The 72,089-nt window shown below is 44.2% G+C and overlaps 1 protein-coding gene across 4 annotated transcripts; it reads left to right on the top strand.

Annotated features, from left to right (window-relative positions):
• The first annotated feature begins 27,169 nt into the window (after positions 1–27,169).
• RAB3IL1 (RAB3A interacting protein like 1) lies at positions 27,170–69,347 on the top strand. 4 transcript variants are annotated; one of them, XM_088454545.1, is made up of 12 exons: positions 27,170–27,361; positions 28,154–28,367; positions 32,852–32,947; positions 34,172–34,249; positions 34,336–34,545; positions 39,374–39,499; positions 43,786–43,914; positions 51,207–51,319; positions 51,498–51,521; positions 55,274–55,373; positions 58,112–58,178; positions 62,894–69,347. In XM_088454545.1, exons 1-12 carry the CDS (start codon positions 27,348–27,350, stop codon positions 62,974–62,976), a joined length of 1,254 nt encoding a protein of 417 aa, XP_088310671.1. In that variant the 5' UTR covers positions 27,170–27,347; the 3' UTR covers positions 62,977–69,347. The 4 variants fall into 4 exon arrangements, with proteins under 4 accessions (XP_088310671.1, XP_088310673.1, XP_088310672.1 ...); XM_088454547.1 differs by lacking the exon at positions 39,374–39,499; XM_088454546.1 differs by lacking the exon at positions 51,498–51,521.
• The last annotated feature ends 2,742 nt before the right edge of the window (positions 69,348–72,089 follow it).

The raw sequence follows: 72,089 nt of genomic DNA, 5'->3' as shown, positions 1-72,089 counted from the left end.
CGACACTTTGCTGCGAGGGGGCAGGGCTTAATTACATAAAAACGTCAGGTCCTGTCCCCCTGTCGCCACCCTCCTGCTACTCTTACTCGGCCTTCTCCCGGGAAGAGAAAAAAAAGGTAGGCAAGTATGAAATAAGTATACCTTACATTGTGAGATGTCATATCAGCAGATATACAGTATAGTCAAAATAATCCTGATAAACTCTTCAAATGTACTAAGAACCTCTCTTATACTCAATGTTATTTGTAGAGTTTATCAGGATTATTTTGACTATCATTGTTCTTAGCACTTAGAGGTAAATTTACTAAGAATCGAGTCTGGGAGAGTTTGCTTTTTTTCAGCTCTATTAGCTTCACCTAAACTTGGGCGATTTGAAGCTCCTAAGACTCGCAAATTTACAAAGAAGTAAGTTTAGCTGAGAGTGAGATGGCCGATGGTGAAGCAGAATGAGATTTCTCTCCCGAGATGACTCACTCGAGATTGCAGTGTCTTCTCTCTGCAAAACTCTCCCGAGCAAGCAGCCTGCACATATCAGTGAGATATGTGTAAGCTGCTTGTGTTGTACCTGTAAAAAAAAGGGTTAAAAGTTTTTTTAAAAAAGACATAGGGCCCCCCCAAAGCATAATCAGCCCTGGACTTGCCAACCTGTGCTGGTTTCTAAAATTACAGGGAATAAAATGTGTAGGGTTCCACCGTAATTTAGAAACCAACACCAGGCTGCAGGGCCAGTCCTGGTTTTTAATATATGGGTGAAAAAATTGCGTAGGGTCCCCCCTATATTTAAAACCAGCACCAGACCCAAAACGGCCGGGCTGTAATGCCACAGCCCGGAGAACCTTTCACCGGGGACTCCGGGGCCAAAGCATTATCAGCCCAAGTCGGTCAGACCAAGCCAGGGATCTCAGGGGAGGTGGGCCCCCCACAAGAAGGGGTCCCCCCCGAAACCCCAGGCTTGGACTGAAGCCCGGGGCTCTTCCCCGCACCCCTGGAGAATTGGGTATGGGGGTAATTATGTAAAGAATAGAAGTAAACTATTGTATTTTACAGTGGGACTACAGGTGCCAGCATGCCTGCCCTTTGGCACTTGTGGAACTACAAGTGCCAGCAGATGGGTGGCACCTGTACCCCCACTGTAAAATAAATAGCTAAAGAAAGAAAAAACACACACACCATGATTAGTAAAGCTTTATTACATACACCTACCCATTCACACATACAGTCAGGTGCATAAATATTTGGACATTGACAGAATTTTCATATTTTGGCCTTTATTCACCACCACAATGGCTTTGAAATTAAACAAACAAGATGTGCTTTAACTGCAGACTTTCAGATTTAATTTGAGGGTAATTACATCCAAATCAGGTGAACAGTGTAAGAATTACAACGGTTTCTATATGTGCCTCCCACTTTTAAGGGGCCAAAAGTAATGGGATTATCAACTCAAAAGCTATTTCATGGACAGGTGTTGGCTATTCCCTGGTTATTTCATTATCAATTTAGCAGGTAAAAGGCCTGGAGTGAATTCTAGGTGTGACATTTGCATTTGGAATCAGTTGCTGTCGACTCTCAATATGAGATCCAAAGAGCTGTCACTATCAGTGAAGCAAGCCATCAGTAGGCTGAAAACATTTTCTTTTCTGTTGCCCCTTCATCCAGTCACTGCCACTTATTACCACTTACCAAAAATCCATAAATCCATCACTAATCCCCCGGGACGCCCCATCATATCGGGCATAGGATCATTAACATCCAATTTATCATTTTATATTGACTCCCATCTCCAACCTTTAGCTCAGACTCTCAGATCACATATCAAAGATACCACTCAATTTCTAGAAATGATCCAATCTGTACACTGGTTACCTACGTACAAATTTCTCACATGCGATGTACAGGCGCTGTACACAAGCATCCCACACGAATTAGGTATAGAAGCTACAAACCATTTTTTACAGTCAAGCGATACTATGGACCACAATACCAAATTATTCATATTGGACAGCATTTCATTCATACTCACTCATAATCATTTTATTTTCAATGGCCAACATTTCCTTCAAACTTGCGGAACCGCAATGGGGACCAGGTTTGCTCCGAGCTTCGCCAACCTATACATGGGTCTCCTCGAGGAGAGGCTCATTTGGGGAGACGGGTTTGGAGCAAACCTGGTCCTATATGGGAGGTACATAGATTACCTTTTTTTTATATGGGACGGAGATGAGGAGTCAATAGAACAGTTTGTAACACATCTCAATTTCAATCCTTTCCATCTCACATTTACCAGTGTATACAGTTCACTCTCTATTAATTTTCTGGATATCACCCTCTCCATAGTAAGTGGAGAGATCTCCACTTGTACCTTTCAAAAAGAAACTGACTCATATAATTTTATTCCGTTTAATAGCAATCATTATCACAAATGGCTGCAAAATATATCTGCAGGACAGCTACGTCGTATACATAGAAACTGTTCCAATAAAGAAGAATTTAAACAACATTCTAAGAAACTAATCAACGCATTTAAAGACAAAGGATATCCTGAATCCCTTTTAGAAAACTCTTATAAGAAAATTATCACCAATGACAGAAATTCATATTTTAACTTTCAAAAAAATAAAGATATCGATAGAGATCAGAATTATAATCATGCTATTAAGTTTATTGTTAGGTATAATTCAGCAGCCAAAAAAATCAAAACTATTATACACAACAACCAAAAGATCCTTATGGGTGATCCTCTATTAAAATCTGACATAAAAACAGGTACAAGAGTCATTTTCAAAAAAGCAAAAAACTTGGGAAATTTCTTAGCTCCGTCGTTTCTTAAACCCAATCGAGACAAAATAGGACAACATACGTGGTTAAATACAGACATCACGGGCACTTACAAATGTGGTTCCAATAGATGTATCACATGTGATTACATCTCACATAGAATCAAAGATTACGTATCTACAGTAACCAAAGAAATCTTTCACATCAAGACTTTCATAAATTGTAATTCCACATATGTAATATATCTCCTTCAATGTGAGTGCGGTGCACAGTACATCGGTCGTACCACACGCAAATTGAAAGACAGACTATTAGAACACAGAAGGTATGTTATTAACAAGAAAACAGAACATTCCGTTTCAAGGCACTGCATTGAAAAACACCAAGGGGATTTTAAATGTATACAAATTATAGGTATAGAACACATAACAAGTACAGCTAGAGGAGGAGACAGATATTCTCGTCTTTGTCTTCGAGAAACCTACTGGATTCACAAAATGCGCACTATATACCCCGAGGGTCTTAATGAGATGGCGGAGGTGGATTTTGATATATAGCCCGTTTCTACCGCAGTTCCCTGTGGGTTTTTGCGACCATTACATTACCACACCAGATCATCATCATAGGAAAACTATTCCCTCTAATCAGTGACCTTATAATATAAACCTTATTTATGATTTTTCTATTATATTTATATTTTTACACCTTATAATTTGGATATACTCTGTGTAACTGACATAACAGATATTATGGAATATTATATTTTATTTTATTATTGTTGTCTCATCTAACTCTCATAATAATAAATATGTGAGAGATGATAAGAAACTGTATATATAAATGTTTGGATTATAAAAGTGTTTATTTATATAGCTATTTACAGTTGGGTTCAAGTAATCATACCTTAGAAATAAGACCAACTACAAGTCTATCTTACACATATATTCCCATTTTTATTATTTCTACTTTGTCTTTATAATTTGGTTTTATATCTTGTTTTTTATGCATTTATTTCATTTATTTATTTACTTATTCAATGGTTTCCATGATCTATAAACACATAAGGGTTATGAGATCATAACACAAGCAAAAGAGCAAAATCGTTTATTTATTTGATAAAACAACAGTTTTGGATGATATAATCAGATGAAATAACTTAAGATCATCTTTACACATATAAAAATATGATCTCAGATAAGCTCTGATTTTCCAACAACCACTATGGACATAAAAGATTGTAAATAACTCTTGCAATTGTGCAGGATATATGAAAGATCAAATTAAATGCACCTGATTGACATTGCTTGAACTTTCCAGCTGATAAAGATTCTCATTATACTAATTAAGAGAAACAGAATAAAAGGGTTAAATCCCTCTTTCCCAGCATGCTCCTGACGAAGGTGTGTAGACACACGAAACGCGTTGAGCAAATACAGCTGGACTTGAGGCATCTGAATTTCCAAGCCATAATCTTTTCACCCTGAGCAGACCAAACATCCAGACCTTATACGGTTCACCACCCTCTCCAATAGAGGGATTCTGGTCACCACACAAACCGGCACGAAGCCCTTATCGGGAACCACGTCTATCCACTGTGACTGCAAAGCACCTGCTCCCAAGTGAGTGTATAGCCAAGCCGGCCGGCGGCTCCGTCAGCAGCTACACAATACCTGACACTGAACAGAGCAACACCACTGAGAGATCCCGTGTTGAAAGGGAGAAAGTCCTCTATTTACTAACGGGCACATGAAGGTATATGCTGCAGCCACTGGGATATATACACAGCAATATACGTGGAATTTTGACTTTTTTGATCTGCAGATCACAGACTGACCTACCAGCCAGGAATCGGGTGAGCTTACTGCATGTTGCAGAAACTTAGCAACAATATACCAAACTGTTGCACATTTTTAAACAAATTGCCACAGATACAGCATATCCAAATATAAGAGGAACACTTGTTTTTCACCTGATACTAACCCAATCAGGAAAATTGACTACACCCATTAAATCTTTTTCCTTTTTTTTCCGATATTAACTATATGTTTTATATATATATATGTCTGTATTTTTACAGTAGGAACAAATATATGTTCTATACAGGTATTATATATTTGTATGAGATTGTTTGATTAAAATATTTTTACATTATATACTCAAGTATGATTTATAATATACATATCAAGTGTGATTAATTGAGCGCAGCCAATTTTGTTTCTATCAGGTTTTGAAGTAATTGCACAATTTCTTCTTTTTGGCAGCAGCCTTTCTTTACACTTCAGATCATTTAGGAAGCGCTATTTTCTACAGTTTTTTCCTTTGTAACTTACCTATACCAGATGCTTCTGTCCTCTTCTCCAGTAGAATCCTCAATTACTGGCCCTGCAAAAAAGATTGCATACTCACCTATAGCCTGGCGCTGGTCTCCGCAGTAATCCATGGACTTTGCAAAAAAAACAATGAGTTTCCCGATCCACGCACCCGGTATCAGTATGTGTGTTGCCACACATACTGTTACCTCCCGAATGCCAGCTGACGGGACTGCATGGGCTTTGCAGTCCCGCCAGCCAATCAGCAGCCGTGCTAACTGTAGAGCGGCTGCTGATTGGCTCCGGCTACTGACAGTTCCCAAACTCTCAGCTTAGTAAATTGTTGTCTGCTGCATTGTACTACAAGTCTCAGCATGGTAGCACCTCTTATTATGTTTAAAATTAGGGTGTGCAGTCCAAGCCCCCTCCCACCTTTCCTCTATATATGTGTATATATTGTATATTTGAAGGCTGAGACTCCTTCTGCTTCGTATTAGCACCCCTCCCCAGTGACATCACAAGAGGGTGCTGGGCGCACTCTGTTGTCATCTGCTCAGGGGTGACACCAAAGTGCCGACTCCTCCTCAGTGACAGGAGCCAGGTGCTGCACTGTAGCATTACATGCAGCACTCAGCTCCTGACACAGTGAGGGAGCCGGAAATTTACACAGGCTGGTCCCCGGGAGCAGTCCACATCTTCCTCCAGTGTGACTAAAACTGGGGTTTGGGTCACAAGGCCACACTCCTACCAATGATGCCACGTCCCCTACCCACGAGGTTACCCCCATTTTTTGAGCATTACTTCTGCAGTCATGGGTCTGCATTGGGTGTCACCTGAGTGAGTGACGCCACTATCTGCCCTTAGGTGTTTTTAATCAGCACAGGTTCCTACATTGCTGTCTACATATTAGAATTGGCACTATTATAGGAAAGTCCTGGATAAATTGACATAATGTATTAGTATTAGGGATGTTATGGACCTATCTGATAGGGTTCACCTTGATGAGGTGGATGGCCAAACATGTACAAAGAACCTCACTTATACTCCTTTCAGACATAGCGAGATTCCCGGGTTTTTGCCGGGGCTTGGCCAACTACCCGGGTCTCACTTATGTCAGAAAGGAACCAACCTGGGAACACGTACCCGACTCGGAACCCCTGCTATTGACCAGGGTTTTTCCCAGGACGTAAGTCCCAGGAAAACAAACCGGGTTAAGTCTGAATAGTGCGACCCAGGATTTTACTCCCTGGTCGCACCTAGAGGTTTCTGATTGGCCGTTCGGGGCTGCCTGGAGGGTGTGGGGCTGTGTGGAGGAGGCAGGAAAAAAGGTCCGGCGCTTGATCTGGGGGAGAGAATCAGTGGTTTCACAGCCCTTATAACAAGGGGTGAAGGAGAGAGGGGTCAGGTCCAGTGGTGTAACTAAGGTATTTTGCAAGATGAGAAACAGAACCTATGTGCGCGTGCTGAAAAGTGGGCGTGGCCACTGAAAAAATGGGGGCGTGTCAACATGACACACCACCGTTTCTCGTCACTCTGGGAACATTCCTTTCCATTCCATATGCACCTTAATGCCACCAGTAGTAGTGCCCCTCTTGCAATGTCCCCAGTAGCAGTGCCCTTTATACAGTGCCCCCAGTAGTGGTCCCCCCTAATCAGTGCCCCCAGTGGTAGTCCCCCTTATGCAGTGCCCCTTATATAGTGACGTCCTATGCAGTGCCCCTAGTAGTGCCCCTTATACAGTCCTCCTTATACAGTGCCCCCAGTAGTGGTCCCCAGAAGTGGTCCCCCTTATGCAGTGCCCCTTATACAGTGACCCGAGTAGTCGACCCTCTTATGCAGGCCCCCAGTTGTGCCCCTTATAGAGTGTCCCCAGTAGTGGTCCCACCTATCCAGTGCCCCTTATAAGGTTTACCCAGTAGTGGTCCTACCTGCAGTGCCTCCAGTGGTGGTTCCCCTAATGCAATGCCCCCAGTAGTGCCCTTGATACAGTGCCCCCAGTAGTGGTCCCCCTATGCAGTGCCCCAGTAGTGCCCCAAATAGTGGTCCCCCTTATGCAGTGCCCCTTATACAGTGACCCCAGTAGTGGTCCCCCCTATGCATTGCCCCCCAGTAGTGGTCCCCTTACGCAGTGCCTCAAGTAGTGGACCCCCCTATGTAGTGCCCCCCTGTAGTGACAGTGCCTCTATACAGTGCCCCCGCCCAGTAGTGCCCCTTACATATATAATACAACAAACATACTCATACAAAACATGTAGTGCCCCTTATACAGTGCCCCCAGTAGTGGTCCCCCTTATGCAGTGCCCCCAGTAGTGCCCCTGATTCAGTGCCCCCAGTAGTTCCCTTTATTCAGTGTCCCCAGTAGTGGTTCCTGCTATGCAGTGCCCCCAGTAGTGATCCTGCCTATGCAGTGCCCCCAGTAGTGGTCCCCCTATCTAGTGCCCCCTGTAGTGATTCAGTGCCCCTATACAGTGCCCCCGTTCAGTAGTGCTCCTTACATATATAACACAACATACACACACAAAACACTTACCTGAATCCCCGCTCTTGCTGCGCCCACCGCTGTCCACTCCTCCGTGTTCCCGCTCAGTATTATGGGAGAGACGTCATGAGGTCTCTCCCATCACTGTGGGAGCCGGAAGGCGGAGCTCATGAGTGAGCTCCAGCCCGGCTCCGGACGTGGGTGCAGCAGCCAATGAGAGTCTGTCCGACTCATTGGCTGCTAACACAAACACACTGCCGTCAGGTAGTACGTCGACGGCGCCCAGGGCATGAACCTCGGCTGATCCCCCCTAGTTACGCCACTGGTCAGGTCCGTGCTGCAGTGTGTAGAAGCCCCCACACAGCACTGGTTACAGCTCCTTCCCTTCTCATTATAGGCCCTTGAACATTTTTAAGCCCATGTGGCCGTTAATCCGGCCTTGCTCCCCTCCACCCCCCCTTCCCCCCCTGCATCACTGACCTGGCTGCGACTTCCCGAAGGGAGTAGCCGAAAAGTCGTCAGTGGTGACTAAAAGAAAACTTACAGTTACAGTTCTGACTAAGCAGGTTGCTGGCATCTGTGGAAGTCCTGGCTAGTCATGTAATGAGAATGGAACACATTGGTTTCAATTACCCCATGCACACTAGCTTTTATGGTGAGAAGCATTTGTATTCGGGTAATGTTTTCCCAACACTGACAGCTCCATTTACTTGCATTCAACATCAAGTGGGTGCATTTATATTGAATGGGACAAAAATTTTCCATGGAGAAATATTTAAATGCTGGAACATTCCCTGCAGATTAGGAGCAATAGGAAACAATAGTATGATTGTGCAGGACATTGCACTGATCAAGGAACTGAAAGAAAATTCTGCATTTCTTTTGTCTGTTTTTAATGCTTAGGTAAAGTCCACACATTATTGATTAACTGTAATTGTTGGTGTATAAGTTACCAGAATGACAGAGACAGGACCCTCTTTTATTCAGATGAATGAGAAATGCAGTATTGCTTTGTTGTAAACCTCATGTGAACACAATGCTGTTCTGCTGCTACTAGAGGGACTGGTCATTAGCCTGCAGTGGCGTAACTAGGGCAGGGCGAGCGGGGCACATGCCCTTGGCGCCGTGGGACCGGTGGCGCGGGTGGGGGGCGCCGCCGGCTATGGTACCGGCCCGTCCTAGTTAGCCAGTGCAGCACCAACCGCGGGGGGGGGGGGGGAGGGGGCAAAGGAGGGGACTATAACTGGGGGCACTGCTGCAGGGTGGGGGCAGGTTCCACTACTGGGGGGGATACTACTGTGGGCACTGCTCCGGGAGGGACCACTACTGGGGTCTACTACAGGGGGGGGACTATTACTAAGGAGGGGACTACTACTGGGGGCACTGCTTCGAGGGGAGAGGACGGGACCACTACTGGGGGCTACAACTGGGGGGGAATACTACTGGGGGCACTGCATTGGGAGGGGACCACTACTGGGGTCTACTACAGGGGGCACTGCATTAAGGGGGGATCCTACTGGGGCCACTATAAAGGGCACTGTGTAGTGGGGACCACTACTGGGGGGGGAGACTACTATTGGGGGCACTGCATCAAGGGGGACTCCTACTGGGGCACTGTATAAGGGGCTTACTAGTGGGGGCACTGCACAGGGGGGACCACTACAGGGGGCACTGAAAAGGGAGAACCACTACAGGGGGCACTGCATAGGGGGGATAACTACTGGGCCCCTGTATAAAGGGCACTACTGGGGGGGCTGCATATGGGGATCACTACTGGGGGCACTGTATAAGGGGAACTAATGGCGGGCTGCATAAAAGGGACCACTACTGGGGGCACTGTATACTGGGGGTACTATATAAGGGCGACCACTACTAGGGGCACTGCATAGGGGGGACTGTATAAGGTGCACTGCATTAAGGTGAAAATGGAAAGAAATGTTCCCAGTGACAAGAAAGGGGTGTGTGTCATGTTGACACGCCCCATTTTTCAGTGACCACGCACCTTGTGACCACGCCCTTTTTTTGACGCGCGCGCACATAGTGTGGGGGGGGGGGTGGGGGCTCCATTTTCAAATTTGCCCAGGGCTCCAAATACCCTAGTTACGCCACTGTTAGTCTGCCATGCAGAATGACAGCTCCACAGCACAAATGCAACCTTGGACCTGAGGTGTTGTAAATGTAGCTAGACTTTTGCTGGGGTCCTCAGACCCATCTCCATGTGTGCCTCCTCAGCTACTGCCTCTTCCTCTCCCATTCCATGCTGGCTGCCATTCTGCGCCAGGTACCGGGCCCGTCACATCAGGACTCACACATGCACAGTCCGGATTCTCAACGAATGCAGTGGGAAATATGTGGGATTTGTTTAGCTTTCCGGGGCAGCGGAAGACTCCACAATGGAGCGTGAGTCTCCTGCAGGATGTGGAAGGGTAGGCCATACACACCTACTCTCCTGGGATGTCCGGGAATCTCCCGAAAGTCGTAGGCAACTCTACCGGCCACCATCACCACCTGCAACTCCCCGCATCCCAATACATACAACCCTGCAGTGGAGGGGGCCGGTGACTCGATTCACTGTGAATCGCGTCATTGTGGCCCCGCCCCCTGCTTCACAATGCCATTAATCTCAGCATTGTGAAGAGGGAGCGGGGCCAGAATGACGCGGTCGTCACTCCCCCGGCCCCTAATATTACATCATTGCTGCACCACGCTCCCTTCTGCCACATAACGCCCCACATATTAGAAGCCTCATTCAGGTCCCTCCGGGAAGGAGGCAGCTGAATGTCGATAAGTATGGGGTGGGCAGTTATGGCTATTACAAACCTCCCAACTCCCGCGGTGGGGGGGAAGTTGGTGGGAGCACACACCATTGCTCTGCATAATATAACATAGGGTAAGCAGTGGGAGAATATATGCCATGTGCATGCACACAGCATCTATTCCCAGTGTATGTGGAGCCTGGGGGCAGCCCAGCATCCACAGTGACATAAACGGGGACTGCTGCGAGGCTCCAGTTCATGTTCCGGAAGCTCCACCCCCTTCCAGTGAGGGTCTACCCCCATTTTGGGCAGGCCACCTACAGCGTATGTGTCACGACCAGGGTTTCGCGGTGTAGAGATTTGCGGTCCTTACCGGTGAGGGCACTGTGGCGCGGTCCTTCTGGCAAGGGAGCTGGCGCGTGGAGATGGGCAGTGGGTATGCGCAGGGGTCTGCCAGCGTTGGGCCATCCTGGCAACGGTAAGTCTAGCAGTGTCTCAGCACCACAGGTACATGGGCGTGTCCATCTTGCCTCAGGTCATATGATATAGTGGGCTATCCTGATGCGTCAGGTGATCTCTCCAGCCACTCACGCTCTGCTGCTGGGTACTTAAGGGAGGTTAGAGCTCCCTGTAGTTGCCAGTGTAACATCTTTCAGCATCAGCTATGAGAGAGTTGTCTGTGCTCCCGAACCAGACCATAGCTCCGCTGTTGCCTCAGCTCCTTGCCGGTCCCAGGCTTCCTTCAAACCTGCACCACTCTACCCTGCCTTGCTCCCTGCTATGGATCAAGTCCTGCTCCATCTACCTACCCACTCCTCCCTGAACCTGAAGTTCCCAAACCTACCCATTCCTTCCTGAACCTGAAGTTCCCAATTACCTACCCCAGCCTGCACCTGAGTTTTCAGCTAAAACCCTGATCAGCCATCATCGCAGCATTACCTGCTTTCCCTTTCAGCAACTATTACAGCATTCCCGGATTACCCTGCTTAGCCATCATCTCAGCATTACCTGCTTTCCCTTTCAGCAACTATTACAGCATTTCTATATAACCCTGTTCAGCCATCGTCTCAGCATTACCTGCTTTCCCTTTCAGCTATTATCACAGTATTCCCGGATTCCCTACCCTGCTATTACCACTGACTTTTCCTTCAGCTCCACAGTTACCTCAGTTAATCAAGACTTTATTTTAGTTCTGTCACTGATCTGGACATTCATTCATTGCATCACTATTGTTCCTTCAGTCACAGATGTTAATCCATATTATTCTTGTACATGTCTACTAGTACTTACATTAAACAACCTACTTTTCACTTTAAATCTGTTCCTGTGTGTGCTCCCGTTACCACCCCGGGTCCACAACAAACACAGATCCTAACAGTATGGATATAAGTTTGCAGACAGAGCCAGAGCAGGGCATTTTTGCAACCTGTGTCACCCTCGCCTCTGAACATGTGATGTCATGACATCATACTGAGGGGGTGGGGCCACCGACAACAGGTTGTACAGCACTGCCTGGAGTGTCCTTAGGAGGCTTTTGGCGACTATACAGGCTACAAGCTAAATGCATTCAGGTGCCATTGGATGCTGCTCCCATGGCCCAAGGAGCACAAGATGGATGGATAATTAACACATAATTTAACTAACAGTTATGTGGCCTGATTCAGAATTGTACGCTATCCCAATGTTCATGCAATTAAGAGACTATCGGTGGTTTGCGCGTGCGTTACAGCCGCAATGCTCACGTGCTGCGACTGAATTGCGATTACAGTTACAGTGAGGATTTGTTTGCTAGTGATTAACAGAAAGCGACCGTTTTATTGGATGTGATGGGGAGTGATAACTAAATTGGAGGCGCGATCCGGCCGTTTTCAAGGCTTGTTTCTGGCTGTGTCTGCGTTCCAGTATGCAGATAGCATGGCTCTGGAAATTTATAGAAAAGAGTAGTGACATTTATATAAGTATATAAAATATATTATATTCTCATTTAAAATAAAGCTACTATTCAACATAAAAAACTATAGATTTCTAAGCTAAACACAATAAATTAAATAATAGAAGTGCTAATAATTCCATATGGCCATCATGGTATCTATATTTACCTTTGTGACAGTTCGCCATATACTAAACAAATTGGATTAACGCGCTCTATAGACCCCTTTATGTGAGGGCTTTAGCCTGCACTGATGTAGAGATATCGTAGGTAAAAATGCATATATCAGAGAACTGATTATGTAAAACTGATAAAGAGGAAATGTTCTGAAATGTTCAATAATTCTTTACTAGAAGAAAATCAAAATGGTTGGACAAAACACAGAACATGAAAATAGTTAAAAATATTAATAATGAATACACGTGTAACAATGGGAGCAGGCTCTCCACATCAGAATATATATGAGTTACCAAAAGAAAACAAATTGCAGCAATAAGGTAAATGATCAGCCGTCGGAGTGGATATGAAAGTCAAAAGGCAAATGAAAATGATAACAGGTAACACTATATCAAGTATTCTTCTGTATATGTAACCTTGATGTCTCTTAAATTGTGCTAAGGCACTAGGGCAGTGATTTTCAACCTTTTTTAACTCGCGGCACACTACACAAGATTTTAAAATTGCCAAGGCACACTATCCGGCGATGCGGTGTGCGCGGACTATGAAAAAACACACTACATTAGTTCCCACAGGAACAAAACACACTACATTGGCCCCCACAAGAATAAAAAACACTACATTGGCCCCCACAAGAATAAAACAATTCCATTGGCTGGCCTAACAGAAAAAAAACCCCACATTGCTCCCCACAAAAAAAACAACCATACCACATTGCGCCCCACAGAATTGCTCCCCACAGAAAAAGAAACCTATGGCTGGCCCCACAGAAACAAAAAACAAAACAAAACACATTGTTCCCCACTAAATAGGCAAATATATGGCTGGATAACATATGGCTGGTTCTCACTAAAAAAAATGACATGATTGGTTCCCACGAAAAAATAAACTATGGCTGGTACCCACGAAGAAGAAAAAAATGTCTGGTCCCCACAAAACCCACATTTCTTCCCCCCTTGTCACTCACACTGCAGCAGGATCGCGTGCGGGCGGGCTTCCAGGCAGGCTGCAGAGCCTGCCTGGACAGAGCGCGGGCTGGCTGATTGGCGCAGGGCGTTGGCTGGCAGAGCGGGCTGGAGGGCAGTGGACAACGCGGCGTGCGTGACCTGTGATGTCACGCCGCCGCATCTTTGCAGGTCACTACCCGGTCGCGCCTGAGTCTCCCAGAGGAGCTCAGCGGCCCGGGATGCTGAAGTACAGTAAAATGTGCCCGGTGGCTCTGACAGCCCCGCGGCACACTTCACAACCAGCCACGGCACACTAGTGTGTCACAGCACACCGGTTGAAAACCGCTGCACTAGGGGTTAGTGCAGTCTATAGGCAAATCACAAATGTCAGTCAAAGTTCTCTAAAGGTGATGGGAGGTGGTTATGGTGTCGTTGTCAGCGGCGTCCCGCTGAAGAAAGTGTGCGGTTCCCGGGGATGGATTCTTCCCGGGGTAGGAGTACGGGACTCCGGAGGGTGTAAGGCTGGTCTGTCCCCTGGCTCGCATCTGCCGTACCCAATCCGTGCGGCAGCGTGGGTCCGACTGAACGGGCCGCGCGCTGCTGGCACTGAAGGGGTGGACTGCGCCTGCCTGGGAAGGAGGTATGACGGCAGTGGCTTGTGTGAGTTATATGCTTCAACCTCCTCCAATGGTGGGGCTTACCTCCTTGGGGCTCAACGGATCCCGCTCTACCCCTCGCCGGCTGTGTTGATAGAGATCCTCTGTGGCTTGCGGTGTGTAGTTTCCGGATGGAGCTTGTGCCTGAGTTTGAATAGGCTGGGTAACGTGGCTGTTTGCTGCAATCACTCAATATGGGTCCTTAAGTTCTGGTAAGTGTGGGTAGGGTGGGTGCAATTGGGTAACGCATTTCGACCCTCTGGGGGTCTTTTTCAAACCAGTGTAACATTTGTTGTATCTTGCAGTGATATAAGGCCAGGCAGGTCCCGCCTCTTGTTAGTTTAATGAAATGATTGGTCCAAACGAGGTTGGTGTCAGGTGATAGGATGAGTCTCCTGTCACTCCTAGTTAACCACCTGCTGTGTGCATGTAATTGTGGTAATTGATTAATTGCCAAACAAGTCCAATCTCACTGTGACAGCAATATAGTGGATTATAATCCAAATTTAGACTATACCATCGTACCATCCTAAATATCCTTTCTATAATGTATTTATAGGGTGTTTTTTAAATTAGTTAAACATACAGGTTTACGAGACTTCCGGTGGGCGGGGCATCCAGCATGGCCTCACTTTTACCAGTCTCCCTACAGAGTCATCTGTAATCCTCCTCCATCCACCTCCTAAAGTGCCTATACCAACTTTTCTGCACTCCATTACTTGGAGGAAGCGTGTAGGAACAATCTGGCGCCTTCCTTTTGTGGGGGAGACCTTTACAGCACCGGAGTCCGACCATCAATAGTAGTGGCCTACATGAACGCCTCTATCTGGGCACGGGGGTTGGCGTGGCCTCTCCATCCATGCTTTCCTTACCCCACACCGGTCAATTATCATCTGGCTGGTGAGTTTGCTCTCCAGGGTGAATTCTGCAAACCAGCAGCCCATCTGTACATATACCCGGAGACTTTAATCTGGGAAACGACACTCCTACCTACATTAGCAGCCTGATGTCGCCCTGAGGGGTCCCTGCCGGTGGGGCTGCCTCACTTACCTTCAACATTGCTGGCGGTGCCTTTCCGACTGCTTCCCTTCTGAGAGACTGTGGATGCTGTGAGCCTCTTCCAAGCTGCCGTCCAGATTGGTGCCTGAGCATATCCCCCGCGCAGTTACTATTACTGTGAAACCTGATATGGTGATCTTTATAAATGTCATATGTCTGGATGTTTATGAAGTATTAGATTTTTGTGCATTTTAGACCTTACCACGATTATACCACAACGTATTGGCAGTGTCAAGGCTGCCACCTGCTGACCGTTTCCTATAATTATTGTATTTGTAAATGTACAGAAAGTAATTTGTTGTTCAGGATCACGTAAGGACTGAACCACAGCATATCGAGATTGCCACCTACAGGTTGTTTTCTATAATTGCTGCATTTCTGAATATACAGAAAGTCAGTTGTTGTTCAAGATCACGTAGTGACTGAACCACAGCATATTTATAGCACTGAGACCGCCACCTACTGGTCATTTTCTATAATTGTTTGTGATTGTGATGGAATAGTTATTCTGCACAGCCTGATTTTTCTTGCAAAATAGTAAGAGGTATCAGGATTACCATTTAGTGTTTGATATTGGTATTTATTGATTTGTGGTCACACTAGCAGCAACCACTGTAAATTTATTTTAATATTTGGATACTTCTTAGCTGTTCTAATGTAGACTTTTGTATTAATTGTGGGGTGCTACTCTTGGGACATATTGAAATGTTGCATTAATCAATGATAATGCAGACCCTTTCCAGGTGATCATTTACCAATAATTCGCTTGGGTGACCAATATTAGTTGTTAATCTTTTGCAGTCCGAAGGGTAAGGACAGATTTGTTGATAAAATCATGCCTCCCAAACAACCTAACGCACCAAATAAGATTGGTAAGGCAAAAGGCTCTTCCCAGAAATCAGGGCCACCTTCGCCATCTCTCTCTGAATCTGGGTCCTCAGAAATCCCGCCTGATAAGACCACCCCTTTGACGGCACGGGAAATATTGGATTTTATGATGCCTCTTATGGACAAGCGGTTTGAGGATCTCCAAATGCGCTTAGAATCTGGTCTAGCTAGAATCGATTTTCATGCATCGTGCATTGTAGCGTTGGAGACGAGAGTGAGTGATGCAGAGGACCACATGCAAGTCTGTCAGTCTGGAGTAGATTCTCATGATAGATTAATTAAACAAATGCAAGATAAAATTGATGACCTTGAAAACCGGTCCAGACGCAACAACCTGCGTTTTATAGGCATTCCAGAGTCAGTATCTGGAGCAGATTTAATGTCTTTTCTAACAACTGATCTCCCAAACGCTCTGGAATTAGATGTTGATATACAGTAGAAGTTCCGTATATTGAAAGAGCCCATAGATTAGGAATCGAACAGGAGGGAGCAAGAAGGAGATCCCGACCAGTTTGGGCGAGATATTTAGATTTTAGAACAAAAGAAAAAATTCTGGCCGCCTATCGTAAAAATAAGGAACTGCTAATAAATTCTAACAAAATTTTAATATTTCAGGATTTTTCGACTACTGTCACCCAAAAGCGAAAGGAATTTTCAGAGATTTGCGCTTTTCTATTTAATAAAAAGGTGAGATTTGCTCTGCTTTATCCGGCCAAGTTGAGAGTGGTGGAGGGTGTCACCACATTCTTCTTTACCGATCCAGAAAAGGCAAAGGTACATTTTATGAATCCAAGGTCACCTTCTAGATCCCCTCGCTGAGAATATTATTACTGATCAATGTTAGCTCTATAAGTAGGGGTTACTTTACCTGGATGGGGAGTGTTATGTCTTATACTCCTAGGGGTCAGCGGCCCCAGTTAAATTAAATTATATTTAGTTTTGTTTTTTGTTATATTTGTGTGCCCACCTCTATTGATGGTGTCCACTATCAGTATGTGTTTAGTGGAAAAAGTTTAAAATGGTGAATTGAGATGTTATGTATCAAACAAGTTTTGTCTTCAACAATGGATATGAAGAATAAGAGATAAACCTAACCAAGTTTTCAAAAACTTTTTTGTTTTATTGATGTATTTTGAGTGTGATGATCTGGGGTCTGGAGAGAGAGAGACGGCCAGTCTAAATGAGAGGGGAATTTTGTTGGATTCTTCCTATATTTGCTGGGTGAGTAGCCATGCCGTCAGTTTCAAGTAAACAAGTAACCACGCTTCCCCCTAAACCCATGCAGTTTATTTCTTGGAATGTAGGTGGTTTAAATACCCCCATTGAGCGGAAAAGGGTCCTCACCCACCTTAAACTATTTAATCCAGATGTCATTTTTTTACAAGAAACTCACTGGCCTACATCTACAGAACATACCTTAAAAGCTATTTGGTTGGGTTCCTGTTATTCAGCTTCTTACAAAAATAAGACAAGAGGGGTGGCCATACTTTTTTGAGGGGTTTACCAATCTCTATATTGTCCCAAACGGCTGACCCGGAAGGAAGTTACCTAATCCTAGATGTTGAAGTATATCAGACCGCATATACTTTAGTGAATGTTTATGCCCCAAATGTTAACACCTATATGTACATTCAGGACTTAGGCCATGTACTCAAAAGTAGGCTTACTCACCTGCTCATATTGGGGGGGGACTTTAATATGGTGGAAGACCCCTCACTTGACAAATCACCAATGACACAGAGATCTCAGATGTCGAGTAATCGACTACTCACTACATTTAGACATAATTTAAATATGTCCGACCCGTGGCGACCAGGGCCGGATTGAGGGCCACATGGGCCTGGAGCTGAAAATGATCAAGGGCCTATTATGAGAAGCAGAGGGGTGTGACCAGTGCTGTGAGGGTGTGGCCAGTGCCATGTGGGTGTGTACACCAACTATACTCTCAGCCCCAATGTCTCCGTAAATATGTGAATGAAAAAAAATGCTTCATTTTGTGAGGTAAATAGAAATACAATTTTCTGACTTATGATTTAGGGATGACCGTGTGGAGAGCTGTTGGCCAGTCAACATCATGTTGTCATGACAATGGGCCTATTTTTATGTGGAGGCCTGGAGCTCCATCCGCCCCATTGTTAATCTGGCCCTGGTGGCGACTATTGAACCCCACTGATAAAACACATACCTATTTATCCATGGTACATGGATCACTGTCAAGAATCGATAAAAAATTGATCTCTGATGGTTTGATGTCTGAGAAACAGGGAGTAGATATACATGATATACTTGTTTCAGATCATGCCCCTGTTACACTGGCTCTTTCTCATCCGCACATGAAACAGGTGGATTATGTTTGGCGCTTTCCACATTATCTGGCTCAATCTGATGAGTTTAAAACATACCTTATTCACCACTGGACAAACTATGTGGATGATAATTTGTCCTCTTGGGACGATCCTTTTTTGGCGGGCCTCAAAGGCCGTAAAGAGGGGTCATATTATAAGCTACGTGGCATGCAGGCGTCAAGAGGCTAAGGTAGAGTACGAGGCCTTAAAGGATGTGGTAAAGGACACCTTTCAACAATATACTAATGATCCTTCACCTGAAAAAATGAATCAGTACAAACAAGCTAGGCAGATATTAGAAACATATCTGCTAACACAGGCAAAACATTCAATAGAATACACTAAAAACAAATATTACCGTTGGGGGAACAAGGCAGGCAAACTTTTAGCAACTCTATCTAAACCCTACAGACAACGCCATATAATTACTACACTGACAAATCCTACTACAGGAGACATGATTACTGATTCCAAAGAAATTGTTATCCAATTTCAAACTCACTTTGAAGAAATGTTTCGTTCCACATCTATTGATGGGGCACTTCAGTCTACCCTGCTTACTGATGACGTCTTACCAAAGCTAACAGTGGAGCAGAGGGAGGCGTTAGCAGGTAGCATAACTGTGGAAGAAATTAATAAAGCCATAACTTTGCTCCCTGCGGGCAAATCCCCTGGGCCGGATGGCTTTTCCGGCGAATATTATCGAATATTACAAACACACATAACCCCAACATTGTTGGAATTGTACAAAACAATACATGATAATAACACAACATATGATACATTTAATGAGGCACATACAATTCTGCTGCCAAAACCAGACAAGGACCCAAATTTGATGTCATCTTATAGACCTATCAGTCTCCTGAATGTCGACTTTAAGCTTTTGGCTAAGATCATGGCGTTACGACTCCAAACAATCTTACTGCACATAGTGACAGAACATCAAACAGGGTTCGTACAAGGGCGACATGCAGTAAAGGCTATAAGGACGGCAATTGCAGCAGTGGTGGCGTCGGTGGGAACGTCGGGAGTTGAGAATATATTATTGAGTTTGGATATTCAGAGAGCCTTTGATATGGTCTTGTGGCCATACTTGTTTGAGGTGCTGGAGAGAAGAGCCTTTGGGACAAATTTTGTTGAACTCATACGGTAGTTTTATTTTAACCCGTCAACATCATTGCTGGTCAATGGCATAGTAGGTCCCCGTTTTTACCTGGAAAGGGGCACCCGCCAGAGTTGTCCCCTTTCACCGTTGTTATTTAATTTGCCATTAAATCCTCTTCTTAGAACTCTTCAGATGTGGCGAGAACTTAAGGGTATCTCTGTAGGTAGACAGGAATTAAAAATTTCCGCATTTGCGAATGATATTCTTCTCTATATAGGTAATCCTGAACAATCTTTGCCCCTTCTACTACATAAATTGGAACATTTTGGTCTAGTATCTGGTCTATATATAAATATGACTAAGTCAGTAGCTATGTCATTTAAAAGTTCTGCTAGATCTCCTAGGTGGGCCTCTCAATATCCCTTACAATGGTCTAAACAATACATACCATATTTAGGAATATTATTACCAAGCAATATCTACAATCTTTATAGACTGAATATTACAAGAGCGATAAATAGATTGAGTGCGGATATTAGGGGGTGGGAACGTCTTCCTTTATCATTTTTGGGACAAGCTAATTTATTAAAGATGGTGGCTATCCCCCGTTTAATGTATCCTTTGCAGTCTCTCCCTGTTCTCTTAACAAAAGCTGACACACTTAAAATTAATATGTTGATACGTCAATTTATTTGGAAGGGTGGCAGAGCTAGAATAGCCCTACGAAAACTTTGCCAGCCTAGGAGCAACGTGGGTATAAATTTTCCAGATATAACTGTATATAATCAGGCAGCACTTTTGCGACATTTACGCGATTGGTTGCATCAGTCCTCCATATATACTAATGTTCAAGTGGAACAAAGTTTCCTATTAGAAAGTGATCTAATAAGTTTTCTTCATCAACATGAACAAGAGATATCTGAGATATATAAATCAAATCCGCTACTATGGACAACTCGAAAGATATGGCACATCTTACGACATAAGACTGGATTAAATGCCTATTACACTCTTCATCTCCCGTTGATCCGTAATCCTAATTTCCTTGATGGCATGGCTGCTCACCCTTTTACACTATGGCGTCTGGCGGGTATAACCAATATGAAACCTCTGGTTTCAATTGTGGAAAAACGTATCCTCACATATACGGAGGTCTCAAATAATTTCCCAATGATAAACCCTTATCCATTGGCATTTTTGCAAGTGCGTTCCTATCTTACACATGTTCTACAATATTTTTCCAATAAGGATTGGGACAATACGTTGGACACTTTTCTGTCGTATCAGGTACCACACCGTAGAGCTATCTCAATCCATTATCATTTTCTAAGAGATATAATTGATCACGGCACAATTTCTGGAGGTATGGCTAAATGGCTAACTTATTTCCCAAATTTGACAATTCCGAGGCTAGAAAAGGCATTGGAGTTCTCTAGAAGAATTTAGCCAGCCAGTATGTATACTGAACTCTTTATAAATGTTTATCATAATGTCTATCTGTCCCCCATTAGACGGTTCAAAATGGGTTCATCTAATAATCATTTATGCCCACGATGCCAACAGGAGGAAGCACACAATTTTCATTGTCTATGGGCATGCCCAATAGTAAAGAATTTTTGGCATCAGATAAGAAGATATGTAGAGAAAAAAATTATAAATTATGTTCCTTTTACTCCTGAGTGGGTGATATTGGGGGTTTTCGACCCAGAACAGCGTATGACCTTAGATAGTAAGAAATTACTGTTGATTATGAGTGCAGCAGGCAGGAAAACTATACTGCAGTGTTGGTTGGATAGCTCACCTCCCCAATGGTCCCTGGTCATGACAAAATTATATTTTATTTTTAAAATGGATTGGATAGAGACTATGATACAAAAAGAAAAAAAGGTGGAACGTTTCTTTTCATTATGGGAAACATACATAGACACACTTCCAGTTACCACAAGGAAACAAATACACCACAGTTTGAAAAATACCACATGGTATCTCACAAGACTAGCGGTAGATGATCCTCCTATTAATATTATTTAGAAATAAGATTTGGTTTGCTCTCTCTTCGGATCAATAATTTTGTAACGATTTATTATAATAGAAATACAAATGTAAAGGATTAAACTGAAGACTTGTTTATAGATTTGAAAGATATATTTCAAAATATGTAACTGTAAATTATACAAATTGAATTATTTTGGTATTATATTTGATAAGTACGATTTTATGTTGGATGTTGTATGATACAAAATATGTCTTATGTTATGAATACATATTGTCTCATTAAAAATGTATTGAAAAAAAACAAAAACATACAGGTTTACCAAGATTAGAGTTTGATCTACATTCTGTCAAATTTCCGTTCTTTCCCTTTCTTTCTTACATGGCATCAATCCACTATATTGCTGTCACAGTGAGATTGGACTTGTTTGGCAATTAATCAATTACCACAATTACATGCACACAGCAGGTGGTTAACTAGGAGTGACAGGAGACTCATCCTATCACCTGACACCAACCTCGTTTGGACCAATCATTTCATTAAACTAACAAGAGGCGGGACCTGCCTGGCCTTATATCACTGCAAGATACAACAAATGTCCATGTTACACTGGTTTGAAAAAGACCCCCAGAGGGTCAAAACGCGTTACCCAATTGCACCCACCCTACCCACAATTACCAGAACTTAAGGACCCATATTGAGTGATTGCAGCAAACAGCCACGTTACCCAGCCTATTCAAACTCAGGCACGAGCTCCATCCGGAAACTACACACCACAAGCCACAGAGGATCTCTATCAACACAGTCGGCGGGGGGTAGAGCGGGATCCGTTGAGCCCCAAGGAGGTAAGCCCCACCGTTGGAGGAGGTTGCAACATATAACTCACACGAGCCACTGCCGTCATACCTCCTCCCCAGGCAGGCGCAGTCCACCCCTTCAGTGCCGGCAGCGCGCGGCCCGTTCATTCGGACCCACGCAGCCGCGCGGATTGGGTACGGCAGATGCGAGCCAGGGGACAGACCAGCCTTACACCCTCCGGAGTCCTGTACTCCTACCCCGGGAAGAATCCATCCCCGGGAACCGCACACTTTCTTCAGCGGGACGCCGTTAACAACGACACCATAACCATCTCCCGTCACCTTTAGAGAGCTTTGACTGACATTTGTGATTTGCCTATAGACTGCACTAACCCCTAGTGCCTTAGCACAATTTAAGAGACATCAAGGTTACATATACAGAAGAACACTTGATATAGTGTTACCTGTTATCATTTTCATTTGCCTTTTGACTTTCATATCCACTCCGACGGCTGATCATTTACCTTATTGCTGCAATTTGTTTTCTTTTGGTAACTCATATATATTCTGATGTGGAGAGCCTGCTCCCATCGTTACACGTGTATTCATTATTAATATTTTTAACTATTTTCATGTTCTGTGTTTTGTCCAACCATTTTGATTTTCTTCTAGTAAAGAATTATTGAACATTTCAGAACATTTCCTCTTTATCAGATTTACATAATCAATTCTTTGATATATGCATTTTTACCTACGATATCTCTACATCAGTGCAGGCTAGAGCCCTCACATAAAGGGGTCTATAGAGCGCGTTAATCCAATTTGTATAATGTATATATGAAATAGGAGGCCTGATACCCCTCCACTTCTAATACTGCCCCCCCACACAACCAGCCCATAACCTCCCCCCCAGTGCATAACCCTAATCCCCCCTCTAAGTGCCTAAACCCATCCCCCCCTCCCCGCTGCCTAACCCTAACCTCCCCCCGGGGGTGCCTAACCCTAACCCCCCCTTCCTCTAGCCTAACCCTAACCCTCCTGGGGGGGTGCCTAACCCTAAGTCCCTAAGTCAGTTCGACACCTGTCAATAGTACCACGCCGGGATTAGAGAGTCTGGATGCATGGAGTCTAGTCGGCATTTAGACCATCAGCTTCCAGACTACATCCCGCTCCATCATACTGGAAAAGGCATTGTTTGTCACCAAACTGTTCTTGAATGGTTGGGAGAAGTTGCTCTTGGAGGATGTTTTGGTACCATTCTTTATTCATGGCTGTGAATGAGGCCACTCCCTTGGCAGAGAAGCAACCCCACATATGAATGGTCTCAGGATGCTTTACTGTTAATGCCCCACCTGCAGTGCAGCATGGATTTACAAAGATGCAGAGTTAAGGGGCCCATGCGCCTAACGATGGATTGTGCAATCGGATCGGAAACGCCAATTCGTTGGACGGAAATGCTGACCGGCGGCCATCGATGGCCTGCGATCTGTCGGAGGATCTGTGAAATTCTCATGTCAAAGTTTCGTATTTTGATTTCGATCAGCAAATCAGTGATCTCTAGCATGTTGGATTTCACCGAACCTCAGCATCAGATGCAATTCCACCCAACATTTAAACTAGAGATGTGCGGTTCGGTTTTCCAGAAATCCGAATCCACCTGAATTTCATGAATCCGGACAGATCTGAATTGCGGTTCTAATCTCCTGAGGAGATCTGGATAAATCCGAGTCGCAGTTCTGATCTTCCAGCGGTGCAGAATTCAGATTTTAAATCCAAATTTAGTTTTTTTGTTTTTTATTTGGATTGCAAAAATTACATGATTTTTGCTGTTTTTAAAAACTTTTTATAATTTTTTTTTTTTTAAATCCAGATTCTCTATGTTTTGCTGTAGTGGCATTGATGTTATGTAACAACGAATACCACACGAACCCAATGTGCCTCGATAAAAAAATTGAATTAAAAAATAAATAAATCCAGATTCAAAACCAAAACACAGGGGTCAGTGCACATCTCTAATTTAAGCAGTTGTTTTGATAACAAATTACACATTCGGTATTATGTTTGAGTAAAAAAAAAAAAAAAACCTTTTTTTCAAAAATATACTCACATATTCAAGAAGAAATCACCTATCATGAGTCCTCTGGCACCCACATTAGATACGGCTTTGACAGGTATATATGCTGGTCAGCATCTGCTTGCAATTACACCACTCGACCCTCCCAACCTACCTCTCCAGATGCATGTGAGAGCATGAGTCAGATTTAAGTATATCTGCTTAGGCCTGTATGTGTGCAGCTTGTTTTCTGGGCATGTGCAGAACCAATTTGCGTATTTACACATACTAAGCAACTCAGCATCAGCACCACTGTGTGTAAATGTTACACACATGCAGGGGCAAACGCAAGATTTTTATGGAGGGGTTTCCATATACAGTATATGTGTGTATACACATACATGCATATATATATACTGTATATACTGTATACACACACATATATACATACACACATACATATGTCACACATACCTTACACGCACACACATATACACACACATATGTCACATATACATTACAAACAAACTTACCTTGCAGCAGATCTGATTGGTACAGGACCTAGCAGGCTGGCACCATGTAATTAGGCCCCTCCCCCTTGTGGCAAAATGCCACGATTCGTGGGTCAATTGGGAGGGGGGAGGGGCCAAATGATTAGATTCTACTAAAATTGTGTCATATTGGCTCCGCCTCCTCCATATCAACCCACGAATCGCGGCAAATGCCACAAGGGGACAGGGCTTAAGAACACAGTCTGTCAGATGGGATCTTGTTCCGCAAAGAAGTGCACTTTCACAGGAATGTTAAATCTGTCTATCTGTCTATCTGTTTTTTTCAGTTCCTTATTACTATAAAAAAAGACACAAGTGCTCCGCAAATAGGTGCTGGTGCTCACCGAAAATGTTACAAGTTGATACAAGGTGTAAAGGAGCTTCAACACGGGATTAGTCTACAGATGTTTAGTTTATTTTTTATGAAATGTTTTCAATTATTTTTTACTGTTTATGGAACTAGATATAAAAAAAAAGAAAAAGAAAAAAGGTGACGTTACCAGCAATAAAAAAACAAACAAAAAACACTGGGCTCAGGGTGCAGGTGATTAGACAGGTAGGCTTCTACGCTTTCCAGTTTACTGATGGTGACAGATGTTGGCACAGGTCAGGAGGGTTTTCACAGAGGTCTTCTGGGAGTGTTCACTGCCTGGATAGCAGCATCTAAGCAGGCAAGGTTAATGCAATAGGAAAACAAGTGGCCAGAGCATTTGGTACAAAGTGGAATTTTGGACAGCATCATAATAACATATAAAGGAAGATAAGCCACTGTAGCTTGGGTGGCCAGATCAGCCATTTTATACTAGATACATATGAAATACACATACTGTATTGCATATAGTCCAAATGCTATGAATGCAATAGGAGTTTTAATGGACCCATATGGATTGTGTCCTCCTTATCAGTTTGGTTTCAATTGTCTGAGCAGGTAGCTCCAACTGCATTTGACTCTTGAACAAATGCTTTAACAATTTACTGGGGTTTATTTACTAAGGTCTGCATTTTTGCCCCATAAATTAACATGTGTCATCGTTTCTATTCGCAACCCTAACAGATTAAGTAACCGGGCATTTTATCATTAAAACCAAGCTGGGCCATCACATCATTATAGCTCCTTCCCCAATTGATTACTGAAGGAGGTGTTTGTACTGGTTCGGCCCTGCACACACTCCATCCGAAAATCCGTCTCCGACAACACTGTAGCTTATAGGCTAAAGCAACTTAAGGCCCCCATACATCAGCAATCTGAAAACCACAATTGAACAATTTGAAGAATTATTGCCCGATCTTAGGATTTCCCAATCGAGCAATCTGCGCCCATACACTACAGATCTTTTTCAGTGATTTGCAGATCGATTGCAGCAAACACAGATCTGGCAATCTTGAAAGGCCCATCATTTTGCTAGAAACGGTCTGCAAATCTGCTGATCATGTCCATACACTAGCAATCTACAGCCCCAATCGATCTGTGAAATCCAACATGTTGGACAATCTGATTTACCAATTCCAATCACTCTCTGATGTATGGGGGCCTTTAGAACTGTATGAAGATGGCGAGCATAACAGATTGGTGATGATTTCAGACCCCATTGAGAATTACGGTGACTATTGAACTTAACTAATCTCAGAAGATATCTCTGATGTTTCCTGTAAATTACCCTGATTATCACAACATGCCTTAATAAATAGGCACATTTTTTCCTCTAGCATGGGGCCCTAGTGCTGTAGGGCCACATAGCAGTAGCATGGACTACTATAACTATAATTATGCCTTTGTTTGAGGAGTTCCCTCATAGCAGCATGCTTTCAGTGAAAGTATTTTCCACCAGCTTTCATAAAAGGAGGAACTGGAGATTTACATTCACTTAAATGTAAAACATCCCTTGGGTGCATCACATGATAATCACGTGACGTAATAAGGGGTGTACACTGCTGCAATGGGAACCAGATGGAGGTCATGTGACAAAATCCATGTGTAGGTGGATTAGAAGCACATACACAGTTAACTGAACATTAAGCAAAGGGAATTACTCTATTAAAAACATACAATATGTATAGGTGTATATCAGCACAATAACAATAATCCATATTTTTACAGATGATCCTAAATGCAGAAATAAGGAATTGGTTTATTTTCAGCTTTGCTGATCTGTTTTCACTGTTGTTTTAACCCCCTCTCATTTCCTGACACTTCACTGGAACCCCCTCTTGCTCCTGCCCTCTCCCCTGTCCTCTCACTCCCTGCAGCTGGAAGTGTTTCCTCTCAGTGCCGCAGAGAAGGGGGGGTGGGAGGAAGTGACAGGCAAGTGAGAGACACACATACTTGTGTGGGATGCACTGAAACTCACTACGGTACAACATTTGTATCCTACTTATTTTCTCTGTGATAAGCATCCGCCTTTTTTGGCTGCATTTCTTGCTATTCCACCCCCGTCTTCTATTCGCCTCTATTCAGCCTCACTGTCCTTTCTGGATGTCCCCTCCCTGAGACAGCCTGGAGGAGAGAGTGTCAGTTGGTGGAATGTGGAGAGCAGGGTAAGATCAATTTTATTGTGTGTCCAACTAGTGAAATATAGGGTGGCCTGCACTGTGATATAATGTGATTACTGAAGAATCAATATTAGAAGACGTATACAATAGAGTGATGTAGATTCCTTACTGAACAGTGACATTCTGACCGTGGAGGAGCACTTACAATTGTGTTAATAAGTTTAATTATTTCCAGACTGTATAATGGCACAGTGTGTGATGGAGTTAGCGTTGCAGCTTACAGTTCTATAGGTCGTAGCACATTCTTCACAGCCACACACTGATTAATCACCCCATTAATGCCGATGGCTTTGCACTTTGGATCAGTAGAAGTTAGCGGTAGAAAACGTGGTGCTCCGGGTGCTGCAGAACTACAAGTCCCAGCAAGCTCATGCTAAACCTCTTCAAGCTTACACTAGCACAACGGCCGAACTGCCACGTTTTCTTAGACTAAGTTATATAGCTATGCATAATTTAGGTAGGTTGTCACTTACTGTACACTTACTAATGATATATAGTGCAAGCAATTGTGTTGCTGGGAGTCTCTGTCTGTTCTAGGATGTTGCTGGCACTCTAGATCAGCGAGGAGAATAACATTAGACTAAATGTTGAACAGATTTCTAGGTTTATGGCAATGTGTGTTTTTCATTGATTGAGGATGTCGATCTCTCGCTCCTGTGGACAGCCCTCTCTGTGTGAATGACAGGAAAGGACCACTTCCTGACACAAAGGTATTAGCTTTCTTTTCTATGTGATATAGTTCCCTCGAGACCGACATTCTATTCTCTTTTACCACAGGCAGAACCCTCTGTTAGATGGGGGTCCCCAGCTGCACCACTCTCCTTCATTTGAGGATTGGTCTACTTCCCCCAGACCTGAAACTTCAAGACCCATGACTGAGCATTCTACAGAGACCCCTTCATACGACTTATCCCGCTTACGCAGCTCCTCGGTGGAAATCAGAGAAAAGGGGTCGGAAATCCTGAGAGAGGAGCTTCTGAAGGCTCAGAAGGTCATATTATGTGCTATATCTGTGCCAGAGCTGTAGCTGTGGGTATTGCAATGAATCCTGATACGGCTGATCACTGTTTAGAAAGCACATTGACAAAGTGCTGCACGATTTTCAAATAGTGCGGTTATTTAGCCCTGAGCATTAACTCCTAATCAGGTGTCTATTGCTGTGTCCTGTGCAGGGTGTGGATCTACAAAGGAGGTATGCTTGTGCAGATAATTCCACATAACTTATCACAATCTCAACGGTCCCACATGCGAAAGAAAGTCACATACATATTAAGCAAGACCAGAGCCGTAACTAGACTTTTTGGTGCCCTGTGCCAGAAAGAACATTGGCGCGCCCCCTCATTTTTCAAAGGGACATAATGCACCCAAAAAAAGGGCCATGGCTTCATGGGGAAGGGCCAGGGAAGAGATAGGAGAGGCCAGGAGATGCTGGGGATGAAATAAGAGGAAGCTACAAGCAAGAATGATAATAAACAGAAAATTGACAGGCCCAAACAGCGCCCCCTGCACTGTGGTGCCCTGTGCGATGGAATCGGCTGCACTACCCTAGCTACAGCCCTGAGCAAGACAGTATAACTGTAAAAATATCATAGTATTGTTATTGATACTTAAATGTAAGTTATTTCTTGATACTAAAACACGCCACATGTTGTGCTATTGCATCACAAGCAATTATATTCCATAGTCCTAATACTAGTACCCATATCTGTACCAGTGTCCTTTATATGGGAAGTGTAGCTTTTGCCACATTGACCAAAATATTTTGTAGACATTGACAACATCAAGTACTTGAAGAGTTTCTCCACCTTTGGTGAAGCTCTAATCCCTGTTAGTGCCCCCACCCCTTACATTGGAATAATGTCAGATGGTATTAACCATTGTAGCCTATTGGCTACACTCCTCAAAAATTTACCGGATCCACACTCTACGCTCGCACGTGCGTGTACTGATGGCCCCGCTTCTGTACTTCTGTGCTTACAGCCCGGCCATGATATTGTACATGCGGGGGCATGTACAATATCATGGCCGGGCTGTAAGCACAGAGGTAGTTATCGCATTAGCAATAAAAAAAATGTTTCCCCAAATATTTTTTATTTAAGCAATGTATTTACATATAATCATAGCAAACATATAGATAGAACAAATAGTTATTATCAATAGATACATCCTCTGCATTGAAAATTTAGAAATAAACAAAATATCTTCGTATAATTTAATACATATTTTGTTTACCAAAATAGAGGAGATAAAAAATAATCAATGCAGTACATGAACAAAGTCCAACATGTCAAGAGAGATGCGTTCGCTCGCCTCAACCCCTCTCCCCCTAACTCAATCGAAAAATGAATTATTGTAATATAAAATTACATAGCTATCGGAGGGTCATTGGGCCTGATTCAGAGTCGCTCGCTGCTAGCGAGCGCTCGCTCTGAATCAAGGCGGGGATTTATTTATTTTTCTTCAGGCCGCTCGCTTAGTGGTGGGTGACCACCCACAGCTTGTGCAAGCGGGCTGGAAATGGCGATCATCGCGACCATCGTGCTTGCGAGGAGACCCTGTTGTAGGGTCTCAGCTCTTGCAAACCCGAGTGGACTTCCTGCTCTAATAGAGCAGGAAGTCCACTACTGACATCACTAGTGATGTCAGTAGGGCCGCCAACAAACGCCAGGCGTTCCTTTGAGAATGCCTGCGTTTGCCCAACCCCCCCCCCCACACGCCTACAAAACGGGGCGAGCTGTCAATCAACATCGACAACCGCCCCGTCTTGTAGCGAGCCCCAGAGAGACTGAACTTCAGTCGCTCGCTGGGGCTCGCGCATGCGCACGCCGGACGTGGCACATGCGCAGGGGCAAACATCGACCCGCTTGCGAGTGCTGTGCACTTGCGAGCGGTCTGAATCAGGCCCATTGTCCACCATTCGAAGCATATATCATGTGGTATTTGAAAAAGAGCCATGAATTTGGGTTTTAACAGCCACTAAAAGTGTCGCTATATAGCTTTCCCATACTGCAAAGAACTGTTCAACCTTTGTGTCCCTTTCCAATTAGCAATTACTTTATCGCAGGGAGCGGTTTAAGTGGGGGGGGGCGAGGCGGGACTCCTTAGAGGTAAATATTAAACATAGACCATTATAGATACTCTATTGCATTAGCAATCACTTTACACATCATAGGGACAAGCCCCCATCGTTTCCCTGTCTCTGTATGTGATTATGGTTACATTTTGGTGATCCTTATTTTCTTATTGCCGCTCCAATAAGGAATTACAATTATAAGGACTAATTCCCGAAGATGAATAAATATGTCCCATAATGTAACTGTTGCAGGTTAATATGTCATCGGATGATGATGGCGTCTCATCCTTTAACCAGTCATGCATTAAACTACTGCTTGGTGACTTTGTGCTGTTGCTACATGGCCGTTACAGTTCAGTGCTTCCCTCAATAATATTATAATGTCATGTAAAGAGCAACCTTAACTGAGGAATGTATATGTTGTATATAGGTTTTTATCCCTCTAGGGAAACCTAGGGAGTTACGTCTCTTTCTTTGGTCTCTGTCATTTTTCAGACCCTCATGATCTGACCATGGGGCTGATCAGCAGTGGAAGGAATTGCAAATCCGCACATAAGGGGCTTTGCAATTCCGTCCTGCTAAAATTCTAATGCTGCAGGAGGCATCTGAAGTGGAGAGATGCCCTCTGTCAGTATCTGTGATCCCAGCGCTGCGACTGAGATCGTAGCCTGGGATCACCATCACGACCATGTTGTGCGGCACTGGCCAGCTGAGTAAGCCTCAGATTATGCAGGCTGGCCAGCTTGCGAGGCCAGGAAGTCTGTGTCCATGGACGCTGTCAGGCAGAGACGTCAATCAGGCAGAGGCGGGCCTGCTTGCGATCTCGCAGGACCCATTCTGCACATGCACAATAATCGTGAATCTGCGTAAATACTTGAATCTGCGTCCTTTGCTAAATCAGCCCCCATGTCTGCATTGATGTCACAACTGAGGCCCAATGACATCAGAGATATGCCCTGTGATTAGCAAAGTGTTGTATTCTACGGGATGTAGCTATGATACGGCCGCCGGTCATAATCCCAACACTACAATCCCGGTTGGGGATTTAACATATACTCCTCTGTTAATCCCGACGCCGGGACACCGACAGGATGCCGGACCGATCGTCCAGCGCCAATGGTAAGCAGCGATGTAGCCTGGGATGGGGGGGGGTTAGGTTTAGGCACTGTGGGGGGAGGTTAAGGACCCCTCCGGGAGGGTTAGGTTTAGGGTGTGGGGAGGAGGGGATTAAGTTTAGGCACTAACGGGGGTAGGTTAGGGTTAGGCACTATAAGGGGACGTTAGGATTAGGCACCCCTAAAGGAGGGTTAGGGGGAGGAGAGGGGAGGATTAGATTACTTACCTCCGCTATCGGGATTTCCTCCGCATTGGGATAGTGCTGTCGGGATTTGAACTGACGGCTACACAGCCACCGGCATTTCAATCCCATTCTGTATTCTACAAAGGTTATTACTATAACTGACAGGGCTGATTTCAGGTCAGCTACATGATTATACCAAAGTAACGTCATTTTTAAAAACATTTGTGTAGAATAGTCCCCTGATTTCACATTCGGGCTCAGAACTGTACATGATTCTCTGGCAGAATTTGACCCTGGGTGCTCCATGTGTAATGCCTCTTATACTTGTGGATGAATTTATACTTGTGGATGAATTTCTCATGTTTCAAATATTTAAACCTTAATGGCTCTACATTATCAGCATATTTTTCTGCTCTAGATGACTAGTTTAGTTTCCATTTAATTGATATTTGCAATAAGTAGTGTTTTGGGCTAGGTGTTTTTCCTTGACCCGGGCGACAATTTATCCTTAATGCTGGTTTAATTTTTATTTTTTTTTGCTTTTAGACATATTGCATACTGTAAAAGTAATTATTTATTAGGAATAGTAACACTGAGCAACATTATTTTTTATGGACCAGTTACAAACTCTATCCTGACTTACAACTATACTGTATAGCTACTTTGTCCCCAACACAATTACATCTGATGTCTTTGGGGCATATCCAGTTAGGCTCATTGTTTGCAGCGTGGGGAAAAGCTCTGGTTGTAATGTTTTCCCTGTGCGGTAAATGTAGGTAAGTCATAGATTCTGTGTAAAATGCTGGAATTTCTGGGATTTCCCTACGTATTAGATCCCAGAGGGTGCGATTTAACGCAGACTCTCCCTCAGAGCTCCTGAGGCTGTGCACCCTTTGGGGTTGACATGCTGGGATGCAGGACCTAATTGAATAGGTCCGAGATGACAATTAGCCACGCGGCTAATTGGGTATGCTCCTTTTTGTTTTCTGCCAGTGTACGGGATGCCTCAAGTATCACATTTTGCATGTGATACATCCCACCACTCATTGCATGCATGCCGGTGTTATTAGCGTTATCCTGAACGTTCCTATCCTCGTCTTAGGAGCTGAAACTGAGAGATGAGGAGTGCGAGAGGTTGTCGAAGGTTAGAGAGCAACTGGAGCAAGAACTGGAGGAGCTGACGGCTAGTTTATTTGAGGTACAGCTATCCACATGCCTCCACAGGGATATCTAAATGTACACTGAATTTTTCTAACCATCCCATTGTGTTCAACAATGGTATTAATACTGCTCAACAAAGCTTTGCACAAGTCATGTAGATCTGTGCATTTACAATAAAGGTGCCTACACACTTAGCGATATTTTACACAATTTGCCAGATTCTGACGCATTATGTAGACAAATCATGTAAAATATACCCAAATCGTGAGTGTCCACTCACGATCACGATGCCGCTGCGCGTCCCCGCAGGTCGTACATCGCATCTTCAGATCTGCCGTGCTGTAGGGCAGATGTGACAATCTCAGTCACCATGCACTGGAATAGTTATGAGGCACGATAGATTGTATGTCACACTGGACAGTTTTTTAACACCAAATTGTGCCCAAGACTGCCGGGGAGAGTTCAAGGGGAAATCGGACACAATATCGCATCATGACCACATCGCCAAGTGTGTAGGGACCTTAACACTTCCCATATGTGTAGTATCTTTTAGAATGTTCCTCTGAATCTGTATTCACATTGTAATATACTGTACAGGGCAGGGAGGCAGCAGTGAGTTACTTTGAGGAGCAGTGATTACAGTATCATCAGAGTTAATTACACTATTAGAGGGGGGCATATAGTTGCCCTATCTCTCATTACCTAGGTTCTGCCCCTTCTAGTGTCAGGACCTCCGATGAGAATTCCTACCACTGAATGGCGAGTGTAAGTCACTGCCATGTCCTACAGGACAGATGAGTTTAGCTGTACGGTACCTATAAAACTAGCTAGATAAATGCCCACAGCTGTGTTGCTGGAAAACAATTTACCCTCCTTGGTAACATCCCTCAGATGACTTGTAAACTTTCCCGCTTCACACAATAATATTAAACAGCTCCCAACATGATCCATTTACTTACTTTTCATATTTCTTCCACTGCTGAATTAACCTGGACAGATATTTTTTTTTTAAATCAATTACCTTATTCAGCCCCATAAATCCCAAAATTATCTAAAAGTTCATTTTGAATTGTTAATAATAATAATACAGCAATAAGGTAGGACCCATATGCCCCTCCAACCACATAATTCATGTCCTTCACATCTCATAGTTATCGCAAATGTCTTACTGGAACCATGAGGCTAAATCCATTAAGTCTTTGGTGTGGGAAGTAATGTCTCTCTCATATCCCCAGTTCTCCTCTATTTTCTATCACTGCAGGAGGCTCACAAAATGGTGCGTGACGCTAATATCAAGCAGACTGCATCCGAGAAACAACTCCGGGAGGCCCACGGGAAGGTAACGGCTCATTCATTGGGTGGAAATATTTTGCAGGCCCGGCTGCAGATTTGCTCCTATGTTGATTTTGTCACCTGTCTGCTCAGATTGACATGCTGCAAGCTGAAGTCACGGCTCTCAAGACCTTGGTCATCACTTCCACTCCATCCTCCCCAAACCGGGAGCTGCACCCCCAGCTCCAGAGCCCATCTAAGAACGCTCTGCGCAAAGGTCATGCTCGCAACAAGAGCGCAGGATGTGCAGCCGTCATGCCTCTGGCTCCTCCGGCCCAGCCAATCAGCACCGAGGCAAAAGAGGTAAGATGAATTATACATAATGAATACGTACTTGGGAAAGAGCGCTGCGTTTTATGGTAATGATAAATAAAGCATAATAGCTAAGGGGGGTATCCAATTAGCCGCAGTAAATTACCACGGCTAATTACCTCGCCCGGGGCTATCCAATTAGCCCCGAAGTCGGCCTGACGTACTTATCGGGGTTTTATTTTTCGGCAGCTGATGTGTCCCGAAAAAGAATCCACGATAATTGCATTTTTTATCACCTTTTTCAAGACGAAAACACATGAGCTTATCGCTGCACCTATGTGTTTTCGGGAGAACTATCCTATTATTTCTACCAAAATAAAAGGATAGGGTGGAAAAAAAAATTGGTGAAAATTGGGATAATCGGCATAAAATCTCCGTTCTTCTCAGATAGCGGGGATCAATTAGCGCCCGAACAATGTTCGAGGCTAATTGGATACTGCTCTAAGTAATATTTTAAATGTAAGTAGTTATTTGAACATTGGCACTGCAATTTGACACCAAAAATCAGTGAGTTTTCTTATTTTTGGTTTGTGCTTTAGATAGTACAAGAGACACCTATTGAGCTTACTACATATGTGTGTGTTTGACGTGCGGTGAGGTCATTGGCTGGGGAGGCACACATGTATAAAAACACAGTCTTTATATGAAAACTCTGGAGCGTGACAGGAAGTATGATAGCGGAGGGTATATAACCGGGGAGCCTCTGCCTACCCTGACCGCACGTCCATGGAAAACACATATTATAAAACAAAGGGGGATTACCTCTAGTGCCCTGCTACTCTGCTATTTAACATCCCAGCACATGTAGGCTAGAAATTGTACATAACATGCGTGCACAGGAAATAGAACCTCTAAAGTCATCTCAATGTTTTCTAACTCTTTCTGATTTTCTCCATTCTGTGTTACAGTCTTCCATTATACTTTCCTGTTCTGGTATTTCCAAATCTTTACATCATGTATCCTTTTCTCTGTAACATGTACTGTCTTCTTGTTTGTACTTGTCCTTCTTCTCCTCTTTATTTCCCGTCAATGTGTTTATTTTTCTGTATCCTTAGTTCATCTTTGTTTTGCTTTCATTCTATATTACTAATCAAGGGCCTAATATAACTAGACATAAGAAGCAGACAGTGTCTCACCTCCTATTACTGAAGCTCCCTCTACCTCTGATCATTCTTTGGCTGCCTTAATAGTATCCAATAGAAAGCGGTCTACTATGCTGACTATTCACTGGCCTCTTGGTTACTATGACAACAGCTAGAGCCTGATCACAAGAGGAAGCTTCAGTAAGCTGAAGGACATGAGGAATTGGCTGCAGCCTCACAGCATCTGCAAACTGCTTTCAAAGGGAGACAGGCCTCCCAACTATTGGTCCTGGTCTCCTTCTACCACGCTAGTTCTGCTGAAGTTAGAAAATTATTTTCCAAAACTAGGGGAAAGTCACTACATTTGCTGAAATACGGTGTTGCAGTGATTCAGCATGCAAGCTCTGATAAAAAAAGATGCATTTTATAATTTGCTCCAAAGACATCTAGGGGGAGATGTATCAAACTTTGGAGAGAGATAAAGTACAGACCAATCAGCTTCTAACTGCCACTTTGCATGCTGTGTTTGCAAAGTGACAGTTAGAAGCTGATTGGTTGGTACTTTATCTCTCTCCAAAGTTTGATACATTTCCCCCCTAATGAGAAAGAATGGACGTAGCTTAAAACAAGATTCCAACTGTCTTCCAATAAACTAGCATGAAAAAGACAGTGATTTTCAAATAGCGCGTCCCGATACCAGGATCAACGTGTTGCAAGAATTTATAGGTTAGAGGGGGAAACTCTGAAATTAAGATAAATACATGCAATGGGCATTATATTTCAAGTATATTTTAATTGTAAGTGAAACAACTGAATTAGCTGTAATTTATTTTAGTTTGACAAGTTACTCATAGTTATCATTTATTCTGATTTCTTTTGTTTCAATATATTAACATATTTGTATTATAAAGAAGTAGGCAATGTCCCAGTGCAGCAAAGATTGGGGACCACTAGTAGGGTAACAGTTACAGCATCCACAGAGACACAATTCAGCCCAAGAAGTCCCATCTAAATTGATTCTGGTCACACCATCTAAGAGACTAATTCAATTATAGGCGAAAAGCCGCGATTGGAGATAAGCGCGATGTTTTAGCCTCATTCTCGTGTTTTGAGTCAAAATTCTCGCCTGTTTACTCAATGCGCGCACCCGCTTTTCGCCCTATTCAATAGTAAAACAGTCGAAAAAGCATATAGGCGAATGCAGCGAATAGCGGAACTGGCGAAAAGGTCAGTTTTTTGGTGGGAAATCAGTCTGTACCCCCAATAAAGCTTAACTCATCCAGGGAATCAATATAGAATTGTATTATTAGCTATAATAAAAGTAATTAGGGGTCTTATTTTGAGTCAAAGGACTGTTATATGCATATTTGCATAAGTGTGGAAAAATGATATTAAGCAATGTCTTTTATGAAAAATAATTGCGGTGGTTAATTTGGGGGTACATGTAAATGGATACTAGTATATTTTGTGGTTTGTAAAGTGCAGAATAATTAATTTTTTAAAATACACCTGCTGCAGCCTCCTGCAATCCTATAAACACCTGTCCCATCCATAGAGCACCCCAAAATACCTGTCCCAGTACATTAGCATAATTTTGCAAATGCTTTTTGCATTTTCACCCCAAAAATGACATTGTTTTTTAGGGGGTATTTAGAAAATGTTTACATTTTTTTTTTGCCTAATTAGTCATTAGGGGGGGTGGCCAAAGGGTTCCGAACCTAGGGCCTGATTCAGACCAGGACGCTATTTGCCTCCGCTCGCTGGCTAAAAGTCGCCGGCTATTTAAATCATGTGCTCGCACTGCGTCATGTAAAGTCGCCCACTAAGTAATAACGAGCGGCCGCACTATGCGCTCGCACCTGTATAAAGACACCCTTTTGCCACTCGCAGCACAGTCATCTCCGGCAGTTGTAGGATTAATCGGGGTAATCGAGAGCCACCGAAGCTGCTCGCACTGCTTGCGGTAGCCTTTTCCCACCACAACATTGTGAGCAGTTGTGGCTAAAATACTACCCAGTCACGTGTGTAATGACGCTACTTTGCTAATTATGCACACCCATTAAACGCCGTTCTGACGGTCGGGCACGCCTGCATTCGCACATCCACACCCCCGTTTTCAAGCACCTTCCCGTTACCACCCACAAACGGCACTGTCAGTCACTCAAAATAGCGGCCTGACTGCAGGCTACGGGCGAGCACTTTCCCATCGCAATGACTGGTTCGCACACGCGCATTGCGACCCATACGCATGCGCAGATTGCGAAAAATCGCTCAATGCGAGCGCAGCAAAGCGCCCGGGTCTGAATCAGGCCCCTAGTCCCCATTTTTTTACTCAAAAATAGGGATTTTGCACTTCCTTTCTCCTGCCTTTTGGTGGAGAAACTTTTTCGCCTGTTTTTGCCTATGCAGTTTTTTCACCTTAGTTAAAACCTTTTAGAACCTGATCAATCGACAGTCTGAAACGAGCCCCAATGTTAACAAATCTGTAACTACTGGCAAAAAGCAGTTATTCACTTGCTCATGGTTAATAACAAATTATAGTAATTATAATGCAAATATTTTATGTTTTTCTGGAACAATTTCTCCAAGCATGAAAGTGCCCTGCTGAATAAATACGGTGTTCTGGGCCATAATTCAGGGACTACTGGGAAAACAAAACAACACAGCTGTCTTTGACATCAAATGGTTTATTATAAGGACAGAACCAATGGAGTTGCATGCAAAGTTTGCTGGGGGAACAGCTACAAAGTTGTGTACATTAAAATTAAAAATATCACTGATAATAGCGGGTGCGGTCAGAATCCAGACCCCTTTCATACCCACCGTATAGCTCCAATGTTTGTTTTCTGTACTACGTCCTTACATTTGTATGTGCTTATAGAAGGTACATCACTGACATACAGCAGAAGCAGCAATTTTGTAGGCCTAACAATTATTTATGTCAATGCAGCAAAATGAATATTTGGCCATGAATTCTCAGTGATGTGAATGGTTACAGGTTGTTGGATAAGCTGAATTCCTTGGGATTGTATAAAATGCATTATCAGTGATGTCACTGGTTGCTTGTGGTTGGATAGGCTGCATTATCAGTGATGTCACTGGTTGCTAGTGGTTGGATAAGATGCATTATAAACAATGTCACTGGTTCAGTGATTAGTGATTGGATAAGCTGCAACCTCAGTGATGTCACTGATTCTTAATAATTGGATCGGCTACATTCTCAGTGATGTAACTGGTTCCTTCTGAATTTACTATCTCCAGCCTCAAAATTGCCGCCTTTGCTGGGTCTAGGTGACAGTACACCTTAATCTTCCAACAGTAGGATTATAAACACACCTGGTATCTCTGATTATTGTAAGGCTCCCTTCATCTTATCCTCCCTACTGTTTTTATTTCCTACATATTAATTTCTGAGCATCTTTATGTTTATTTTGCCTTTTTTATATATATTTTTCTCTTTGTGGGGGAGATGTACTAAGCTCTAGAAAGTTATAAATTGAAAAGTGATAAACTACCACCCACTCAGCTCCTAACTGTCATGTTACAGGCTGTGTTTGAAAATGACATGTAGGAGCTGATTGGTTGGTAGTTTATTACTTTCCAATTTATCACTTTCCAGAGCTTAGTACATTTGCTCCTGTATGTCTCTTTATATGTGTGTCTTGTTCTTCGTCTCTATGTCTGTGTTGTGTCTCTCACCCCTTTCCTGCCTTCTCTCTTTTTTCCTCGTCTCTCAGTTTTCTGCAGTTCCATCTCTCCTTTCATTGCTACTCTGTATTGTCCCGGGAAAGGTTGTCCATATAACCTACGAGCCGGGATGGCCTCTCTCTGACGAGTCTTCCTCCTCTACTTCTTCCCGCCAGGTACTGCCGGTTAATATGATGGGAACTAAAGCTTTTGTGTAATATAATATATAATACTGAAATTCCATTACAAGTGGAAAAAAATTGTAAAGGCCCCATATGGGCCATGAAACCATCTCTCTTCCAGAATGCTGAAGGATAAAACTGTTAATTTTTAAATGTTAATTCTAAAAAGAAGAATTCTGAAACACAGCATCATATAATAATGAATAAGTCCAGTATTACTGGAATTGTTATCTAGACTATGGGGTATATTTACTAAAGTGCGGGTTTTTAGAAGTGGAGTTGTTGCCCATAGCAACCAATCAGATTCTACTTATCATTTATCTAGCACCTTCTAAAAGATAATTACTACAATCTGACTGGTTGCTATGGGCAACAACTCCACTTCTAAAAACCCTCACTTTAGTAAATTTACCCCTATGTCTCCAAAAGTCTCTGAGAGGTGCAGTATTCCAAAAGCAAATATAAAACTGCTGTTAAACTTTAATCTTTGAGGTACTGAGGGCCTAATTTAGAGATATACGTAAATGTGATATTACCGTACATCTCCGATGTTTGCAGATTTGCCCATGAACATGAGCCGCGCTGCTCATGTGCAGGTCTGTTTCTGTGCCCCAAAAGCTGCAACATGATTGCCATGCTGCCAACTTTGAGGGAGGCGATAAGATGGTGGTGTTGAGCGTTCCAGAAAAAGGTGGCATGTCGGCCACATTTTCTGGATATGCCGAAGCCAGTAGCTGCATCCTTGAACGCAGCTTCACTGGCTCCGGCAGCGTGATTTCACCGGACATCCTGAGTAACCTGAGGGTAACTCAGATGTCCTATATTCACATAGTTGATCCGATGCTGGGAAAATAGCATCCATCTCTAGATCAGCTCCCAAGTACTAAGTAAATCTCTCTCAGGAGGAAAGAATAGTGCAAGGTGAGAACCAAGAGGGCGGAGGGACCTGCCTTCTTGGTTCTGTACTGAAGCCTCTGCAGAGCAATTATCATCCTTACTGAGGGCACATGAATAAATCGGCACATGGTCCCCATTACTTCCCTCAACTCTTCAGTTGTCTTCTTGAATGCATCACCTGACCTTTTTTTTCCTGTTACCTATATTTATCATCAGAAACTATACCTCATAATTCCGTCACAAAGTAGTTACTGTAAAAGTTGGCCCCTTGTTTATCCACAGAGTCGCCTTATAAATAATGTTGATAGGAAAAGTACTGTATGTTGCAAGTGGAGAACACCACTTCCTAATATATTATTAAAGTGGATCTTCCAAAGCGGTATCTGGATTAAAGAACGAGAGTGTCTCTAGATATACACTCAATAGGTCGACACCAGATGGTCGACAAGCAATCGGTCCACAGGGAGAAAAGGTTGACTGACAAGTGGACTATAGTGCAAAAGGTCGACAGAGACAAAAGGTTGACACCAAAATTGCCGACAAATTTTTTTCAAAATTTTAGGGTTAGGCACCTGCTAGAGTGTTAGGTTAGCCTGTGAAAGGGGATAGTTAGGGTTAAGCACATGTGGGGGGTAATGCCGCATACACACTAGACGATAAAAGTGAATGATATAAACGATATCGTTCAATGATATATCGTTCATATAGTGTAGTGTGTATGGTCTGAATGACTAACGATGCGCGCTCCCGTGAGTCGTTAGCGATATCCCCAGTCGGATGTACATGCAGCTCAATCTGGGGATATCGTTAACGATGCCATGCTGCCGAACGCAGCATTGCCCCGCCCTCCCCCCGCCGTTGTTCGACGTTGCCGGCATCGGCAAGTGTGTATGCACTTGTCGATGCCGGCAACCCCGCTGAGTCTGTCGCTAACGAGGTTGGCTCATACACACATCTTCTAGTGTGTATGAGCCTTTAGGCTAGGGTTAGGGTTAGGCACTTGGGGGAGGGTTAGACCAGTGTTAGGGTTAGGCACTTGGGGGAGGGTTAGGCTAGGGTTAGGTTTAGGCACTTGGGGGAGGGTTAGACCAGTGTTAGGTTTAGGCACTTGGGGGAGGGTTAGGTTAGGTTTAGGCACTTGGGGGAGGGTTAGGCTAGGGTTAGGTTTAGGCACTTGGGGGAGGGTTAGGCTAGGGTTAGGTTTAGGCACTTGAAGGAGGGCTAGGGTTAGTGTGAAGATTAGACTTAAAAAAAAAACATTTGCCAATCATTTTTGTGTCAACTATATGTGTGTAAACAATTTGCCTGTCGACCATTTGCACTGTCAACCATATGTGTGTCGACATTTTGTACCTGTCAACAGTGGCGGCTCCAGAGGTGGATCTGCAGCGCAGTCCAAAATTGAAGTAGGGGAGCCACACCAACTGCCAGTGAGTCCCGGCCGGCGATGTTTGGCAGCTTTTAGGGTGGCAGTTAATGTGGCTACCCTATTTGAATTTTGGACTGTGCTGCAGCCCCACCTCTGGAACTGCCACTGCCTGTCAACCTTTTATCCCTGTTGACATATTGTCTGTCTACCATCTGTTGTCAATCTAATGAGTCTCTATGTAGATACTGTCAATCTTCTATACCACACCCTTCTAAAACCAATACTGCTCTGGTTCACTTAGTAAAAATCTCTACAATGGCAAACTGATAAAGCAAAAGAATGTAGCCCTGATTCAGAGCCGGACGCTCTGACCAGAGCGCTCGCTCTGAATCAGGGCCGTCCTATTCAAATGTGGAGCGGCCTTTTGGACGCTCGCATAGCTGTGGGTTACCACCCACAGCTTATGCGAGCGTCCATGATGATGGTCGCGACGGTCAAGACCATCGCGACCATCGGGCTTGCGACGAGACCCTGCGGTAGGGTCTCGTGGCCGCAAGCCCTGGAGTGATTTTGGCTCTATCAGAGCCAAAATCACTCCCACTGACATCACTAGTGATGTCAGTGGGGCCGGTCCCAGACGGTAGGCGTTCCCATGGGTACGCCTCCGTCTGGCAGCCACGCCCCCGGCACACCCACCAAAGGGGGCGTGCTGTCAGTCACCATCGACAGCATGCCCCCTTTGGTGCGAGACCCGGAGCGACAGCTTGGCTGTCGCTGTCCGGGTCTCGCGCATGCGCACGACGGAGCTCCCTCCGTCGTGCGCATGCGCATTGGGGTGACATCGAGCCGCTTGCGAGCGTCCAGCGCTCGTGAGCGTGTCTGAATGAGACCCTCTGTTCCCAATGATTACCTGAATAACAATTTGTGAGAACACAGAAGTATGTCAGTCATTTTCCGCAGTCCTACTGAAATCACCCAGCCGTTCCTGAACTCCAATGTCACCGGAGAAACAGGGTGCACCATTTAGCGTAGACGTGCTGATGTCTGTGACAATCGGTCTCTCTTAGGGCCATTTTTCTTTATAGTAAAACTGTGCAGTAATACATTAAGCTAACAAGATGGTGGATATCCATAAGTGCAAATAACTGCTCTGAATGATTGTTACACTGAGGCCTTTGGTTTGGATAAGGATTGGATATCAGATAAAAAGTACATGTTCCCAAACTCGGTCATCAGGACCCCAAACAGTGCATGTTTTCCATATCTCCTCATAGAGTCACAAGTGAAATAATTCTTTCCACCTGAGGAATTTTTAAAATGTCAGTAAGTAATGAATACACCTGTGCTCCTGCTGGGTGACCTACAAAATGTGAACTGTGTGTGGTCCTGAGCAGGGCCGGCTCCAGGGGCAGCCGCGCCCCATGCAGGACGGAACTTATGCGCCCTTTGCGAAGCCGCGTGCAACAAAAAAATGGGGGTGTGACCTAATTATCTTAGGCCATGCCCCCTAAATTGTGTTAATTGGGGACGTACCTGTATGGCATGCCTCTTGTTAACGTCAGGCTACGTCACTAGCTGGGCTGCCCCCAGCCCTCTTCCTGCACTGAATGCATTCCTCTTCTCCGGGGGCCGGCACCGCCGCGGAGGTGCCCAACCTCCTGACTGCCCGCGGGATACTTTGTCACGCTTTGGTGGAACAGTGAGGTAATGCCCGAAAAACGGGACTGTCCTGCTGAAATCGGGAATGGCTGGGATGGTGCGTCCTCTAAGGGGGTGGAGCCCCTGTTCGACCGAACTGGTCGAACATGCCTCGAGCCGGTCCTGGTCCTGAGGACCGAGTTTGAGAACCACTGGATTAAAGGAAAAATCTTATTGGCTGCTGTGGAGTTTTTTATATCTTGTGAATTAGGCTGATAAATGTGTTGGCTTTACTCTGGGCTTTACACAAGTGTAGACAAAATAATTAGTTTTATATGGAGCATTAGTGGTGATGATTCTTATGCTGTCCCGTCAGGTGGACACCCTCCTATTCTCTGAGTTTATGGAATGGAAAGAGAGCCCAACTCTAGACAGATCCTGCCCCTTCCTGTCACGTATCTACCAAGAGGATATTATGCCATGCTTGGACTTTGCAAAAAGGGAGGTGAGTGGAAGATTTAAATTTTTTTATTGAATTTGATGGTAAGGCAGAGTTAAAATGTACTGTACCAGAGTTGACTCCATAGCTCACCAAACGTGGGCCCATGAAACAATAAGATTTGTGTCCAATATGGTCACACACATCTGGATATATTGGATAAGTTCTGTCTGTTTAACCCATCGACCTGAGCTACCTGCTCCGGCATCACTGGGTTCTATTAATGTGGTTGTTGGATAGTGGCAGAAATCATATTCCAATGACATTTATCAATATGCCCAATAATGAGCCAATTCATTTTAGGCCACACAATATTGGCTAACTGTTCGATATCACCTGCCATACTGTAACTTGTGGTCAGGCACTGAAACCAGTGCCTACTAAGTGTTCTGGCAATACCTGTAGAGAGGTGATAAAAGCTCTAGAACTGCTACAATAGGTCTACACCTACAGCAATCTGCCTTTCCGTTAAAGCTATATACGTTTAATGGTTCTCAGATGCCCCCAGGTTTTTAGCTCCAGGTAGTAAAAGCTTATCACCATAGGGTATTATTGCCATTTCCTTATATTGGACAGGATGCAGACACACTTTAGGACTAGTACATGAAGATGGTAACTATGCAGACAAGATAGTTAGTTGGTAGTGTAGACAAGAATTGGTTATACAAATAGATAGATAGGATAGTTAAGACAGATCTAATTGGCAACAAGAGGCAGTAAGCAGGGAAGCAAGTTCAGTTACACTCAAAGCAAGAACTGTCACCTGCTCCAGTACAACTTACTGGTGGCTATTTAAACCCACAAAACAACCGGCCAGATGGGTTGTCATGTCAGCATGCACAGATCTGGTGTCTGTTGCCATGGGATGCAGTTGAAATCCCAGAGGTCAGGATGCTGGCACTAGAATCCCGACACCAGTCAAGGTGCTTACACACTAGACGATGTGCTCACGATGCGCTATTGTGAGCGATTTCCCTTGAACTCTCCCTGGCACTCCAGGACACCATATGGTGCTAAAAAGTGTCCAATCTGACTAACGATCTATTGTGCGTTTTGTACAAGATTTTCAGTGCGTCGTGTACAAGATTGGCAGATCTTACCTGCTGTGGTCAAGATCTGAAGATATGATGTACGACCCGCAGGGACGCACATCGGCATCATTATAGTGAGTAGACACTCACGATTTGGACATGTGTTACATGATTTGTCGTTCCAATGCGTCAAAATCGGGCGAATCGTGCAAAATATCGTCTAGTGTGTACGCACCTTCAGAATCCTGGCGCCAGCAGCCCGACCACCGGCATCCCGACGGCAAGTTGCATGTTTAGGGGAAGGGGTTAGGGTTAGGCACTAGGGGGGAGGGTTAGGTTTAGGCTGCGGGGAGGGAGGGGTAGGGGAAGAGTTAGGTTACTTACCGGCAGGTATTTCTATACTAACCCTGTCGGGATGCCGGTGTTGGGATTCTGACCGCCGATATTCTGAGCGCCGGCATCCCGTACCTACCCATTGCCATGAAACTGTGGGCCTGATTCAGACCCACTCGTGAGCGGCTGTCCGCTCGCAAGTGGGTCGATGGTGCGCATGCGTGAGACGCGACGATCGAACGACTTTCCTTCGCTCGTTGTGTCTGATCAAAGGGGGCGTGCTGTCGATGTTGATTGATAGCACGCCCCTTTGGTGGGCGTGCCGGGGGCGTGCCTCCCAGATGGAGGCGTTCCCAAGGGAGCGCCTACCGTCAGAAGCCGGCCCCACTGACATCACTAGTGATGTCAGTGGGAGTGATTTTGGCTCTGATAGAGCCAAAATCACTCCGGGCCTTGCGGTTGAGAAACTCAACCGCAGGCTTCGGCTCGCAGTGGCGATGGTCGCGATGGTCAAGACCATCGCGACCATCATCCTGCACGCTCGTATAGGCTGTGGGTGGTGACCCACAGCTATACGAGCGTCCAGGAGTACGCTCCATAATTATGGAGGTGGGCCCTGATTCAGAGCGAGCGCTCTGGTTAGAGCGTCCGGCTCTGAATTAGGGCCTGTGTGCATTGAAAACTCCCAAAACTTCTAACACTAAGGGACATATTCAATTGGGTGCGTGAATAGCAAAAAACCCGCACCTGTAAGGTTTTACCTGCTGGTGCGGGATTTTTGCTATTCAATTAGGTGCGTGTTTTTTTCATTTTTGTGCCCCGGGAGGTTTTTTTTCACGCACCTCCAGAGCAAGTGTGATTTTTCCCAAAATCGTTATTTTGGGGGAAATTCAGTGGGACTTGCTCTGGGACCCCGTCGGCACCCCCCCTGAGGACTAATTAAGCAATTGGAAGTATCCAATTAGCTTAATTAGTCCATAATTACTCACCTTCTGCAGCGCTGTCTTCTGCATCTTCTTCTGCATCCAGCATCGAAAGCCGGGTCCTCTGCAGGGTGAGTATGTCAGTGTGTGTGACTGTTTGTAAGTGTGTATGAGTGAGTGTACGTGTGTATGAGTGTTGTGTGTGTGACCCCTGGTGTGTGTGGCCCCCCAGTGTCTGTGTGCCCCCCCTCCCCTAAAATGGCCGCCGGGAGAACTACATCTCCCAGCAGCCCTTACCCCTCCCACCAGCCCCTGTTGCCTACCATGGATGGACCACCGGGAGCCGCGGAGACCACCGGATTCCCCCGGGCAGGTAAGTTAAGATTTTTTATTTCATGTTTTTCTCGCGCTGTACGGTTTTCAGAGCTGAAAACCCCGCGACCACTTTTTTTAATTGGTGTCCGCGGGTATCGAGAGCGCGCATTCAAAATTGGGTGCCAGAGACGCAAGTTTTTTTGCCTCACTAAACTTCACTCCCAATTGAAGATGCCCCTATGTGCTCCAAATACAGAGTTATACTGCAAATTTACCATAAAACAGGTTAGACTCAGCCACGTGGATGGATAGTATAGTAGAAGGAGCATGAGGTGGAGTTATCTGTGTCTTCTAGTATGTGATCAAATGTTGAGAGAACTAGTAGTTTAAGGCCCTACAATGATTTTAAATATTTTTGGTATTCAGGGACATATTTAGAGCTTACACTACACTGAGAAGTAAAAGTTAGGGCTCCATTTAATAACAAGTTATTTGCTTGTTATCACTCGTTACTAACCTTAAATGGTGCTCCAACCAATCAGCTCCTAACTGTCATTTTTCAAATACAGCCTGTAACATGACAGTTAGGAGCTGATTGCTTGGACCACCATTTAAGGTTAGTAACGAGTGATAACAAGCAAATAACTTGTTATTAAATGGAGCCCTAAACCTGTAAAGGTTATGCTGGTGTCACTCTTGTGTTTTGGAATCTATACTTTATGTGGCATTAAAAAAACATCTGCTGGTAATTTATACCTCTAAAGATTATGACATTTGCTCTTTGCTGGTACCCTGACTATTTCCAAATCTTCTAATGTTCATGTAATGAACAGTACATGATGCAATATCACCAAGCATATTAAAAAACGCCTTCTGAAACGCTTCTAAAACACTTTCCTGAGCAATTTGTAAGACATCTAATCACAGGTTCTCATATCGCTATGAGTAGCTCGAATCGGTATGATTTACCGCCGGACCCATACCCGGCAGTTCAAATCCTGACAGCGGTAGCCCGACAAGTATGAAAATCCTGATCGTCCCCAGGTAAGTATTCACCAACCTATTCTACCCCTAACCCTAACCCTCCTTAGGGGTGCCTAACAATAACCTTCCCCCCCCAGTGCCCAACCCTAATCCCCCCTCTAAGTGCCTAAACCTAACCCCCCCCTTCCCCGCCGTCTAAACCTAAGTCCCCCGGGGGGGGTGCTGTTATGACGGTATTAAACCTCTGGTAAATCCTTCCTATACCTTCTAAGTCCTGCCTATACCTTCTAAAATTGACGCTATTTGCGTACACAGTCATACAGTAAAATAAAAACCTTCAGACCATGAAAATGTGTTTCCAAAGCACAAAGTGTAATATTCAACATAAAAACAGTATGTTACACGCTGTGATCTAAAGACAATTTAGCGCAAAGAAATTATACAGACCCAATGTACAGTTATACATACGCACGCGCACTGGGACCAGTTACCGGCATCCATAAGAAACCTCCATCAACAGCATCAGCATGAAGACTCCAGATTGGAGTCTGTAAGCACATTTATACCCTTACAGGGATAAGCAATACAATAGAAAAGTTTGGCATGGTCTCATTGGTTCCCACTGCGGGTGCATCTGTTACAGGATATTTAACACGTTGATTCAAATGGACACAGGTCAGCCTCCGACAGCCTATTCCCCCTACATGCAACTGCTAACATTACAAAGTACATTTTGGTGTTTTAACTCTCTACAGTGCATAAGTTGAGAATGCATGTTGTGATCTCACCGATGACACAGGAAAGCTGTTGAGACAGAGTAGATCAGTACACTACCAAACATGGTTGGCTTATCATGTGCTAAACCTTAGAGTGAAGTGTAGAGTGAAACTGCGCAACTGTGCGTAATGTGTGGTGTTTATGCATGTGAGTTTATTTATGATGGATTTAATATTTTATATATATATATATATATATATATATCATCCCTTACTAACATTTTTAAACTGCAATGCAATGTGTTATTAGTAATGAGTTTCACACCCAAACAGGGTGGAGACCCCCAGCTGTTTGCTGGTGCCAGACTGTCTGACAGTGAAACTAAAGGTTTTCTTCTGCCTATTTACAAATTCAATGGTGCAGATCATTGTCTGGGTTATAGCTATACCTGCCTACATGTGAGGTTTCTTAATTTACATGCAAAAACACCCACAGTTCCTGGTGTATTGTTTTTTCTAATTCCTTTTCTCAGGAAGCTGTTTTTCTAGTTACTAACTGATACTGTGTTTGTTTTGATATTTTTCTATGCAAGGTTGTCCCCAGAATGGGCTTGTCATGGCTTCTAAAAGGATTACCAAAAACATTGCCATCTGTACTTAGCTCGTGAGTTGTAACTTAAAATGGCGCTGGGAGATCATTCGCAAAATGGCGTCTTGCAGATTCCGATTGTAAACAGATTCTGCCTCAGCCAATCATCCGGCTTTGACAGTGCCTAACCCTAACCCTCCCTCCCCCTAGCCTAACCCTAATCTCCGGGGGGGTTACCTAGCCCTAAATCCCCCCCGGGAACCCTAAACCTAACCCTCCCCCCCCCCCCCAAGGCCATCTGCGCTCTGCGCCCGGCGTACCTTCGATCGGGATGCCGGGTGCATGTTTCCCGGTGTCTGTAATATGACAGGCGTCTTCATTTAGATGCCTGTCATTTGACCCTCACCGGGATTAAGCAGTCGGGAAGCTGGCTGTCGGGATTAGGTCCGCCGGCATCCCAACTGCAGACCGATTAGTCTTACTGGGGAAAAAAAAAGATTAAAAGGTAAAATAGTACATCATATTAAGATACAGTAAATCTATTACTATAATTTAGTAAGATCAGTGCCACCCTGGTCATGAGCTTAGTGTGTCCAGTTTACTAAGCAGCGCTGTTTAAAGTTGCCACGTTTTTTGGCGCTTTTATCCTGTGGATTTAAAGGGTCAACGATATTCAATACAAAACATAACTCGTTTTCTACAGAATATTATTGCTCCTTTAAATCTAGCGGTCAAAAGTGCCAAAGACGCAGCGGTTTTGAAAAGCGCTGCTTAGTAAATTTACCCATTGTCGAAGATGATCTTAATTCAGATTTTCAGTGGACGTTACATGTGCACCTCCCTCCCCCCCTCAATAATATTACAGCTCAAACAGTGCTTTGGCAAAAGTAATTTCCTAAAGGGATTGATCAGAAGAACACCGGTATCGGTAGTAGTTACGTATAATCGCTGGCAAATGAGTGCATCATTAGTGTGCGCGCATGAGTATGTAGAAAAAGATGTGTATCTTACAGGGTATCTTTCTGTAGTGAATGACCCCCATTGTGGGTAGTGGACTACTATCTATGACATAAATAACACTTTACGGAGAGGACCACTGATGTAACTAGACATTTTATAAGAGCTACATGTACCATTCAAGAGTGGGAAAATATTCCATATGTATATGAGGTTCCCACATAAGAGACAGGGCCTCTACAGCTGTGGACTTTGAAGTAGCTGCAACCCCTACTACCATGCTTGCTAAACACCCAGATTCGCCTAGAGAAATATTGGATCATGGTACAGAGTAGGGAGCTGACCACATTGTGAGGGGAGTGTGGTCATGAAGCATTGGGAATGTATTGCCTCATTCATAGACTGTTGAAGGGGTCATTGCCTCACTAAGTTGATTTCATGGCAAAAACAGGCCCAGTTACTTTGTACCTGCCCCTCTTGTCACCCCTGGTTATGCCTCTGGTGTGAACGTAATATCACATGATATGAAACCAAGTTTTATACACTGTGCTCTAAAGGAAATATACAGGGTGTTTCACTAGCTATTGGCCCCAAAGTTTTTCTGAAGACCCCAACTGGGGCTGGTAAGTACCCTAACCCTCAACCCTAACCCTCCCTTAGTGGTGCCTAACCCTAACCTCCTCCCGGTGGTGCCTGATCCTAATCTCCCCCCGGTGGTGCCTAACCCTAACCCCCCCCTTCCCGCACTTTAACCTTCCCGGGGGGGGGCCTAAGCCTAACCTCCCCCCAGTGGTTGCTAACCCTAACTCACCCTCCCTGTAGCCTAACCCTCCCTTAGTGGTGCCAAACCCTAACCTCCTCCCGGTGGTGCCTTATCCTAACCTCCCCCCGGTGGTGCCTAACCCTAACCCCCCCTACCCGCACCCTAAACCTAACCTTCCAGAGGGGGGTGCCTAGCCCTAACCTCCCCCCAGTGGTGGCTAACCCTAAGTCACCCACCCCGTAGCCTAACCCTATCCCTCCCCGGGGGTTACCAAAACCTTTGGTATCCTTTGGGATATCGGCTCCGGCATCCCCTTCCAGCAAATATAGGCTTGACCTGTACAAAGCCTGACTGTGGATATTGTTGAGATAAACATGGGCAGCTCCAAACTTCCATCATAATTATGAAGATATACCAAGAAATAAAAACTCCTAATTGTTTATAATATCTAAGCTGTGCAAAAGTGTCAAGGGGAGAGGTATCAAACCTCTGAGCGAGATAAAGTGTAGAAGTCGCCCTTAGCAGCCAATCAGCTCCTAGCTATCATTCATTTTGCAAAGTCTAAATGACAGTTAGAAGCTGAAGATTGAAATGGGCAATTTCTCCACTTTATCTCTCTCTCAAAGGTTTAATACATCTCCCCCCAATGAGCAATGTCCTAATCCTGCATGTTTTATATTGTTCTAGTTATCGGAACAGGTCCTCACAGCGGTAGCAGATAATACCCTGTCAGTGGAACCGGTCATACAGCCTCTGCTGCCCGTGGTGAAAGCATCAGCCGTGGAACGCGGAGGCCCCAGGTAAATACTTGAGTGCTAAAATTACATTTGCATAGAAACAAAAACTTGGAGAGAAAAACTGGAAAAGATTAGAGCTACGCTGTATGTCCTGTGCTAATCTGGGGCTCCATATACTGTCATTATCTAGGCTTCCATTGACCACAGATATGTTTTTTGTTTTTGTTTGTCTTCCTTTCAGTGGGTGTCGGGTGGAGGTCGTAACGTAAGTGCAACACAAAAACTCCTATTAATCCACTAATGAATGGCTTCTTGGACTCTCTCTGATCTAGTAACTGCAGAACTAATATGTTGCTTCTACTGTGTGATCTGAGTGTGGACATGCTTGTGCTAGCACATGGAGCATAACCTGGACTTCTCCATGAATCATGAGGATTGTGCAATGATTGCTGCATGCTTTGTTGTTAACCATATTGTATACTCAAAACAAATGCACTGTTTATTTGATGAAGCATGCTTCAGACGTTCAGCTTGTTTGTGGGCATTACATATACAAATGAAATTAGTGATACACCCTGCATAATGGTGGGTTTCGTTCTGACCAAAATGAAATAGTTACACAAACGTGACCATTTGAGTGAGTACAAATTAACACACTTTATTTACAAGTAACTATCAAGCAACAAACAATTAACATACAAAGTATACAGTATACTCAACTTTTGTCTATGTATTCAGATGTCACCGGTAGTTCATCCTCTTCAACAAAAGATGTACTTCATCTTTATCTTCATGTGGGGAGCTCTCGTTTCAATAACGCCCAGGTAGATCAATATACATTGCATGCACCCTACTGCAGTCTCAGGTCCATGCACGAGCCGAAGAGCCTTTGTCTATGTCTTGATTTATATACCCTAATATGGGTGTTGGCGTTCCGGATTTTAAGCCCATATTAGTTACAAACTGGGTTTCAAGCACTGATTGGTACAACATAGCATGGACCATTCTTACCTGTTGCACATACTCTGTAAGCATTAACATATACTACCAGACAAAGAAATGCAGTAATGACGTGTCCTAATGTCTGGATATAGACTCCTTCAAAGCCCCTTTGTGTAGAATTACCCATAATGCTTAGCATCTCTACACAATGGTCACCCCACTGGAATGTGGCTCACTGTCTTCTGATAACACCATATAAGCTATGGATGGCTCATTATACATCTCTGATAGTGACAGGTACAAGTCAGGGCCTCTCAATATATGGCTTGTTTGACCTCAAAGGTTGAGTCTGACCATTCTATGCAGAGACTAGAACTATATGAATACAAGTCCTATTCAAACCTTAATGGGGCCTAACACAGGTTGTTTGTTACAACTTTTATGCCTATGTAGAAATTAATTATTTAACCCATCGGTTACACACCCCTATTAAATGACCTAAGGATGATTGAGGATTGCTATATGGAGTCATCTCCAGCTCAGTTTTGTGTTATGGAGATAAGGTATTTTATTCTATTTGTATTACCCTTGGATACAACACAGATCACCTCTGCTCTCCATTGGATAAAACCGCTCTATCATCTACTACTGCAATGAAATTAAACAGCTCTGCCTGGACAAAATAAATATCATGCTAATAACCATATACAGAAGCCATACTCCATAGTAGTCAGCCTTCTTACTCCACTGTCTGCAGGTTCAAGTGATGCATGGAAGAGAGCTTTACCTTCCAGTATAGTATTAGTCATGTCTGTTGACAGGTGAAATTCTGGTTAGAGTTAGGGCATCATATATATTATTTAGCTTAGTAACACATAGGATGTACTGTTAATATAGGGGTTTATGTATAGACCTATCGTCTAAATAAAGCCAGGGGTGTAGCGTGGGTTTAGGGATCCGAGTGTGGCTGAAGGGATGCCTTCAATACTAGCCATGCCCCCATAGGAGGTGGAGAGGCTGAGCAGGTGTTCTCTCCAAGTACTGTGGTTCCTTAATACACCTCGTCTGCTCAGTGACATGGTGACCATGATGTAGGATGAGTGGTCTTTGCTCATGGATTTTCTGTAAGGCAACAGAATGTTTACTATTAGGTGCATTGCTAGCTCTTACATAAGCTATAGAAGTCAGAGGCTGCTCATCTCTAGCAGTGATTATCAAAGTGTACATTATAGGTGGGGAGAGGGACAGAACCAGGGGGGTAACTCACATAAAACCACCGTGGGGGTCTTTATTAAATTTAATACAGATTTAGTAGATTTTGTAATAGGAAGGAACATAGGCAGAACTTTTACTGCAGTTCTAGGTATAGTGTTTGTTTTTCATGCATATGAAATAAAATTGTAACTTCTGGCCCCTCCTCCTGTCCCCTCTGTTGTCACATGACATGCATAGATCTGTGTGTCTATATTTCGGATGGATATGGGATTGCCAAGTCTGCATTTAATGTTAAGTGGTTAAGGAGAAAACTCTTCTATTTGAAGTTTCTATTTAATACTTTCAGAATCTGAGCCTCTACTACTGTATGTACAATGTCACTTGTGTCAGACCAGTTGGCAAGAAAAGGAGATACGATAGTTAAAAACAAAATATGTAATCTATGTAAGAGTTTGTAAAATTAACCTCCTGGGCCTGATTCTGAGTCTAAACAAAATGACTGCCCTTGCATATAGCGCGGTAGCCGTGTTGGGTATGGGATCCCGGCGCTCGGGATCCCAACAGGGTTAGGATACTGACACTTGTCGGTAAGTATCCTAAACCTACTTCTAACCCTCCCTCCTCGCACCCGAAACCTAACCTCCCCCCTAGTGCCTAAACCTAACCCTCCCACCCCTAATGCCAAACTATAATCCTCCCCTAATGCCTAATCCTAACCCTCCCCCCTGGCACCAGATTATGTGTGGTGTCGGGATTCCGGCGCAGGCATTCAGGGTGCCGGCATCCCGAAAAGTCGGAATTTCAACTATCTCCCCAGTAGCCTGATCACTACTTTATGCTAATGCGAGATTCCGTTCCACTAATGCAAGAATCTGTGCGACTGCAAGCGGGAAGCTGCGCCACCCAGTTATTTTACAGAAATCGCCGCAACCAGGGCCGGCTCTAGGGGTGTTCGACCAGTGCAGTCACACAGGGGCGCCACCCATAGAGGACGCACCCCTCCCCAACATCCCGATTTCAGCAGGACAGTGCTGTCCCGCTATTCCACCCGTGGGCTGAAGTGGCCCGCGGGTGGTCAAATCGGGAGGTTGGGGATCCCCACCGCCGCAGCTGTGCGGCGGTGCTGGACCTCCGGAGTGTGAATGTATACCGCGCACATGGGAAGCCCAGCCAGTGACGGGCTGGGCTTCAAATAACGTCACACAGGGGGTGTGGCATATGGAAATGAGGCCACGCCCCCAATTTCGGTTGCTATGTACTGGGCCGGCACAGGGTGCTCAGACCCCTGGAGCCGGCCCTGGCCGCAACCATCATCTTCAGTAGCGAATTAGAATCACATGGACCTTTAGCTACACACCCATGACACTACATTTGACACGCCCATGACACTCTTCTGACACACCTGCGAGACACATCTCCTGCGTCCAGTTTCAGCCCATTTCATGCAAAGCAAGATCTACTGAAAATCTGCCTAAATCAGAATCGACTGTAGGTACACAAAACTGCGTAAGCTTTCATGCGCTGCCTGGTAAAACTTGCTATTTGTTACAGAAGATTTGTCTGACTCAGAATCCTGCCCCGTTGTGTATTGGAATACTATCTAATCACAAAATGCTGTGGTGACGAGTACTCCTTATTCCCATGTTTTTGCTGGGTACTCCTTATGCCCATGTTTTTGCTGGGTACTCCTTATGCCCATGTTTTTGCTGGGTACTCCTTATGCCTATGATTTTGCTGGGTACAGCAAGAAGTAGCTGACCACTTAATGAATAATGTGGTTCTTGCACTAGAAAAGAGCATTCATATTATGACTGGTGCAGCATGCCGATTAGATCCTTCTCTGTTTTTATCTATTCCTAGGAAATGTGCACTTAGTGGTTTGTCACGCCCATGCCGCCACCGAATAAAGCTAGGGGATTCTGGGAATTATTACTTCATTTCACCATCCTGCCGGTACAGGGTAAGTGCTACAATAAATCTACTTCTCTAGAAGGCATCTTAATCCACTTCTGTTAATTTATGTGAAAGACAGATCATAGGGCTTGATTCAGAGATGGACGCAGTACCAATGTTCCCGCATTTGCGCGATGTTTTGCTAGTGCGCATGTTATACCCAGGTAAACGGTGTCAGAGTACGATTTCACTTTACCTGGTACCTGAATTTCTCCACCCAGCACAGGTTCTAAGGTGCGGTTCAGAGAGGTAAGGAAGGTGGGACTACACGAGAGGTATTTTTAACAGATGCCTTCATTGAAAGCTGGTTTATTTGAAGAAGATGTTGGTCTGTGAGAATCAACAATATGTATACTCTATTTTGTTAATATGCAGATTTCAACATTATTCAAGTACACTGTCCGTTTCAAAACAAAATATATACATACATCTTTGCATCAAAGATCAGTAGAGCAAATCAGATTCAGGGGTATACAAATATCCTCTCATTCAAGAATAAGGCACTTTAGTAAATCACAGCAGCAATCACTTTTCAGATATTACTAAATGTACATAAAAAAGCTCATCAATACTTAATAAGTGAAGCAAATAACCTCAGTTAAATATTTCCTACAAACATCACAACACAGTAAATGATTACAGTATACTTTATAGTATAAGTGCATTTATAACCAACTTTGCATAACTCAATAAAATGTTTTTCAAGAAGATGAAAGTTCCCATAAATTGAGTCGAGTAGTAATAAGATGTGTCTTGAATCTTCACTGATCAGCACACAAAAACAAAGGCAGCTGAGGATCCATTAATAAGCGTTTATGATGAAAGTCAATTGCACTTCCCAGAACACTATGGATTTACAATATACATATATATATATATATATATATATATATATATACACACACACACACACTAGTTATATATATATATATATATATATATATATTGATTATTCTTGTATTTAGTGTACTTAGAAGTAAACTGGAGGATACATGATAACACGAGTGCAGGGTTCTCCAGGGTGTTGCAGTATTTAGTCAGTCACTACTGTAGTATTACAAATAGAGCTAGGTACCTTGCTGTAATATTTAATCAGAGTCACTACTGCAGTAATGGAATACTGGCCTTTAATCCCGTGTAAGGTTGCTTGGTAATTATCAGGCTGTAATGCTGTACTGTATTGCCGACACAGGTCACTGCTGCTTCTCCCAGCCCTGTGTTTTACACTTACTGTGCAGCCACTTTGCGATATCTCTGCTGTCTGTTTCCCAGTCTCTCCAGGGTAGCCCAGTGCTGCCTTCGGGCTTGTCACACGCATGCTGCTCTCAGCACACTGCTGACTTTATGCTTAGAGCCAGGGCCAGATTAAGGCTTGTGGGAGCCCCAGGGCAACTAAGTTGCGGGGGGCCCCTTCAAGCCACACAGAGTCAAGCCCAGCCGTGCCCCCAGTAGCAGTCTGCCCCAGCAGTGTCCCCAGTAGCAGTCCCCCCTCAACAGTAGTCCCACCAGGAGTACCCCTAGTAGTAATCCCCCAGCAGTGCCCATTGTAGTGCCCCTAGTAGTAGTACCCCCCCAGCAGTGGCCCATGTAGTACCCCCTTCAGTGCCCCTAGTAACCCCCCCCCAGACACACACACACACACACAAAAAAACAACTTCCACTTACCTTAATCCCCGCACTGTCGTCTGCTCCTCCATCCAGCGTCCTCCCAGGCCGGCCCGCTCTGCATGATGGGAGAGATGTCAAGGCGTCTCTCCCATCAGCCACTGTGGGAGCCGGAAGACGGAGGCTCCCGCAGTGGGAGCAGCAGCCCATGAGAGTCTGACTGACTCTCATCGGCTGCTAAAACAAACACACAGCTACCGGCACCGGCGGCTGTGTGTTTGTGCTGTGTAGTGCGGACGGCACTTATGTGCCGTCCACACTACCGCTCTGCCCCAAGCTGATGCAGCAGCACTGACTGTGCTGCTGCATGCAGCTGCAGAACACCCTCCTCCCGGGAACAGGTGCCACCGGCACCTGTTCTCGGCAGGGTCACCCCGACCCAGTGTGGGGGCCCTCTGTGTGTGGGGGCCCAGGGACGACCGCCCCTGTCGCCCCCCCCTTAATCCGGCCCTGCTTAGAGCTCCTTCCAGCTCTCTGCTCTGTCCAGTCTCCACGTGCAGCCAGCTCTCTTCACACACACCAAACTTCCTGTACCCAGCATTCCTGCTATCAGCCAGTTCTCACATGCAAAACACACAGCCTCTCTGAAGCTCCTCCAATCAGTGCACGTTTTCCACTTCCTTATGCACGTGCCAGAAGTTACAGCCCTGTGTTTATAATCTCCACCGCAAATGCACAGACCACACAGCTTGAAAGTGGGCGTCTCACCGCTCGTGCATGCCATCGCGCTGTGGATCACAAAAGGAAGGCTGAGATTAGCATTTGCATATTCCCGCAGCCGTGCATTAGCAAGCCCTCTTGAGTCAGGCCCATAGTGCGAGCTGTCAGTTCAGTAGGCAGGCATCGTAACGTGTGGTGGCAGTACAAATCTGTGAGCTTTTATCATTAGGGAAATGTATAATGTGTTACTATTTTTTGCCACTATTTGTATTCTGGTATTATAGCTTCATCTGCCTCTTATACTCCTTCACATCATTGTCACAATGCTTTACAATAATTTCCCATCTGCTTCCTATTCTACGCTGGATGTCATCGCTGTCTGTGTTTCAGCTCTCTCATGGTGTCCTTTCCCTCCTGTAGATAACAGCAGTGTGCAATTTCTTCACTTACATCCGTTACATACAGCAAGGTCTGGTGCGCCAAGACAGTAAGTAGACCCAGTGCTTGTCCTACCTACATGGGCAAAACTATAGTGGGTGCCCCGGACCCAGGTTATATAGTTGCATACCAGTTTTCCAGATTTGTTTGCCAAGCAATTGGGGGTTTCATTTATCAACGAGTTTTATCATTCCCAACGAGTGATAAAAAATGGTGCTCCAGCCAATCAGCTCCCAACTGTCATTTTTCAAACAGACAACAGTTGGGAGCTGATTGGCTGTAGCATCATTTATCATACGTAACAGTTTTTAATCACTCGTTGATAAAAGTTGTTGAATAATGAGGCCCTCAGTGAGAGGTGTGTAGTTGATGCTAGAGTTGTAAAGGGGCACTGTACTACATACATACCTACTCTCCCGGAAGTCATGGGAGGCTCACGATTTTTGGGCAACCCCCTCGCACCCAGGGTACCATAGGCACCTCTCCCGCATTCCTGCCCACCTTCTAGTTCATAAAACTTGTTGATAAATGAGGCCCTCGGTGAGAGGTGTGTAGTTGATGCTAGAGTTTTAAAGGGGTACTGTACTGCATACATACCTACTCTCCCGGAAGTCGCAGGAGGCTCACGATTTTTCGGGCAACCCCCCGCACCCAGGGTACCATAGGCACTTCTCCCGCATTCCTGCCCACCTTCAAGTGAAGTGGGCAGAATGGGGAGAATCTTCAAGAAGATCGGGAGTCCCGCGTAGGGGGCGAGGCTTAATTAAGCAATTGTACAAGAGTCACGTTATTTGGCCCCACCCCATTTAAATATGCACTATTAGCGGAAATTTATAGCGAGGGGATGGGGCTTAATGACGCAAACTGTCAGGCTCCGCCCCCATCACTGCCCACTTGCTTTTCCTCCTCAGGGAGGAAAACTTAAACATTGGCAAGTATGCTGTAATGTGGCATAATCTGAACTGGGCACTGTAATGTGGAATAATCTGAATTGGGTACTGAAATGTGGCATAATGTGAACAGGAGGGCACTGTAATGTCGCGTTATCTGACCTGGTCATTGTACTATGAAATAATATGAACTGGAGAGCACTATAATGTGGCATAATATGAACTGGAGACACTGTATGTCATAATGTGAATTGGGGGTACTGAATAGCATAATGTGTACTGGAAGCCCTACAAAGTGATGTGTAATGTGAACCATACTTGCCTACACTCCCGGAAGTCGTGGGAGGCTCACGATCTTTCGGGTAGCCCCCTGCACCCCTGGAAGTGTAGGCAGATCTCCTGCATCCTGCCCACTTCCTAGTGAAGCAGGCAGGATGGGGAGATTTAATGGGGAATTTTTGGGGCAATCACATCATGTAGCCCTGCCCCCTCCAGTGGCCTTTTCCGGGAAAGAGGCACAGCCTAATTACGTCAATGGTCTGGCACCGCCCCCCGAACTGGCCTGCAGTAGCAGCTCTCAGGGCTGCTCCCGGAAAGGACTTATAGGAAGTCGGTAAGTATGATATGAACGAGGGCACTAGTATGGTTCATAAAATAAACTAGGGCACTACTATGGTTCATAAAATAAACTAGGGCACTACTATGGGGCATGACATAGCTAGGGCACTACTATGGAGCATGACATTAGCTAAGGCATTGCTAAATGAACAAAGGCACTATTATGGTTAATAAAATAAACTAGGACACTATTATGGTTCATAAAATAAACTAGGGCACTACTATGGGGCATGATATTAGCTAGGGCATTGCTAAATGAACAAAGGCACTATTATGGTTCATAAAATAAACTAGGGCACTAATATGGTTCATAAAATAAACTAGGGCACTAATATGGTTCATAAAATAAACTAGGGCACTAATATGGTTCATAAAATAAACTAGGGCACTATTATGGTTCATAAAATAAACTAGGGCACTAATATGGTTCATAAAATAAACTAGGGCACTAATATGGTTCATAAAATAAACTAGGTCACTATTATGGTTCATAAAATAAACTAGGGCACTAATATGGTTCATAAAATAAACTAGGCACTACTATGGTTCATACAATAAACTAGGGCACTACTATGGGGCATGACATTAGCTAGGGCACTGCTAAATGAACAAAGGCACTATTATGGGGCATAAAATTCACAACTGCTGCGGAGAGGTGCCTCTCTTAAACCATTATGACAGGTGCCCCTTCAAAATGTTGCTATTGTGCCCATAAAGTTCTGGCTACGCCCCTGCCTACCAGACAATAAGACTGAAGGGTCAGCCCACCTTGGTGGACATTTTTCTCATCATAACAGTGTATGTAGCACGTTAACATCTCTGCCTATTGAAAGCACGCACGAGTACTTCACAAAGCCACCATCTTTGGGTTTGAATTGAGCACTAGGAATACACTTTACAATAAGGATTGTGAAAATATTAGCAAAATGCTACTATGCATGCAACACAGCGGCACTGCGCAGTCTCAGCCATGGATTAGCAACAGCGGTAGCAGAGAGGATTTATTTGCAAAGCGAGGGACAGACAGTCAGCATTTGAGGGAGGTAACGGGGGGTGGTTAGAAAAATGCAGGTGGCGTCTGGACTTCTTCTGGGCATGCACTAGTAGTGAGCCTCTGCAAATTTGTTCACAGTTGGAGAGGCCCCGGCATCTTAGGAGTGCCGCACATGTTGCTTAGCTTGCAGAGCTGGCCATATTGCAGATCGGAATAGGTAACATACAGATGTGTCCTTTCTCATCAAGGGGGAAATCAATTAAGGGCGAATCCATTCACCCAGCCGAATCTGTACGGCAGCCGCCGCACTTTTTGGCAGTGGGATCTCGCACAAAAGTGTTTGCTACCCCATAGGATAACAAGCACTTCGAGCGAATCGGGCATTCAGACGGCCGGGCGAAAGGCGTGAGACAGGCTGCCATTGCCGGCGTTTAAACGCAGAAAAAAATGGGTTACTCCTACTTCTCAATCTGTAAGAAAGGCGCTTACCTGATTGTACAATAACGATGACGCCGTAGCGCGGAAGCATTCTGGTTACTCCAAAACCCCTCCGGCGGCTGAACTTTAAATACATTCCAGTGCTACCACATCCTGTATGGCTGTGTCTTAGTGCTGAGTATACTCCGCTAACGCTACATTTTCACCTGATTGTTAGATATAGTAAGGAGATTACACTTTAGACTTTATGACTCAGAGATGTACACAGCGCATGTGAATAAAAATACAAATGTCGCAGACGCTGGGTATCGCAAATCCAAGCTACTGTACAAAGACGCAGCTTGGTCGCAGATCAGTTGATTTCTGAATAACCCTCTGGTTGCGCAGAATGGCCACGGGAACTGAGACGCCCCCGAAAACAGTTGCAACACATTTGAGTCACCACCTCCTCATTCCCTGCCTGTCAGTCACTTTGCAAATAAATCCTCACTGCGAGCAACAGCGAAAATAAGACTTGAGGCATGCGCAGATTACAGATAATCGCTCAAACTGCGCCAACATCAGCATTACGTCCATCTCTGAATCAGGGTCTTAAACCGCCAGAAGTATCATTCTGACACTATTATATGTTTCCCCCTGACATTCAGTAGTGTCCTAATGTGGATAGTAATATTGGTTATTACTATCTATTACACTGTCTATGGACTGATTGCACAGTACCTCTTCTTATTATATTATGCTGATTATAATTCCCAGTATCACAGCTTATCCTTCATGTAAATATGGGGTCAATGTACTAAGGGCCTGATTCAGAACCGCTCGCAAGCGCTATGCGCTCGCAAGCGTGTCGATGGTGGGGCATTGTGCATGCGCAAGCCCCGGAGCGAGTGAGAAATTCACTCTCTCCAGTGCTCGCTACAAACGGGGCGGCTGTCGATGTAGTTGGGGAGGGGGGTGGCTGGCCAAATGGAGGCATTCCCAAAGGAACACCTGCTGTTTGAGGGCGGCCCTACTGTCATCACGAGTAATGTCAGTAGTGAGCTTCCGGCTCTATTAGAGCCGGAAGCTCACTGGGGCTTGCGGCAGATGAGACCCTACCACAAGGGTCTCGTCGCAAGCCAAATGGTCGCGACCATCGCCACCACCATCACCTGGCCGCTCGCAAAAGCTATAGGTGGTCACCCACAGCTTAACGAGCGGCCTGGAAGCCAGTTTTCTTTTAAAAAGCGGCCGCCCTGATTCAGAGCGAGCGCTCACTTTTTGCAAGCGGCTCTGAATCAGGGCCTAAGCCTTGGATGGAGATAAAGCACCAGCCAATCAACTCCTAACTGTCATTTTTCAAACATAGGGATCTATTTACTAAGCCTTGGATGGAGATAAAGTGAACGGAGATAAAGTTCCAGCCAATCAGCTCTTAACTGTCATGTCACAAGTTGTGTTTGAAAAATGACAGTTAGGAGCTGGTTGGCTGGTACTTTATTTCCGTCCAATTTATCTCCATCCAAGGCTTCGTAAATAGACCCCACATCCTGTAACAGTGACAGTTAGGAGCTGATTGCTTGGTACTTTATCTCCATCCACTTTATCCCTCGCCAAGGTTTAGGACATAGACCCCTATAGCGGCAAATTAGTACTTCGCATTCTGAGTACAGGATACAGATCAGTGTCTGTTCCCATACTGTAAACTGTAAAAATATTATAACAATATACATCTATACTTGCTTAAAGTGATTATTAAAATGCTATAGAATTGTATTATTATTATTATTATTATTATTATAAATATATATGCACTACAACATTCTCTTTTTGTTACCCCCATAGCGGAGCTAATATTCTGGGAGATCATGAGACTACGCCGTGAGATGTCAGTGGCTAAACTTGGTTTCTATCCCAACGAATCTTAGCGGTTTTTGGACCTGGACCACCAGAACGACAGATACCACTCAAGTTTCTGCTGTGGGGTCAAGTGAAATACGACAGACCAATGTGTGGGAATGCTTGTGGACCTGATGTTATAGCTACTCTGTGTGGACTTGTTATTAGCCCCTTCTCTATGGTACAAACATCAATGTTCTTGGAGATTATACATATGTAAAATGCATTTTAGAATTCTAACACTTTTAGAGACCATTCACTAACCATGCATATGAAACCCAACCACAAGTATAGTGTGGGAGGAGTCAGCTAGATTGAAAGCTGTTGGGCATTATATCAGCTCAGTCTAAAGGTGGGTACACACTAGGCCGACCCGCTTACCTATCTGATGATTGCTAAGTGTATACACACTTACCATATTGGTCTGCCTGATGTGCTGGGCTTGACAGCTCAAATGGCATTTAAATCGCCCGCCCAGTTGAGCTGTCAATCACCGCCAGGTGCCACAGCATGTGTACGGGCGATCGGTGAGTCGCCTGTACACACAAGCAGATGACCGATATATCTTTCAGATATATCGTCCATGTGCTGTACTGCACAGCAGATCTTACAGTATGTCTGTGAACTACGTCGTTCAGACATATCCGCTGTACACACCCGGTGATGCACTATAGATATATTTTGCCCGTCCAAATGAACGGACGATATATCTATCAGTGTGTAGCCAGCTTAACTCACAGCTGAGCAGATATGGAAGCAGGGCCTAGTGCTTTTAATCTTCACTGCATATCATAGTAGGACACACCCCTTCCTCTTCATTGGTGGACATAGGGGAAAAGGCGTGTAACAATCTATAAACAAGAGCTCACTTTCCTGATGAACCCCCCATATCTCTTACCTTACACAGTAGAAGTGTTGGGTAGAGGAGCTGGAGTCCTTACATCTGATTGCATGATTCTAGGGCAGGGACTGCGGAGTTCCTATCTATGACTATGCATGTTGCTCGTATATTAGTAAATGACCCTCCCCCTCCACTAGTCTCACATTTGGTATACACCAGATATTGGGGCGCTGCAGTATTACTCTTCCATTGTGACAAACTGTATGTCATAAAGAGGTGGAATGTTCTTCTCAATATTGTCTTTATGAAGATAGCAGATTTCAGGGCATAATGTCATTACAGCAGTATAGTTTTTTTTTTAGGATATATGGATACTTTGATCAAATATTTTGAATGTGATTCACTGACACAGCAATCGGACAAAATCAAGTAAGCTCTTTAAAATGTCATCACACTCAGAGCTTCCTAATAGCAGGCTGGTCATACTTAGATTCCCCTCTCCAGCTCTGTCCAACTATACTGTAGTGTATACACTCCAGTCCTCCCCTGTGAAGCTGAATCCAGCCTATACCCACCTATGGGTCTCCATATGTTTTCTGTAATGCAATGATGATAGGCAGTTATTGAATATGTGTACACATTTACAATACAGTCTGATGAGGTTTAACGTGCTAATTGCAATGAACACTGTGAACTGACATATTGCTTATTATTGCAACTACATTTTTTTATTAGATTTCATGTGCCAACATTGAAGGCCAAAAATGTGTGAATGTGTGAATGCTGCTATTAAAGATAGGGATCATTCATCCCTATAAACAGTGCAGGTTCTATAGCACATATAGGCTTCATGGCAAACATGCAATGCAGTATTCATTATTTTCAGTGCCTATGACATGAAGCATATGTATTGTATGGTCATTTAGTAATCCCTGTTCTAGGTGCATTTGAGAAGTGTCTCTCAGTTCTCAGAGTAAAAGTAATGTCACTCAAGGGAATAAAATGATGGCTCTTAAAGCAGCAATCCCATAATTTACAGTATAGTTCTAGGCTATAATGTTAGTAGTTAACATTTTCCCTATTTTCATTTCTTCAAGTTATTAATGATCCATAATTATAAACAGTGGCATGGACTGTCATGGCAACTACAATCAAATGACAGTGAGCAGAGAGGCTTTGGAATCCCCTTCTGAACTCTCTTTTCACCATGCCAACTCCCCCACCTTCCCTCTGCCATCACTTGACATGCTGGGAGTATGTGAGCTATTCATGTTTTTTCTCTGGTGATTGTCATTTTTCTTAGCTGTTTTTGTACAACTCACTATCGAATGCCTGCTTAAATGTACTAACATGCTACTTTAAGAACATATTAAACTTGCATGTGAGATTGCTGCTTTAAGCACGGCATGTAAAGCAATGCCATATAGCAATGATTGAAGACATGGAACTAGCAATTGTAGAGTCTATAAATGCCAGTTCAGAGTATCTATAATCTGCATGGGAATGCAGCCCACATAACGTTAACAGCTATGATGTTGACATAAATAACACCGCAATCACGGTTTTGCAACATTAGCGGTAACCTGCAACTAAACCTGCAACCTGCGACTAAAGCCACATCCGCCGGATTAGGGTTAGGCTTAGAGTTAAGCATGCCTGAAAAGGGGGTGTAGCCTCGCGGGAATGGGCATGGCCTCACAACACATCCCCATTTTCATCCCTCTGGGGACATGCCCAGCACTCCTGTAGATTCTGGACTGATCATGCTCTCCTTGTACTGTATAGATGCTGTGTGCAAGTAGTGACAGAGTGCTACCCAAGGGCACTGAGAGGGGGGGAACAGGCTTGTTGGAGGGGACCGGTAGGGGCCTGGATCCACCGACACCCCCCCCCTCCATTTTACCTGTCAGAAGCCTCTCTCCCCAACACACATTGCTGTGTGCTGGGCTGCAGTGGGGCCAGCAGTCTCCTCTGCCTGGATTTGCCCCTGGCTGAGGAGCTCACAGTGCACCCTTGTTCAGCATGCTCCAATTATTATTATTTTTGTTTAGATTTTTTTTTTCTAAGGGGGGCATGGCCACGCCTCCCAAAATTAGGCTATGCCCTCACAAAAGTACCAGGGCTTGGCCTAGCTCTCTGCAACCCTAGTGCTACCCCCCAATTTTTCCCCACTGTGGAACACTGTGGCCCGCGGTGGGGTGGCAGGACATTCCCCAGAAAGTGGGGCTGTCCCCTCCCACAGCAGGATGGTTGGAGGGCATAGCATCATCACAGCATGATGGTGACTAGGCTCCCAGCTGGCCGTCTGGCCATAAATCATATGTATTAAAATTGTATTTCTATTGCTCTCACATAGTGATACAAAGTTTCAATTCTGATGAGTTTATGGAGACATTGGGGCTGATCGTGTAGGTTCTGTACATGCCTACATGGCACTGGTCACACCCACACTGCACTGGTCACACCCACAGTGCACTGGTCACACCCACACTGCACTGGCCACACCCACACTGCAGTGATCACACCTCCTATGCTTCTTGATAATTTACATCCCCAGATCTATGTTGCACTTATTTCTGCCCTGGAAAACACTACAGTATTTTTTCCTGGCCCCTCTGTTGTTCTATTTCTGTCCCTTACTATCCATGCAGTTTATGATTGGACTTCTTTCTCACACCACCTCTCTGCCTCTATTTTAATGTTCTGAGTGAAATAGAACCAGCAGGGTCAAGGAACGATGGCTGCCTGTAGCAGGGCCTGGAAACAATGGCCTATGGCTGCCTGTAGTAGGGTCCAGAACAACTGGCTGCCTGTAGCAGGACCCGGGAACAATAGCTGCTTGTAGCTGCCATCAGGGCTCTGATACAGGAGGGGGACTGCAGAAAAATAACTCTTTTCTAGATGGTAGTGCAGCTTTAAAGTTTAGAGAGCTCAGTCCTTACACATACATACGCACAGATGTGTCACCTCTGAATCAGGCCATACGTCTTATTATTCTAAGCCTTATTGAGTCATATTTTACACTAGAATCACTGAAACAAATGTTGTTTCTTACATTGGATAATGGTAGTGGTCATTCTTCTCTGGTGGGAATGGAGAGGTTTGAGGACTGACGCAGTAATGTGCAGTGAGGTCAATGGCTGGGGTGGCACACATGGAGATGGGTCTGAGTGCTGGGAGCCTGGCTCACCCCCTACTCACTGTAACTCTCCCCCACTACACTAAGCTTCAGTGTCCATTGATTCTCCTACCTGCATCACTGTGTCTTCTCTTGCTGCTGAGCTCCGATCTCTAAACACTGCAGTGCACTTCCTGGTCACATGACACATCCAGGGTGTCTATCAGTGCTCCAGGAACGCCACCCATACTCTGAGGCATGCCTCTATTAGCTCTCTTTCTGTGCAGCTTACTGCCCGTAGTGTCGCCCCACCCCCAGCTCTGCAAGCAGTGTCTGGCTATACAGTAGCTAGGCTGAGCTGTTGCTGCCTCATCTCTCGTCTCCCTGCAGTCCGAGGCAGCGCCACAAAGCTGGTGAGTGTTAACTATAAAAATGATTACAATAAACAAAGAAGATGTTTATAAGTTCTACATAACTTCTTTGTATTATTCTAATCATTTTTATATAAAATCTCAGGAGTATGACACGGGAGGCTCTGCCTACCCTGACTGCACGTCCCTGCTGTGACCAGTTTAGTTCCCATGTCTGATTCTTATAGAGATAAAACATTCCAGGAATTTGTTTATAAAAGAAGTTGCTTATAATCTGGATGTCTTCACTTCAGTGAGCTAAAATTACACATAGAAGCATATAATTCAGGCTACTTTTATTTGATTTTAATATGCAATATATCCTGGTTGGATATTTGGAAGTAATTCGGAATTTGGCGCCATCTGGTGCATCCCTAGTTTATGAGCATCTTTGTACCCTACGCAACGTCTTCCAGCCCCCCATTCTTCTGACTTCCTGCTCATATCTTCTGTAGGATAGACAGGTTTGTCAGTGGTGTCAGCGTAATGTAAGCCATACTGAGCTTTTAAATGGCATATCTACAGTGTCACTGCAGGCTGTACTACCACAAGAGGGACAAACATGTATTAAAGATGGAGAGAAAAGATGAAAGTGGATGGACTTATTTATTATTCGTGGTGTTGTTTGTTGGGGACAAACTTTCATACTCAATATAGTTGAGCAGCAGTTATCCCAAAATCGTTTACTCAGTTTTCCTTGATTACTAGCTCTGGAACCATTTGCTTAAAAACTAATGACGCACTGCGATAGATTAACGCGGCTGCAAGTGGGCATCTCAGAATCAGCCACGATATTATCTTAAAGCCACAGGTCGGCTGAGACAAAAGAGGCGGCCGCCCCTGCGGCCACCTAGAATAAGCCCCAAGTGCTGTGCCATTTTATTACATGATTGCACTACGGTATGTACTAAGCATCTTTTACTGTAGATAAAATATTTTTACTCTGTTTTCTTATATATAGAGAATTGTAATTCAACCACAGCTAGATTAATCTTGCCTCAGGCTGTTTTAGTACATGATATGTATGGACTAATACTTATACATGATGTTTCAAGTCCAGCTGATTACAGGAATTATTTAGCTAAATTATTGTAGTAGGACAATAGAAAACCTGCAGCTTTACAGGTAATGTGGAACTGAAAGTCAAGACTTGTAGATCCTCAACAGCTAAAAAGCCACAGGTCGCTTAACTGTATATTACGAGAATATGCATGTGACTGTGTAGCCTATTACTTGTGCAGTTATTAGACTTATATTACATATTCCAGTTCCGTACTAAGGCACTTTTGCTCTCTGGGCTGCCGCCACCCCCAATGCATGTGACATCATGGTCGTTACGGGGGATGAGGCTGGGAGCAGGAAGATGAGAGCCAGTCACGTCGCCATAGAAACTGGATTCAGGTGCCGCTAAGGCAGCGACCATGTTGCACACTTGGCCTTAAATGCACCTTGCACAGCGGCACCAGTTGCACCGCCCTCAAGGGGAGATGTATCAAGCCATGGAGTGAGATAAAGTGGAGAAGTTTAGCTTCTAGCTGTCATTTATGTAGCACAAATTTTGAAATGACAGAAGCCGATTGGTTAATTTGGGCAACTTTTCCACTCTACCTCTTTCCAAAGCTTAATACATATCCCCCTCAGTATGGCCCTGACACATTCTTGTAGTAATCTGACATTCCATATGAGGGCTATTTGCTGGCACAAATCATAGCCCCCTCATACTTACAATGTTGCATTGTGATTGTTGGTGAAGCACAACCCCCTTGTTTTGAAATGTAATATTTGCCCCCATTGCTCTCCCTCACTTCTGTGGAAACTCATTATACAGAACTGCTGCATGACAGACGTTTCTATATGTATGACACAGCTATTTGTATGGGAACTGAAGGGTGGGAGCATTGGAAGGTGAGAAGTATAATTTTATGCTGCGCACCACCCTTTTGGGTGTAGTATTCATTTACCAGTATTATGCAAAATGCACATATACATATAACCTCTAAAACTGTATTAAAATAATTTCTTTTTATCATATTTATGGAGTGTGTTTTTCTTTTCGTTTACGGTGTACTTGTCCTGTCGTCTATGTATGCTGTGGCAGCCATTTTGTTGGCATGACTACTTCACCTATCAGTTCATTATAAATGACTGACAATATAATAATATTCTCCCACTGCCCTATCATTCTGCCCATCTGTGAGCTTTATTTTTCTCCAACTCTCTCTCTCTCTCTAACCCCCACCTTTCTCTCTCTCTTTTTCCTTTATTAGTATATCATCACTGTCCAAGATGTACCTTAATTAACCTTTTATCACAAATCATTATTTACTTTATGATACAATAGTCCATTGACTTTTCCGTAAATTATATTTGTATATTTGATTCATTGTGACATGAGAACGTGCTGATTCTACACCAAAAATGCTGAGGGATCAATTCAAGTCCACCCCCAACTTTCTTCTTACTTGGCCCAACCAATGTTGCAACCTTGGACGAAACAGGGAATTGATGTAGTGTGTCTGCCTGTACGAGGTACTCTGGGGCTCAAGTACTGTCATAGACGTAACAAGAGCATGGGGAGTGGATACCTTCAATTTGTCCAACAGAGACCTCCAAGGTAAGAGGAATAGGTGGTGGTGGGGTGGTTTCTGTCAATGTGTCAGTGTTTGTGTGTCAGTATGAGTGTGTGTCAATTGCTGTGTGTTAAGCACTTCCTAACAATAATAAATTATTATAGGGGGTTTTGAGTCTTTCAAAATTCAAAGTCTACGACTGGTAACAACGTCAGAATGCAGTCTAAAAAACCAGCATGCATCAGTTTTGAATGCTATTCGAAATCCTATGCTGTTACCAGGTGGATTTCAAACCCTTATATTGCAGCAGATCCGATGGCAAACCTTCGGAGGTGAAGCACTGCACAGATCACTGTGAACACTATGATCTGTGCAGGCTTCATTAGCTTAAAATGTGAACAAAGGATTAAATATGTGGGGCAATAAAATGCGTGGAGCTCCTCCCCCTTAATAATCAGCCTTGAACCTTTGCGGTTGAACTTGTATTGGAAAATAGGGGGGGAAATGTTGTGAGGTTCCCCCTATTTTCCAATAACTAGCAACGCACTGACACAGCCGGAGGGATAACATTATGGCAGGGGGATCCCACGCAGTGTGTCTCCCTGCTATAGCATTACCGCCCCCTCCCCCGGCTGGTCCGGTCCGGTGATAGTTATTAGAAAAAAGGCAGAATCCCCACACCGTTTCCCCCCCCCCCATTTCCAAATACTAAACCAGGCTAAGAGGTCTGATTATTGATTTTGGGGGAGGGGACTCCACACCCTTTATTAATTTTAAACTTTTTAAAATAGTTATTTCTTTTTAAACCTAATAAAGCCTGCACAGATCACAGTGCTTCTCCCAAACTCGCCTGCCACAGGCAGGTCTAATGTTTGGGCAGGTTTGCCATAATTTTACGGTCGGTTTTAAAGCCAACCATTAGTAAATCTAATGGCTCCTATTAGTAAATCTGGGGCTCCTATTCTTGTCTATTTAAAAAAATAATTTGTTGGTCCGTTTTTCTAAAATGTTCCAAAGTCGGTCATTTGGACGTTTTTTTCGTTGGCTTAGCCTTTAGTAAATGGCCGGTTTGCAAAAACGATGAAAAATCCCCCAAATATCAGAACCGACGTTTAGTAAATTTACCCCATAGAATCCTTATTTTGGCTAAACATTGACTGACATTACACATCAGTCCACAAGAGCAAGCAAAAATTAGAGACAGTATATTTAATAATGAAATGAGCATATGTGGAACTGGAAGCTTGGTTTGTACTTCCAGTTTCACTGTTAAATTGAAATAATAGTATAAAAGTTTTTTGGTTTTTTTTTAGAAAAAAACCCTCAATTTTATAGCTAAACATAAAACAGATCTAAATCAAATGAATATATTATTTCTGCTTTTTTTTTTACTTTACTCACAGAAAATTTGGGCTGACCAATAGTTCAATACATTTTAAAAAGTTTTGTAAGATGAATTTTTTTTTTTTATTGTAGTATGATATATAAGGCAAAGTAATCAGCCCTGTCCAAGTCCAATTCACTGCTAATGGCAGTGAATTGGACTAGTTGCCGCAGCCTCATCAGTACTTTTCCATTGTTGGCTTCATGCTGGCCGCTCTCTGCCACTTTTTGAAGGACACATGCAGTTCACAGCTCTGTACAAAAATTATTCAGTGAGACTACATGCAGCACTTGCAATGCTTGTCCACAGGGTGTCACTGTAGTGTATTATCAGAATTGTAATGTCAGCAGCATAAACTTTGTTATCTAGGACTTGAACCATATATTTTCTCAATGGCAAGGACACATTACTTACTATAATACGGTGGTGAATTATTATGTGTTATATTTATGTGGGACATAAAGAACTTAGCATGTGTCCCTATGTGAATAACAAATGTCACTGCATACCTATATCAGTGGGGACGTGTCTAGCACCAGCCTCCCCTAATATCACCCATGAATTGTCAAATGCACTATACTCACCAACTCTCCCTTAATGTCAGGGAGACTCAATGAAATGATGGTGATCTCACTGAGGGGCCGGCCCCCGATGATGAATAGGCTGACTCTCTAAAGAGTCTAGCAATTTCCCTGAGGCCATGCTAGGGATAGACATCGAATTTCAATGGATTAACTCCATCAATGTTTTTCTTCTGATGGTAGTGTTTTCACCATTCAGCTGTTTAACGTTGAGAACGGCCACGGGTTGCTATTACGC

The sequence above is a fragment of the Taudactylus pleione genome, unplaced genomic scaffold (assembly GCF_031769625.1).
Source record: "Taudactylus pleione unplaced genomic scaffold, aTauple2 ptg000619l, whole genome shotgun sequence".
NCBI classification, from domain to species: domain Eukaryota; kingdom Metazoa; phylum Chordata; class Amphibia; order Anura; family Myobatrachidae; genus Taudactylus; species Taudactylus pleione.
This window is presented reverse-complemented; position numbering and strand designations above follow the sequence as displayed.

Bases quoted from the DNA above. Each gene is read 5' to 3' on its own strand.
- RAB3IL1 (XM_088454545.1), top strand. The intron at 34,546-39,373 runs GTAAGATGAATT...CTCGTCTCTCAG, and splicing joins TCAGCACCGAGGCAAAAGAG to TTTTCTGCAGTTCCATCTCT. The intron at 43,915-51,206 runs GTGAGTGGAAGA...ATATTGTTCTAG, and splicing joins TGGACTTTGCAAAAAGGGAG to TTATCGGAACAGGTCCTCAC.